We start from the raw sequence: 72,089 nt of genomic DNA, 5'->3' as shown, positions 1-72,089 counted from the left end.
ATTTGATGATGGGGGATGTGGAGGGGCCGAGGGCCCCCGGAGCCGATGCTGAAATAAAAGAGTGGTGAAGGAGCGGCCAGCGAGGCGTGGGCGTGCAGAGCTTTTGGCCATCAAACCCCAAAGGCCTCATTACCAAACCCCTCCTTCTGCCTTTTTCTTGTTTCTCTGCTCCTCTTTTCTGTTCATTTCTCCTCTTTTCTACTTTTCCTTGCCTTCTAGATTTTTCCCATCTTTATTTTTCTCTTTTCTTTCCTCACCCACTCCTTCCTCCTCTTTTCCTCGTTTTGCTTTGCTCTCTTTCCTCAACAGAGCCCATCTTCTTCCTCTCCTCTCTTATCTGGCTGGGCTTTCTCTGCTCTCTGCCTTATTTGCCACAGTGTGCAAACATTTCTCCGTCTGTGGGCGAGACAAAAGAAAAACAGGCCACATTATCTGAGGACGTCCCCACAGCTGAACCGTTTCCTCGTCTGAGTTTGCGGAGGCGGACGAGAAGCATTCCTGAAAATGTGAAACATTTAGATGAAGCTTTTTAATGCGGGGCTTTTCAAATGCGTTCAGTGTTCTGCAGAAACTTTGGAGCTTTTGTGGTGACTAAGCTATTGTTAGAGGACTGCTCACACAATAAGCATCTCTTGGTGACACTGAGTCGCTATCATGCTGCTATCAATGGCCTACTGTAAGGGTCATCATATGATGCGTATTGTTATGGCTCATATATGCAGTTTTATTGGTGAATAATAAGAACATTAACAGTTCATTCACAGTATGAAGACTTCAATGGCAGTCAGTTGTAAAAACCATGTCAGAGCATGAATTCACCCAGTTGTCAAGGCTTTGTTGTGAAGCGCTTTGAGTATCTTTTGGTGATGGTAAACAGATATACGAATAAATTTCATTTGATTTTTAATTTGAAGGCTTCTTAATGGCTATTTTATGGCACATCCACTATAGGACTGAAGAACACTTTTGCCTGAAGTCTGCTAAAACCTGAAAGAACAAACACATTCAATTGTTTTTATCATTCTTTGGGATTTTCATACAAAATTCTCACATTCTCCAAAATATCATCAATATAAATAACTAGCACTCCTTCAGTCATGTGCAAACACAGTTTGGGTTAAAAAAAAAAAAAAGAAGGGGGGAACTCTGAGGTTTACTTTGGAAAAAGGGTTTTTGGCTTGTTGCTTTGGTTTAACATCACATATCTCCATTGTTTTACATGGTTATGCTAAACTCAGCCAACATAGCATTGATGCCATACTTTTTCAAACAAATTTTCAGGCTTTAGTGGCTTTTATTTGATAGTAACTTTTCAGGAAAGATGGTCACAGAGGTTTGAAAGGACATGCGGTTAAGGTCACCAGGCCGGGACTGGAACCTGGGCTGGCTGCACCAAGGAGCTGTAACATATTTCAACAAAACATATAATTACGAGCTAACAATATTTAAAAAAAAAAAAAAAAGCTTATGTTTACTGCTACATAAGACTCCAATGATACAGAACCATGGGAATACCCAGGACAGGCTGGAGGTTTATGTCTCTTATATATGAATGCAGACACGCTGAACAGCCTGTCCAGTACACTTCTGTGTTGTACATATAAACCCGTGCCTGAGAGCTGCATTGACTTTTTTTCACAGTTTCATTAAACATGTGCGTCCGACTGCTACACGGTCACCTACAGCTCAAAGATGAGGCTGCAACAGAAATCTGTTGGGATAAAGAAAAGGAGGAATGTTTGCTGAAAAAAGGGGAAGTCTAAAGACATACATGGATAAGTTGGTTTATTAGCATTGCTGGAATTGGGTTGGATCCCATTTTCTCCAAAACTGCCTTAGAATCTATGTGACAGATTGAGAAAGGTGTTGGAAAACATTAGATTTATATTCATACTGACGCGAAGCATCACACAGTTTCATGGTAAATCTCCCGTTCCACCTCATCACCATGAGAATCTCCCGTTCCACCTCATCATGATGAGAATCTTCCGTTCCACCTCATCACCATGAGAATCTCCCGTTCCACCTCATCATGATGAGAATCTTCCGTTCCACCTCATCACCATGAGAATCTCCCGTTCCACCTCATCACCATGAGAATCTCCCGTTCCACCTCATCATGATGAGAATCTCCCGTTCCACCTCATCATGATGAGAATCTCGCGTTCCACCTCATCATGATGAGAATCTCCCGTTCCACCTCATCATGATGAGAATCTCCCGTTCCACCTCATCACCATGAGAATCTCCCGTTCCACCTCATCACCATGAGAATCTCCCGTTCCACCTCATCATGATGAGAATCTCGCGTTCCACCTCATCACCATGAGAATCTCCCGTTCCACCTCATCATGATGAGAATCTCCCGTTCCACCTCATCATGATGAGAATCTCCCGTTCCACCTCATCATGATGAGAATCTTCCGTTCCACCTCATCACCATGAGAATCTCCCGTTCCACCTCATCACCATGAGAATCTCCCGTTCCACCTCATCATGATGAGAATCTCGCGTTCCACCTCATCACCATGAGAATCTCCCGTTCCACCTCATCACCATGAGAATCTCCCGTTCCACCTCATCATGATGAGAATCTCCCATTCCACCTCATCACCATGAGAATCTCCCGTTCCACCACATCATGATGAGAATCTCCTGTTCCACCACATCACCATGAGAATCTCCCGTTCCACCTCATCATGATGAGAATCTCCCCTTCCACCACATCACCATGAGAAACTCCTGTTCCACCACATCACCATGAGAAACTCCCGTTCCACCACATCACCATGAGAAACTCCCGTTCTACCACATCACCATGAGAATCTCCCGTTCCATCTCATCATGATGAGAATCTCCCGTTCCACCTCATCATGATGAGAATCTCCCGTCCCACCTCATCATGATGAGAATCTCCTGTTCCACCTCATCATGATGAGAATCTCCCGTTCCACCTCATCTTGATGAGAATCTCCCGTTCCACCTCATCATGATGAGAATGTCCCGTTCCACCACATCACCATGAGAATCTCCCGTTCCACCTCATCATGATGAGAATCTCCCGTTCCACCTCATCATGATGAGAATCTCCCGTTCCACCTCATCATGATGAGAATCTCCCGTTCCACCTCATCACCATGAGAATCTCCCGTTCCACCTCATCAAGATGAGAATCTCCCGTTCCACCACATCACCATGAGAATCTCCTGTTCCACCTCATCATGATGAGAATCTCCCGTTCCACCTCATCATGATGAGAATCTCCCGTTCCACCTCATCATGATGAGAATCTCCTGTTCCACCACATCACCATGAGAATCTCCCGTTCCACCTCATCATGATGAGAATCTCCCGTTCCACCTCATCATGATGAGAATCTCCCGTTCCACCTCATCAAGATGAGAATCTCCCGTTCCACCTCATCACCATGAGAATCTCCCGTTCCACCTCATCATGATGAGAATCTCCCGTTCCACCTCATCATGATGAGAATCTCCCGTTCCACCTCATCATGATGAGAATCTCCTGTTCCACCTCATCACCATGAGAATCTCCCGTTCCACCTCATCATGATGAGAATCTCCCGTTCCACCTCATCACCATGAGAATCTCCCGTTCCACCTCATCATGATGAGAATCTCCCGTTCCACCTCATCACCATGAGAATCTCCCGTTCCACCTCATCATGATGAGAATCTCCCGTCCCACCACATCACCATGAGAATCTCCCGTTCCACCTCATCATGATGAGAATCTCCCGTTCCACCTCATCATGATGAGAATCTCCCGTTCCACCTCATCATGATGAGAATCTCCCGTTCCACCTCATCACCATGAGAATCTCCCGTTCCACCTCATCAAGATGAGAATCTCCCGTTCCACCACATCACCATGAGAATCTCCTGTTCCACCTCATCATGATGAGAATCTCCCGTTCCACCTCATCATGATGAGAATCTCCCGTTCCACCTCATCATGATGAGAATCTCCTGTTCCACCACATCACCATGAGAATCTCCCGTTCCACCTCATCATGATGAGAATCTCCCGTTCCACCTCATCATGATGAGAATCTCCCGTTCCACCTCATCATGATGAGAATCTCCTGTTCCACCACATCACCATGAGAATCTCCCGTTCCACCTCATCATGATGAGAATCTCCCGTTCCACCTCATCATGATGAGAATCTCCCGTTCCACCTCATCATGATGAGAATCTCCTGTTCCACCTCATCACCATGAGAATCTCCCGTTCCACCTCATCATGATGAGAATCTCCCGTTCCACCTCATCACCATGAGAATCTCCCGTTCCACCTCATCATGATGAGAATCTCCCGTTCCACCTCATCATGATGAGAATCTCCCGTTCCACCACATCACCATGAGAATCTCCCGTTCCACCTCATCATGATGAGAATCTCCCGTTCCACCTCATCATGATGAGAATCTCCTGTTCCACCTCATCACCATGAGAATCTCCCGTTCCACCTCATCATGATGAGAATCTCCCGTTCCACCTCATCACCATGAGAATCTCCCGTTCCACCTCATCATGATGAGAATCTCCCGTTCCACCACATCCCAAAGCTGCTCTGCTGGATGTAGATCTGGTGACTGTGGAGGCCGTTGGAGGACAGTGAACTCATCGTCATGGTGGAGATGATGTGAGCTTTGTGACATGGTGCATCATCCTGCTGGAAGTTTCCATCAGAAGATGCTACACTGTGCTCAGAAAGGGATGGACATGGTCAGCAGCAGGACTCAGGTAGGCTGTGCTGGTTAAACCATGTCATGGTGGTCCTAAGGGGACCAAACTGGGATCAGAAAACCTCCCCACACCGTTCCAGCAGCAGCAGCCTGAAGCGTTGATCCTGACGGCAGGATGGATCCATGTTGTCATGATGTTTCCAGCAGATTCTGATCCTACCATGTGAATGTGGAGCTGAAATGGAGACTCATCGTTTTCTGTAAACCGTTAGATAGTTGGTGTCAGACCAACAACATGCAACACTCAAAGTCACTCAAACCTCGTTTCTTCCTCATTCTGATGCTCAGTTTGAACTTCAGCAAGTCGGACTTCACCATGTCTACATGACCACATGCTGCCCTGTGATTGGCTGGTTAGACATTAGTGATAGCAAGTAACGACTTGATTAAGTGGACGGTGATCATTAGACCTCATATAATGTTTTATTCACTCATTTTAGTGAGGACAGACGTGCAAAAACAAGTCTCAGCGCACAGAAACTACTGAGTGCCCCTCTGAAGAACTCTCAGCAGCCTTCCTGACCAGAGCACCATCACCCTCCACAACACACTCACTCCATTTCTGAGGTGGAAGATCATTACCCCAAACTCCAAAAGTCACTGTTTTTAAGTTCATAATTCTTCCTTTAAAGCTGCTCTCCTGCCACCATGACTGAAGGCTTTGTTGCATCCCAGACTGACAGCTTTCATCGCCTGCTGTGTGAAACATGAAAGAAGGGGAAATGCTCTGATATCGGTCCAAGCTAGAGGAGCTTAAAGAGACGCGAGCGAGAAAAGGAATGGATAAAAGAAGCAATGTGCAGAGAGGGAAACCTCCATCATACAAACGAGCCTTGTATCTGGCAGGCTGAACAGGAACTTGTTGGGGGGGGCAAACTACAAAGTCTCAGTCCTGACTTCAGTTAACAATACATAACTGTATTTAAATAGCAGATCATTCACTTCCAAATAAATCGATTTAACTGCAAACTACTTACTCAGTATCTAAACACAAGTAAACAGTGCATTTATTTAGAAGTATTGTCTATAAACCAGCCAGTAAAATCAGAACCAGTCAGTGAATGAGTTTGGTGGATCATTTCTATATTGTAACGATTGATCTAAAACACGCCACAACTATAAACCACATTTCATGGCTGTGAAAAGAAAAGAAAACTTCTGGAAGATTCTCCAACCTTAACTAGTGAGGGTGTCAGGATTAGGTATAACAGCAGCACTCACCAGATATTTCATCTTTCCAACTGGAAAAGGTCGTGGTCCAGACTCCATCAGAGATTCATCAATAAGTTCAACAAATATTTAATTAGCAGACAGATTGTGAAGAATTTTGGTCCTGCAGCGTCAACTGAACAGAATGTCAGGACAAGATTTAGAGAGTCTGGATAAATCCCAGTCTGGTGAGGACTGGTAAGGACCAGTCTGGTGAGGACTGGTAAGGACCAGTCTGGTGAGGACTGGTGAGGACCAGTCTGGTAAGGACCAGTCTGGTGAGGACCAGTCTGGTGAGGACTGGTAAGGACCAGTCTGGTGAGGACCAGTCTGGTGAGGACTGGTAAGGACCAGTCTGGTAAGGACCAGTCTGGTGAGGACTGGTAAGGACCAGTCTGGTAAGGACCAGTCTGGTGAGGACTGGTAAGGACCAGTCTGGTGAGGACCAGTCTGGTGAGGACTGGTAAGGACCAGTCTGGATAAACCCAGTCTGGTGAGGACTGGTAAGGACCAGTCTGGTAAGGACCAGTCTGGTGAGGACTGGTAAGGACCAGTCTGGTGAGGACCAGTCTGGTGAGGACTGGTAAGGACCAGTCTGGATAAACCCAGTCTGGTGAGGACTGGTAAGGACCAGTCTGGTGAGGACCAGTCTGGATAAATCCCAGTCTGCTGAGGACTGGTAACGACCAGTCTGGTGAGGACTGGTAAGGACCAGTCTGGTGAGGACCAGTCTGGTGAGGACCAGTCTGGATAAACCCAGTCTGGTGAGGACTGGTAAGGACCAGTCTGGTGAGGACCAGTCTGGATAAATCCCAGTCTGCTGAGGACTGGTAATGACCAGTCTGGTGAGGACCAGTCTGGATAAATCCCACTCTGCTGAGGACTGGTAAGGACCAGTCTGGTGAGGACCAGTCTGGTGAGGACCAGTCTGGTGAGGACTGGTAAGGACCAGTCTGGTGAGGACCAGTCTGGATAAACCCAGTCTGGTGAGGACTGGTAAGGACCAGTCTGGTAAGGACCAGTCTGGTGAGGACCAGTCTGGATAAACCCAGTCTGGTGAGGACTGGTAAGGACCAGTCTGGTGAGGACTGGTAAGGACCAGTCTGGTAAGGACCAGTCTGGTGAGGACCAGTCTGGATAAATCCCAGTCTGCTGAGGACTGGTAAGGACCAGTCTGGTGAGGACCAGTCTGGTGAGGACCAGTCTGGATAAACCCAGTCTGGTGAGGACTGGTGAGGACCAGTCTGGTAAGGACCAGTCTGGTGAGGACCAGTCTGGATAAACCCAGTCTGGTGAGGACTAGTAAGGACCAGTCTGGTGAGGACTGGTAAGGACCAGTCTGGTAAGGACCAGTCTGGTGAGGACCAGTCTGGATAAATCCCAGTCTGCTGAGGACTGGTAAGGACCAGTCTGGTGAGGACCAGTCTGGTGAGGACCAGTCTGGTGAGGACTGGTAAGGACCAGTCTGGTAAGGACCAGTCTGGTGAGGACCAGTCTGGTGAGGACCAGTCTGGTAAGGACCAGTCTGGTGAGGACCAGTCTGGTGAGGACCAGTCTGGATAAATCCCAGTCTGCTGAGGACTGGTGAGGACCAGTCTGGTGAGGACCAGTCTGGTGAGGACTGGTAAGGACCAGTCTGGTGAGGACCAGTCTGGTGAGGACTGGTAAGGACCAGTCTGGTGAGGACCAGTCTGGATAAACCCAGTCTGGTGAGGACTGGTAAGGACCAGTCTGGTGAGGACCAGTCTGGTGAGGACCAGTCTGGATAAATCCCAGTCTGCTGAGGACTGGTAACGACCAGTCTGGTGAGGACTGGTAACGACCAGTCTGGTGAGGACCAGTCTGGTGAGGACTGGTAAGGACCAGTCTGGTGAGGACCAGTCTGGATAAACCCAGTCTGGTGAGGACTGGTAAGGACCAGTCTGGTGAGGACCAGTCTGGTGAGGACCAGTCTGGATAAATCCCAGTCTGCTGAGGACTGGTAACGACCAGTCTGCTGAGGACTGGTAACGACCAGTCTGGTGAGGACTGGTAACGACCAGTCTGGTGAGGACCAGTCTGGTGAGGACTGGTAAGGACCAGTCTGGTGAGGACCAGTCTGGATAAATGCCAGTATGCTGAGGACTGGTGAGGACCAGTAACGTAAGGACTGGTAAGGACCAGTAAGGTAAGGACTGGTAAGGACCAGTAAGGTAAGGACTGGTAAGGACCAGTCTGGTGAGGACCAGTCTGGATAAATCCCAGTATGCTGAGGACTGGTAACGACCAGTCTGGTGAGGACTGGTAAGGACCAGTCTGGCGAGGACCAGTCTGGATAAACCCAGTCTGGTGAGGACTGGTAAGGACCAGTCTGGTGAGGACCAGTCTGGTGAGGACCAGTCTGGATAAATCCCAGTCTGCTGAGGACTGGTAACGACCAGTCTGGTGAGGACTGGTAACGACCAGTCTGGTGAGGACCAGTCTGGTGAGGACTGGTAAGGACCAGTCTGGTGAGGACCAGTCTGGATAAATGCCAGTATGCTGAGGACTGGTGAGGACCAGTAACGTAAGGACTGGTAAGGACCAGTAAGGTAAGGACTGGTAAGGACCAGTAAGGTAAGGACTGGTAAGGACCAGTCTGGTGAGGACCAGTCTGGATAAATCCCAGTATGCTGAGGACTGGTAACGACCAGTCTGGTGAGGACTGGTAAGGACCAGTCTGGTGAGGACCAGTCTGGATAAATGCCAGTATGCTGAGGACTGGTGAGGACCAGTAACGTAAGGACTGGTAAGGACCAGTAAGGTAAGGACTGGTAAGGACCAGTAAGGTAAGGACTGGTAAGGACCAGTCTGGTGAGGACCAGTCTGGATAAATCCCAGTATGCTGAGGACTGGTGAGGACCAGTCTGGTGAGGACTGGTAAGGACCAGTCTGGCGAGGACCAGGACCAAGATTACTGTTGGATGGTCAGGACCTTTCAGTCCTCATGCAGCACTGCAGGAGAAACCAGTATCACACCATGATTAATATGGAGGGCCACTTTCACTCAGCAGAGTCTACCTCTGGATCCAGAACCAGAATATGACGATGGATTATGCAACGAGGAAGACAGATATGATCTCTGAGCAGAAACATCAGTTTTGTGTCAACCAACTCATTTAAGACAGAAAAACTATGAAAATGTGTACAGATGGACAAAAAGACTGGTTCTGGTTCTGGTTCTGATTAAAGTTTTCCTTCCTGGTTCTGGTCCTGATGGTGTTTATTCTTCATGGTCCTGGTCCTGATGGAGGTTTTCCTTCCTACTTCTGGTCCTGATGGAGGTTTTCCTTCCTACTTCTGGTCCTGATGGAGGTTTTCCTTCCTGGTTCTGGTCCTGATGGAGGTTTTCCTTCCTGGTTCTGGTCCTGATGGAGGTTTTTCTTCCCGGTTCTGGTCCTGATGGAGGTTTTCCTTCCTAGTTCTGGTCCTGATGGAGGTTTTCTGTCTTGGTTCTGGTCCTGATGGAGGTTTTCCTTCCTGGTTCTGGTCCTGATGGAGGTTTTCTTCCCGGTTCTGGTCCTGATGGAGGTTTTCCTTCCTGGTTCTGGTCCTGATGGAGGTTTTCCTTCCTACTTCTGGTCCTGATGGAGGTTTTCCTTCATACTTCTGGTCCTGATGGAGGTTTTCCTTCCTAGTTCTGGTCCTGATGGAGGTTTTCCTTCCTACTTCTGGTCCTGATGGAGGTTTTCCTTCATACTTCTGGTCCTGATGGAGGTTTTCCTTCCTAGTTCTGGTCCTGATGGAGGTTTTTCTTCCCGGGTTCTGGTCCTGATGGAGGTTTTCCTTCCTAGTTCTGGTCCTGATGGAGGTTTTCTGTCTTGGTTCTGGTCCTGATGGAGGTTTTCCTTCCTAGTTCTGGTCCTGATGGAGGTTTTCTGTCTTGGTTCTGGTCCTGATGGAGGTTTTCCTTCCTGGTTCTGGTCCTGATGGAGGTTTTTCTTCCCGGGTTCTGGTCCTGATGGAGGTTTTCCTTCCTACTTCTGGTCCTGATGGAGGCTTTCCTTCCTACTTCTGGTCCTGATGGAGGTTTTCCTTCCTACTTCTGGTCCTGATGGAGGTTTTCCTTCCTGGTTCTGGTCCTGATGGAGGTTTTCCTTCCTTTGTTCTGGTCCTGATGGAGGTTTTCCTTCCAGGTTCTGGTCCTGATGGCGGTTTTCCTTCTTGGTTCTGGTCCTGATGGAGGTTTTCCTTCCTGGTTCTGGTCCTGATGGAGGTTTTTCTTCCCGGTTCTGGTCCTGATGGAGGTTTTCCTTCCTAGTTCTGGTCCTGATGGAGGTTTTCCTTCCTTTGTTCTGGTCCTGATGGAGGTTTTCCTTCCTGGTTCTGGTCCTGATGGAGGTTTTCTTCCCGGTTCTGGTCCTGATGGAGGTTTTCCTTCCTGGTTCTGGTCCTGATGGAGGTTTTCCTTCCTACTTCTGGTCCTGATGGAGGTTTTACTTCATACTTCTGGTCCTGATGGAGGTTTTCCTTCCTAGTTCTGGTCCTGATGGAGGTTTTCTGTCTTGGTTCTGGTCCTGATGGAGGTTTTCCTTCCTGGTTCTGGTCCTGATGGAGGTTTTCCTTCCCGGGTTCTGGTCCTGATGGAGGTTTTCCTTCCTAGTTCTGGTCCTGATGGAGGTTTTCCTTCATACTTCTGGTCCTGATGGAGGTTTTCCTTCCTAGTTCTGGTCCTGATGGAGGTTTTTCTTCCCGGGTTCTGGTCCTGATGGAGGTTTTCCTTCCTAGTTCTGGTCCTGATGGAGGTTTTCTGTCTTGGTTCTGGTCCTGATGGAGGTTTTCCTTCCTAGTTCTGGTCCTGATGGAGGTTTTCTGTCTTGGTTCTGGTCCTGATGGAGGTTTTCCTTCCTGGTTCTGGTCCTGATGGAGGTTTTTCTTCCCGGGTTCTGGTCCTGATGGAGGTTTTCCTTCCTACTTCTGGTCCTGATGGAGGTTTTCCTTCCTACTTCTGGTCCTGATGGAGGTTTTCCTTCCTACTTCTGGTCCTGATGGAGGTTTTCCTTCCTGGTTCTGGTCCTGATGGAGGTTTTCCTTCCTTTGTTCTGGTCCTGATGGAGGTTTTCCTTCCTGGTTCTGGTCCTGATGGCGGTTTTCCTTCTTGGTTCTGGTCCTGATGGAGGTTTTCCTTCCTGGTTCTGGTCCTGATGGAGGTTTTTCTTCCCGGTTCTGGTCCTGATGGAGGTTTTCCTTCCTAGTTCTGGTCCTGATGGAGGTTTTCCTTCCTTTGTTCTGGTCCTGATGGAGGTTTTCCTTCCTGGTTCTGGTCCTGATGGAGGTTTTCTTCCCGGTTCTGGTCCTGATGGAGGTTTTCCTTCCTGGTTCTGGTCCTGATGGAGGTTTTCCTTCCTACTTCTGGTCCTGATGGAGGTTTTACTTCATACTTCTGGTCCTGATGGAGGTTTTCCTTCCTAGTTCTGGTCCTGATGGAGGTTTTCTGTCTTGGTTCTGGTCCTGATGGAGGTTTTCCTTCCTGGTTCTGGTCCTGATGGAGGTTTTCCTTCCCGGGTTCTGGTCCTGATGGAGGTTTTCCTTCCTAGTTCTGGTCCTGATGGAGGTTTTCCTTCATACTTCTGGTCCTGATGGAGGTTTTCCTTCCTAGTTCTGGTCCTGATGGAGGTTTTTCTTCCCGGGTTCTGGTCCTGATGGAGGTTTTCCTTCCTAGTTCTGGTCCTGATGGAGGTTTTCTGTCTTGGTTCTGGTCCTGATGGAGGTTTTCCTTCCTAGTTCTGGTCCTGATGGAGGTTTTCTGTCTTGGTTCTGGTCCTGATGGAGGTTTTCCTTCCTGGTTCTGGTCCTGATGGAGGTTTTTCTTCCCGGGTTCTGGTCCTGATGGAGGTTTTCCTTCCTACTTCTGGTCCTGATGGAGGTTTTCCTTCCTACTTCTGGTCCTGATGGAGGTTTTCCTTCCTGGTTCTGGTCCTGATGGAGGTTTTCCTTCCTTTGTTCTGGTCCTGATGGAGGTTTTCCTTCCTGGTTCTGGTCCTGATGGCGGTTTTCCTTCTTGGTTCTGGTCCTGATGGAGGTTTTCCTTCCTGGTTCTGGTCCTGATGGAGGTTTTTCTTCCCGGTTCTGGTCCTGATGGAGGTTTTCCTTCCTAGTTCTGGTCCTGATGGAGGTTTTCCTTCCTTTGTTCTGGTCCTGATGGAGGTTTTCCTTCCTGGTTCTGGTCCTGATGGAGGTTTTCTTCCCGGTTCTGGTCCTGATGGAGGTTTTCCTTCCTGGTTCTGGTCCTGATGGAGGTTTTCCTTCCTACTTCTGGTCCTGATGGAGGTTTTACTTCATACTTCTGGTCCTGATGGAGGTTTTCCTTCCTAGTTCTGGTCCTGATGGAGGTTTTCTGTCTTGGTTCTGGTCCTGATGGAGGTTTTCCTTCCTGGTTCTGGTCCTGATGGAGGTTTTCCTTCCCGGGTTCTGGTCCTGATGGAGGTTTTCCTTCCTAGTTCTGGTCCTGATGGAGGTTTTCCTTCCTACTTCTGGTCCTGATGGAGGTTTTCCTTCCTACTTCTGGTCCTGATGGAGGTTTTCCTTCCTACTTCTGGTCCTGATGGAGGTTTTCCTTCTTGGTTCTGGTCCTGATGGAGGTTTTCCTTCCTGGTTCTGGTCCTGATGGAGGTTTTCCTTCCTGGTTCTGGTCCTGATGGAGGTTTTCCTTCCTGGTTCTCGTCCTGATGGCGGTTTTCCTTCTTGGTTCTGGTCCTGATGGAGGTTTTCCTTCCTGTTTCTGGTCCTGATGGAGGTTTTCCTTCCTTTGTTCTGGTCCTGATGGAGGTTTTCCTTCCTGGTTCTGGTCCTGATGGAGGTTTTCTTCCCGGTTCTGGTCCTGATGGAGGTTTTCCTTCCTGGTTCTGGTCCTGATGGAGGTTTTCCTTCCTATTTCTGGTCCTGATGGAGGTTTTACTTCATACTTCTGGTCCTGATGGAGGTTTTCCTTCCTAGTTCTGGTCCTGATGGAGGTTTTCTGTCTTGGTTCTGGTCCTGATGGAGGTTTTCCTTCCTGGTTCTGGTCCTGATGGAGGTTTTCCTTCCCGGGTTCTGGTCCTGATGGAGGTTTTCCTTCCTAGTTCTGGTCCTGATGGAGGTTTTCCTTCCTACTTCTGGTCCTGATGGAGGTTTTCCTTCCTACTTCTGGTCCTGATGGAGGTTTTCCTTCTTGGTTCTGGTCCTGATGGAGGTTTTCCTTCCTGGTTCTGGTCCTGATGGAGGTTTTCCTTCCTGGTTCTGGTCCTGATGGAGGTTTTCCTTCCTGGTTCTCGTCCTGATGGCGGTTTTCCTTCTTGGTTCTGGTCCTGATGGAGGTTTTCCTTCCTGGTTCTGGTCCTGATGGAGGTTTTCCTTCCCGGTTCTGGTCCTGATGGCGGTTTTCCTTCTTGGTTCTGGTCCTGATGGAGGTTTTCCTTCCTGGTTCTGGTCCTGATGGCGGTTTTCCTTCTTGGTTCTGGTCCTGATGGAGGTTTTCCTTCCCGGTTCTGGTCCTGATGGAGGTTTTCCTTCCTGGTTCTGGTCCTGATGGAGGTTTTCCTTCCCGGTTCTGGTCCTGATGGCGGTTTTCCTTCTTGGTTCTGGTCCTGATGGAGGTTTTCCTTCTTGGTTCTGGTCCTGATGGAGGTTTTCCTTCCTGGTTCTGGTCCTGATGGCGGTTTTCCTTCTTGGTTCTGGTCCTGATGGCGGTTTTCCTTCTTGGTTCTGGTCTGGATGGAGGTTTTTCTTCCTGGTTCTGGTCCTGATGGAGGTTTTCCTTCCTGGTTCTGGTCCTGATGGTTCTGGTCCATGAGCTGGTTTATGTGAATAATAAACTGAACCGACGTGGATCATATAGTTGGAACTGGACTGTCTGTAACATCTGATAACTTTGTTGTGATTTGTAGCTTATGAATAAAGCTGAATTTTTATTTTAAAACACTTGATCTGGATTCATGCGACAGAAAGGACAGAAGGAGTGATGATCATCCATCTGCACCTGTTTGCATTAGAATTTAAATCTAAGGTCTTTATTTCACATGCGTTTAGTGATACGTCGCCTTGAAAAGGGGCAAACATTTTGTTTCGGTGAAATTGCAAAGAGCTCATAGTGATGTCTCAGTAGAGGTTCACCATGTTGTTTCTGCAGCGCCCACAAGTGTCACCACAAAAACACCATGCATCTGTAGATGTGTGGCTTTCTTCTCTTTTCTGTCTCTCATTTTAAACTCAAACAAAGACGAAGTTCAAAGTCTGATTTGTAAAATGATCGCATCGTAATGGTCCTCAGCTTGGGGGGTGTTTTCACTTTTCCGGCTCTGGTCTAACGGTGTGTTGTATGTGTGTGCATCTGCAGACAGTAAAGCCTCCCACCCTGATAAACATGCAGCCGCCCCTGTAAAGTTCCAGTGCCGAGTGTCATAGCTGAAAGTGTACAGTCATCGTCCCCGTCACCATCCACCTCTGCTGTGGTTCTGGTTCATCTGACATCACTCTGCTCAGCGCCGTTCCACTGTGGAAACGTCCTTCCCCTCACTCAGCTCTCTTCAGATCTCCTCCTGGTCCCACAGTCAGTCTGTAAATCACACAACCAGCAACGCAAATATCACACACCAGATGCAATCTGGTCTTCCTGAGCAGAATCGCTGTGAAGGTTCTGATCAGGACGGCAGGCATCGAGCCTCTAATGATGCTCCTGCTGCTGTAAACCTGGACATCCTCACATCAGTGGTGTCAGAATCCAAGACGCGCTCGGTGAATCTGGTCTTTTTTAACTTCCAGCAACCAGCCCACAAAAATCTCTCATCACACGTGTTTTCAGAGGAGAGCTGGAAGAGAGGGTATTTTAAATCCCTCCATGAGCTTCTGGATTTAAAAACCACATGAGCGACATCAACCTGCAGAACTTTGACCCGATCAGACGGTCAGTGAAGTAGGAAGGTTCCTGCATCTTCATACTGATTATTGATTCACTAACTGGACTCAAACCAGAATAAAAAGATCTTAAAATCTCAGACTGGAAGAATTAGTCAGATCATTCTTCTCACATTCTCAGCAAATACAAGTTTGTATCATATGAAAGGAGGCTTTTTCTGCTTTTAAATCAGGGTACAAGACCTCACCAGAGGAATAATACTGCTCTTTATGAAGTACAGACAGCAAGGACACAAATAAAAACCCTTTGCTGAGGGTATAAGAGCGGTAAACCACCCCCAGCCACGAGCCATAAGGTACAGTGTGGTGTCTTCTCTCTGGCTGCACACGAATTCTTGTAGATTTGTCCCTGACCTGCCATGGGACGGCAGGTGTAAAGTAGCTAACAAGCTGAGGTGACGTTTCCTCTGGGTGAGGTGGTCTAACGACCAGGAGGGTCAGGGCGCACAACAAGAGGAGGAGGGTTAAAAACTATATTTATAATAATAATAATAATAATAATAATAATAATAATAATAATAATAACATTCATTCATTCATTCATTTTCTAAACCGCTTATCCCAATTCAGGGTCGCAAGGATCTGGAGCCTGTCCCAGCTGGCTCTGGGCGACAGGCAGGGTACACCCTGGACAGCTCGCCAGTCCATCGCATTATTATTGTTATTGTTATCTTTATTATTATTATATTACTACTACTACTACTACTAATAATAATAATAATAATAACAACATAATAATAATAATAATAATAATAATAATAATAATAATAATAATAATAATAACAATAATAATAATAACATTATGATTGTTATTGTTATCTTTATTATTATTATATTACTACTACTACTACTACTACTACTACTACTACTACTACTACTAATAATAATAATAATAATAATAATAATAATAATAATAATAATAATAATAATAATATATTATTATTATATAATAAAGACCAGTAAAAATGTCTATAATTTGGCCCAACCAGTTTTTCCAGTCACCACAAAATGCTTTAAAATAAACTGCGTTTCTTCCATGAAGTTGTGGTTAAATCGTAATAGTGTCGCGTAGGTGCTGTTAGCATTGTCCATCCAGGTGAATTTATTCATGCTGCGTTCATGGTGTTGTGGGATTGTAGTGTTTTTATTCTTGGGTTGAGTGGCAGATGAACACTTTAAAAGGTTTGAAAATCCATCAGCTGATGAGCTATGATGAAGGAAGGAATGAGGAAGAGGAGAAACATGGTCCTCTTTCAGCCTAAAGTTCTGACACACCCACTGGAACAATGCATCATACATGTAGTGATGTCATACATGGCCTGACATGAGGTAATGGGGTTTTTACTTCCTCCTATCATCACAGGACAGTTGTATTCAGTTTTCAGTATTCCTGAACCAAAACAAGGCCCGGTACTTGTCCTGTTGAACAATACGGCCAGGACGGACTCTGGTTCTGGGATCACTCGGTACCAGCCAGATTCTGTGCAGACTTATGAAGAAATCCAGAACCACCTCAATCAAACTTTATCTTCAACAGTCTGTTCAACAAACTTCTACTGAGAGAAACTGGAACCAGCTGGAGGTCAGTTCTTAGCATGGCCTGCACTTCTGCTGGACAGCAAAACCACCAGCGGAACCACCAGTAGAACCACCAGCTGAACCACCAGTAGAACTGCCACCGGAACCACCAGCGGAACCACCAGTAGAACCACCAGCAGAACCACCAGCTGAACCACCAGCGGAACCACCAGTAGAACCACCAGTAGAACCACCAGCTGAATCACCAGTAGAACTTCCACCGGAACCACCAGTAGAACCTCCAGCAGAACCACCAGTAGAACCACCAGTAGAACCACCAGTAGAACCACCAGCTGAATCACCAGTAGAACTTCCACCGGAACCACCAGTAGAACCTCCAGCAGAACCACCAGTAGAACCACCAGCGGAACCACCAGTAGAACCACCAGCAGAACCACCAGTAGAACCTCCAGCAGAACCACCAGTAGAACCACCAGCAGAACCACCAGTAGAACCACCAGCTGAACCCCCAGTAGAACCACCAGCGGAACCACCAGTAGAACCACCAGTAGAACCACCAGCAGAACCACCAGTGGAACCACCAGCAGAACCACCAGTGGAACCACCAGCAGAACCACCAGTGGAACCACCAGTAGAACCTCCAGCAGAACCACCAGTAGAACCACCAGCAGAACCACCAGTAGAACCTCCAGCAGAACCACCAGCAGAACCACCAGCAGAACCACCAGTGGAACCACCAGCAGAACCACCAGTAGAATCTCCAGCAGAACCACCAGCTGAACCACCAGCAGAACCACCAGTAGAACCACCAGCTGAACCTCCAGCAGAACCACCAGCTGAACCACCAGCAGAACCACCAGCGGAACCACCAGCAGAACCACCAGCTGAACCACCAGCGGAACCTCCAGCAGAACCACCAGCTGAACCACCAGCTGAACCACCAGCGGAACCACCAGTAGAACCACCAGTAGAACCACCAGCTGAATCACCAGTAGAACTTCCACCGGAACCACCAGTAGAACCTCCAGCAGAACCACCAGTAGAACCACCAGCGGAACCACCAGTAGAACCACCAGCAGAACCACCAGTAGAACCTCCAGCAGAACCACCAGTAGAACCACCAGCAGAACCACCAGTAGAACCACCAGCTAAACCCCCAGTAGAACCACCAGCGGAACCACCAGTAGAACCACCAGCAGAACCACCAGTAGAACCACCAGCAGAACCACCAGTGGAACCACCAGCAGAACCACCAGTGGAACCACCAGTAGAACCTCCAGCAGAACCACCAGTAGGACCACCAGCAGAACCACCAGTAGAACCTCCAGCAGAACCACCAGTAGAATCTCCAGCAGAACCACCAGCTGAACCACCAGCAGAACCACCAGTAGAATCTCCAGCTGAACCACCAGTAGAACCACCAGCTGAACCACCAGTAGAACCTCCAGCAGAACCACCAGTAGAATCTCCAGCAGAACCACCAGCTGAACCACCAGCAGAACCACCAGTAGAACCACCAGCTGAACCACCAGCGGAACCACCAGCAGAACCACCAGCTGAACCACCAGCGGAACCACCAGCAGAACCACCAGTAGAACCACCAGCAGAACCACCAGCTGAACCACCAGCAGAACCACCAGCAGAACCACCAGCTGAACCACCAGCAGAACCACCAGCAGAACCACCAGTAGAACCACCAGTAGAATCTCCAGCTGAACCACCAGTAGAACCACCAGCTGAACCACCAGTAGAACCTCCAGCAGAACCACCAGTAGAACCACCAGCTGAACCACCAGCAGAACCACCAGTAGAACCACCAGCTGAACCACCAGCGGAACCACCAGCAGAACCACCAGCTGAACCACCAGCGGAACCACCAGCAGAACCACCAGTAGAACCACCAGCAGAACCACCAGCTGAACCACCAGCAGAACCACCAGCAGAACCACCAGCTGAACCACCAGCGATGGTATTTTAGAACAGAACAATCCGTAAGCGATGCAGGTAAACCAGTAAGGTGTGTTCAGATGCTTCCACGGCGTTTTCCTGCATCATCTGGGAGGCTGGGAGCAGCTAAGAGCTTATTGTTAACGTGTAATAAGCTAAATGCTCAATGTGCTGCAGCCAGACAAGCACCACACACACACACACACACACACACACACACACACACACACACACACACACACACAGAACAGTAATGAACTGGGAAGCGTTCCCTCTCACTGATGTATAATCAGTGTGTGAACAAATGGCAGGAGTGTTTGGCAGAGACATTAAGTACACACACACACACACACACATTAATGTGACGGATTGGTTGACAGAGCCGCTAAGGCCACGCTGATAACCTGGTGTCAATGAGAGGACACCCTTTAAACGTTCCACCAGTGACTGAACACAAATAAAAATGAGCCCACGGACACACACGCTGAATAAACCAGCGTTCATACGCACCACGTCAGGAGCAATAAAACACACACACACACACACACACACACACACACACACACATGCTGCGCTGTGACAAATGAGGCCATTCTACATTTCACTGGACATAATTACTGTGTCCCTCATCAGCAGCTGTAGATCATCATCTGCCTGAACCAGATCCTGGAGATGGGTTCTGACAGGATATGAAGGGTGTTAACACACACACACACACACACACACACACACACACACACACACACACACACACACACATCCACCACACATACCTGCGACATTCTTTAAGTCGGTTCCACTGAACTGAGAATCTAACCTTAACACATGTTCTTCACCTGTTTTATGCTCAATGTTTATGTCGCCGTTCACTTGATCAGCTCCTGATCAACTTCCTGTTAACGCGAATTTCTAACCGGCCAATCACAGGGCAGCATTTAGTCACGCAAACATGGTGAAGACGAGACAACCGGCTCCAGGGTTTACAGGGAACATCTCCAGTCAGCAGCAGTTGTCTTGTTGAGGTCGGAGGAGAACCGCTTGGAGATGAATAATAAAAGGAAAGTAAATGTCTGGTTTGATGGGTCTCCATTCCAGATCTGCAGATCCAGAACATCCAGCAGAGACGCGCCAGCATCCACCACACAGAGGGACAGCGTGTCATACTGTAGCTCTAGTATAGCGAGGGTTGTGTTGGAGGCTACACTGAGGACGGTTCTTCAGAGAGAGGATTTATGTGCCTGTAAAAAGTATTTTCAGAAATAAAATCTCAGCTCTCAGAGCATTATGGATCTTTTCCATCAGCACCATCTTGTCCCAACTCAACTGGTCTCAGCTTGGTCCGGTTTCTTTTCCATTACAGTTTAGTAGCAGGTCTAAAAGGTTTGTGTGAAAGCACTGTGATGTCAGTGTTGTGCACGACAAGCTCCATAACAACACAGGACCAAGAGGTGATCTGCAACGTGGTCTGCAGACTATAAAACGTCTCCATCTGTTGGAACCACTTCCAGTCTCTTCTGTTGGATCCACTCCGACCATCGTGTTTCTTGACCTGCCGATCGTCACTTTGGAGATGTTTCAGCTTCTCTCGACGCTGCTGGATACTTAGTTGCTAGTCGTAGACATTGAGTCTGAAAACTCTTGATAGATTTTTTCATTTCGTGTCGCTCCATCTGGTTCCCTCTGTATCCTTTCCTCAACAAAGCAAAGAAATGTCTCCACCTCAGTGTTGGACCAAGGCCTCTGCCAGTGATGTCACTCCCTGACCTCTGATTGGCCACGCCCCTGACCAACATCGGCATGCAGTCTGGTGACGTCTGGCGACACAACCCGACTCAGCTCACTTACAACCTGGGCTGAGGTTTTACAAAAACGTACCGGCAAACGGGTCAAAAAGCCGAGTTGGAAACCCTACAAACTGAGACAAGCTGATACTGATGGAAATTAGAAGAACCTGAGCAGGGATTAGAAATATTAAACTAAGAGAGAAAAAGCTCCATAAAGACGTCTGCAACCTGAGAACAAGGAAAGCAGGAAAACTAAGCAAGGTTGGAGGGACTTCTAGGTACGGACAACTTTCCAACTAACGGTTGAAAAGACGTGAAAGATGAAGCTCATCTGTCTTAGAGCGTGTGCTTGCTAGCAGGTTTGCTAATGATTGTCAACACAAGCGGTGGGGGGCGTTTTCTGGTCCGGAGTCTGGCGCCAAGACAGCATGTGGGATTTGTTGTCATGTTTTTCCTCCCTGGTCTGCCGGCACTCATCAGTGGAAACTCTATCCACCTGTGGCTTCTAAATTTCCTGTTCTCATCAGCTTCATTCAGTTCACCTGCTTTTCATGTCTCACAACCTGCTTAAACTCTCTCCAGTCTCTTCCCATCTGCCAGATTATCAGCAGATTCATGTCTAGCTGTGTTCCAGCATTCTACGGATCGTCTCCAGTTGCCGACCTACTGCTTCACGCCCCAGGATTCCCCACCTTGCCTCGCCCACGACGAACACCTCTAGTTTGTTGGAGTTCTGGTCACAGACCCTTGCTTTGTCTTCGGATCCTCGAGCCTTGTCTTTTGTCCTGGATGAGACCGTTGCCATTCTGTTTACCTCCTGCCTCCATCCTGACCTTGTCTCTTGAGCCTGGATTCTAACAGCTGCCATTCACCTGGATTGATCCTCTGCTCGTTCTCATCTTGCATTCCTTATTCACCAATAAACTGGCTATTTGTTTACAGCTCCTTGTGTGTGGCTGAATTTCCGGATCCTCTCAGTAATTCATTACATTTGTAGTATCAGTGGTACGTGCGCTGTATAATGGCTCAGCGGGCCAGACGTAATACATATTTAAAATCATCTTGCAGGCCAAATATAATTCTAGTGCGGGCCAAAATTGACCAAGTTTGACATGTATTTTCTCGGGGTGGTACCATCACCTCCTGTAAGCCTGAAAAATGACTTCAAGCTGGTTTAGGGACACCAGTGATCCATGCAGGTCTGGAAGGATGTTTCTGTCCGGGTGGCCGGCGGCACCCTGGCCACCCCTCTAGCGCCGCCCCTGCTCTCAACCATGCTGGATTTGGGTTCATGTCTCTGTGACGGGCTTGGACTGTCGGCTCTTCCGTTCCAGGCAGGCTGACACCGATCCAGGCTGCAGTCTGATGTTCCAGCTGTAGATGGAGGGAACTTCCATCAGCCTGATATTTCACCAGTGTTTATTTAGGATTCTGAAAGTCTCCGTGAAGCCCTTCTCTGTTCGTCGGTGGTTCTGTGGGGGCGCCTGTCACTGTTTGTTAATCTGTCATTGAACACATGTTAGATTTAAGCCCTATCAGCGTTCTCACTCTGACAGTTGCACACTCATTGTCTCACTTCACACCACACACACACATCAAACATATTTACATGCACACACTCCGGTTGTCCGACTCCCACGCAGAGAAAGTGTGTGGGCCAACAAAAGCAAACTATATCCAGTGTGGGTTTGGCCCTGATGACTGTAACAATTAAACAGAAGGAAATGATTTTATTATCTGACACGTTATTTTTGTGACATCCGGAAATGCTGAGCAGGTTTGGTTTAGCCGTAGTTTATATCTCTACATTTCAGTTTACATTTCCCTACAATATGTCTCATCTCAGACTTTCTGAATTCACTGAAAAATGGCAGAAATTATTCCAAGGAGTTTTTATGGCAACATTATGAGATGAATAAGGTTTTTTTTTTCACCAGGCACTGACAACCACACAGTCAGAGGTACGCTGCAGGGACAGTACAGGGATTTTCCCTGGTTTGCTGCTGGGGAGGCATAAAGGTTATAATAACTTCTACCAACATAAGTCAGATATAGGCCATGACATGCTGTCTTATCTGCATCTGATATTCATATCACACTGAGGAGTTTTCAAGATATTTAGCTTGATTTAAAGATTCAAATCAAAATGTTTAATGATGCAGATGAATTACACAGAAACAAAAGATTGTCTTATTTCGCTCTAAATGAGAATAAAAAATCATTATTTTCTTTAAAAAAAAAGAATGACTTTTAAAATAAAATGTCCTGTTTCCTCATTTGCTCCATAACCGTGTTAACACACACACACACACACACACACACACACACACGCAGACACACAGAGCATGCATATTGACCGGTGCTTTGGTAAATGTGAAAGCTGCGTGCGACGACGGCGCTGTGGAGTCGTTTAAAGACCTGCAGTGGAAAGCAGGAGGACGTTGCTGGCACTGCTGGAAACGGCCTGAAGCTTCAGATCCGCTTGTAGCTCTGCTCAGGGATTCATTCATTTGAATCAGGTGTGTTGCAGCAGGGAAACAGCTAAAACCTGCAGGACAGTGGCCCTGGAGTTGCCCATCGCTGGGATAAAAGGTCAAGGTGTGTTGTTTGTGAGCTGTTTACTTGTCTGCATCAGTCCAGCTTGCTGATGCTCACACTTCCTTTCTACTGATGACATGATGCCAGACTGTGAAAACTCCCCACCGACTGGTTGGAAGGCAAGATGAGAGATGAAACTGAAACTGAAAAAAAAAGTCCAGTTGTCTTTCCCTGTTTCAACACACCTGATTCAAATGAATGAGTCACTGAGCAGAACTTCACAAGCTGCAGGGTCCAGCGGATTTTAACCAGGTGTGTTCAGAGGCGCCATATGGGGGGAACGTTAGGAAGATCTGAGGGCCCCATGGCTTGATAGGGACCAAAAAAGATTTACAAACTATATAATAAAATCTTTAAACCTTCATTAAAAATAATAAATATTTTTTCAAAGGTTGTAATAAAATACAGCAGTAATATAAACTGATAAACCATTTATATATAAATAACCTAGTTAGATGTATGCTTGGTGATTTAACCCTTTATAGGGAACTCAATGAAATACCTTCAAATGAGAAATTTTCATCTAAAATTGTCCTTCTGGTATGAAAAAAGACCTCCATTCTGTTGTTACGTTAACCAAAAAAATAGTTTCATGCTGAATATGAAAGGAAACAAAGTGATAAAAAATCATCACTTGCCCCATAAAGGGTTAAACACAGCCCTAGATCTTTATTATTCCCATGGAAAGCTTTTTTTTTTTTTTTTCAGCTTGTAACAAAAACAAAAATATAAAATTTGCAATGAAGTGTCTTCAATAGGCCCAAAACTCCTGGCAGCGCTGCTGGAAGTGTTACAGCAGCAAACATCTAAAACCTGCAGGCTGCAGAGATCCTGATGAAGGAATGCACCAACCTGAAACAGGTCTGTTGGAGCAGGAAGACGTCTAGGACGTGCAGGGCGGTGGTTTGTAAGGACCAGGAATTTACTGAGGAGACACAACAAGCTGCAGATCACCGTCATTTTCATGCTGTTTGACTTAAAGCACTGTTTCTCAAATGGGGGTATGCGGACCCCTGGGGGTACTTCAAGGCATTCCAGGGGGTACGTGAAATTTAAAAAAAAAAAAAAATTATGTTTCTTTAAAAAAAACTTAAATAAAATACCATAAATGTAATATCATATAAATATTTAATATATTCCAATGAATGTAAGTGTACATTCACAAACTGAATTTACATTTAGACTTACAGTATTTAATTCCTCCCAGATTCCCAGATGCCGACGTGAACTGAACCCCACTGTCGCCTTGACAACGAAAAACAAAGGAGTCCTGGTTGAAGCGGTTAGTAGAGATGTGCAAAACACAGTTAAAGTTTAAAAGGCCAAACACAAATGATAAAATGCTGTATTCTTTTTCAGAGCCAAAAGTACTTTGCACTGCACACTCAATAATAGAGGTACCAGCTTGTACCTAAAAAGGTACAAATGCTTGTCGCTGGGGGTGTACTCTTTTAAGAGACATTTCTGTACCCTTCAGTTCTGGTCTATTTTTGTACCTTATCAAGTTCAACCTCACCTTATCAAGTTATGTTTTTTATGTTTTCCACAGCATTAGGCCTGGTCCATTCCACTTAGCAATATTATCTTATCTTTAATCTAGAAATAATCTTCAAAAACTCAAAATACTGACCAGACATACACTTAGTTTGCTGCATCTGACCTTCATTGTCTGGTGTAGTAAATGACTGTTAAGTAGTCCTACTGTCATCACTCAACTCTGCTCCAGTTTGTAACATTACAGCCGCAATAGTTTCTTTTCTCCACCTTTGTGGGTCTAAACCGGTCTTAACAATTTATTTTGAGGCGACTTTTTACATTTTTTTTCATTAAAATAATAGCACTGCTGCTAACACTAGTTTTTGTCACCACAAACATTTTTCAATGCTGCAGGTTCCCTTATGGTCAAAATGATACAAATTTGTACTTTATGTCACTTTGAACCCTTTTTCGTACTCTGAAGGTGCTTCTGGTCTCTTAAAGACCAGTATTGTACTTTTGAGAGAACATTTCTTTAAAATGTACCTATAGGTACAGAAATGTCCTTATCTTGTACCTCTATTTTTGAGAGTGTGGTTAGGGGGTACTTGGCTGAAAAACTATTTTACAAGGGGAACTGTGTTGCAGAAAGGTTGAGAACCGCTGCCTTAAAGGATGAAAGGATGGTTAACAAGCTGCCTTTAAATTCAGGGTTTCATTTTAATGTTCAAATCAGCAAGAAGCAGCTGTAACAGTTCAGAGATGACATGTTGTGCTAACTGTGCTCCAGCCAAGATGTCTGAGATCATCTGATCCAGTTTTAGGACCTAATATCAGATTTCTGACTCATTTTATCAATAACTTTCAGATTGGTGAACTTGTTTTCCTTCAGTCCACCCACCACCCAGTCAGAACGTTCATCCACATCCAGGGTTCTCTCATCACCACTGAGCATTTGACTTTTGAGAAGTGGAGTGGGTTCAGGTCACTAAGAGGCCTAAATTTAGATCTTCTGTAAGACAGCGGTGTGTGATGTGCAACACACAAACACACAAGCAGACAAAATGGAAAGAATATTCCACCTGAGCTACCCAATATTTTCTGTTTTCTGTCTATCCGCTTTCTCCACCCACGGAGGGACTTTACACCATCAAACAGAGCACACGATGGTGTGTGTGTGGGGGGGGGGGGGGGGGGGGGGGGGCAGTTCCTGCAGACTCCACACGAGGGCGCGCATTGGTGTTATTCAGGACTTTGGATAAACTTATTTCTAATGTAATGCTACATCCGCGCGTAAAAATAGGCCCAACTGGGGCTGAATCAGCTTTTTGACACTAAATAAATCTGTAAGATCTGACCATCTGACGCGCACGCGCAACTTCTGCGTCACTTTTCTTCATGTCGTGTTTATTTCACACGCTTCGCCAAGCCTGACTCTACAAAGGTTTCTTTTTCCTAAGACCTAAAAATATCTGCATGTAGCCACATTTCACTCCACAGTGAAGCAAACCGAGTCTTTCCTAGAGCATAGTCAAATCAGGCCGTCACAAGTTTCCGCGCTCGCGCAGCCTCTCGCACCCAGAGGAGTAAATTCCACCATCTGCCCGTCTCATTTGACTGTGGTTCTCTCTCTGTCTCTCTCTCTCTCTCTCTCTCTCTCTTCTCGGCTCGGTAAAACTCGTCACTTTCCGACTGATCACCCTCCGGAACAGAAGCCATATAAGGAGAGCAGGAGGAGCAGGAGGCGCTCCTTTTGGACCGGATTCAACCTTTTAAGGTTTCAGAAGCTCGACCGGAATTCCTCCTCCTGGTCTGGAGGAAGACCTGATCCCAGCTGAGCAGTAAATAACAACAAAACCGCGGATCGTGATGAAATAAGTCACATGGGAAGTTAAACATGTCTGCTGTGGCTGCTGAGTTTCTCACTGCTCTGGACTTTTACATCATGGAGTCGTTTGTCCACGAGTGGAAAAAACTCTTATCTGTCACGGAGCCGCGCGCGCGCTCCATTAACAAGTGATTCCCTTTGTAAACGTCACGGAGCCTCTCGGCCAATCAGCATCCGCAGCGCTCTCCGCTCGCGTGGCCACGCCCACTCCGTATTTGGATAATGACGTAGCGGGCGCGTGGAAAAGGATCCCCATATATACATACTGGTTTCAGGGCTCCCGCTCCCGTAGCTTTACAAGCTGATGATCTGGGCGCGTGGAAGTGGGCAGAGAACACGGAGCGCGAGCTGTCACAGAGACATGCACACTCTGCAGCCTGCCTGCTAGTTCAACAGGGATTCTCTTTTCTTCTGGGGGGAAAGACAACAGAAAGTAGTTCCTCCGCGTTCCCAGCATGACGGCCAAAACTCTGGAGAAGGTTCCGGTGGGTCTGGGGGGGTTCGCGCACCCCGTGGCAGACGGCGTGTACTCCGTGGACGACCTCAGCAGCAGCCTGCCGACCTCCGTGGCCATCTTCCCCAGCAGCGACCTGGCGGCGCACTACGAGCACATCAACGTGGCAGCAGGTGAGGAGAAAGTTCTGCTGCAGAACTTTTCATGCTGGCAGGACCAGAACCCGCGCAGGGACGTGTCGCGCGCACAGGTGAATAAATCATGTGTCTTCTCTCCGCAGATGGTCTGATGGGGGCTGACATGAGCGTGGAGAAACGCTCCGTGGACCTCTCCTCCTACTCCAGCGGCTTCTCCCAGCCCGCCTCCCACCGGAACCAGACCTTCACCTACATGGGAAAGTTCTCCATAGACTCCCAGTATCCAGGTAACTGGAACCCCGAGGGAGTGATCAACATCGTTTCGGGCATCTTCAACGTTGCCCAGCCGCCTCCTCCTCCTCCTCCTCCTCCCTCCTCCTCAGCCTCCTCCTCTCCAGCTTCATCAGGATCTCCAAATCATTTCTCCAACGGAAATTTGAGTTGCACCATGGCGGCTCAGAGCCAAGCCGACATGGATCACCACCACCATCTGTACTCCCCCCCGCCTCCTTACTCTGCATCTGGCTGCGGGGAGGTGTACCAGGACCCCTCGGCGTTCTTGTCCACCTCCACCTGCCCCATCGCCTCCTACCCTCCACCCTCCTACTCCTCCCCCAAGCAGCCCAGCAGCTCGGAAGCGCCGGGGCTTTTCCCCATCATCCCTGACTACCCGGGCTTCTTCCAGCCGTCCTGCCAGCGGGACATGCACTCAGCCGGCATCCAGGACCGGAAGCCGTTCGTCCCGTGTCCGCTTGATACGTTCCGTGTCCCCCCACCCCTCACCCCGCTGAACACTATCAGGAACTTCACGCTGGGGGGTCCAGGTGGTGGAGGCTCAGAGGTCGGGCCCCCGCGGCTCCCCTCTGCCTACAGCCCACAGAACTTGCCACTCAGACCGATCCTGCGGCCCAGAAAGTACCCGAACAGACCGAGCAAAACGCCGGTCCACGAGCGGCCGTACCCGTGCCCGGCGGAGGGCTGCGACCGCCGCTTCTCCCGCTCCGACGAACTGACCCGACACATCCGGATTCACACCGGACACAAGCCCTTCCAGTGTCGGATCTGCATGCGCAACTTCAGCCGCAGCGACCACCTCACCACGCACATCCGCACGCACACGGGGGAGAAGCCGTTCGCCTGTGACTACTGCGGCCGCAAGTTCGCGCGGAGCGACGAGCGGAAGAGACACACGAAAATCCACCTGAGGCAGAAGGAGAGGAAGTCCTCCACGGTCTCCTCTTCCTCATCCTCCTCTTCCTCCGGGAGCGCCGTGCTGGAGCGTCCAGCGGGCGGCATCAGCGCAGCCAGCGGGATCTGCTCCTAGGTGTTCTGGCAAAACTGGCCCACACTAACCTCTGAAAAACAAACAAACAAACAAACAAACAGGATCCTCGCTCTGAACTGATCCCAGCAGCGCGGAAACACACCAGAACCTTTGCGCATCCGTGCGTAATTACGCACACTGATCCATTCCCGCGGCAGAACTGACGGACACACCAACCTGAGTGCACTTTTCCCTTTTTGGTTTGTAACATAAGAATCTCCAACGGGGATCACGAGCGCGCAGCGTGCGCGTGTACATGTTCAATAACCGCAATAACGCGTAAAGAAAAGGAAAAAAAAAGACATTTAAGTTATTTAATGGAGAAGGGTTTGACTTTAATGTGTGTGTTGATGAGTGTGTTTCCCCTCCAGTGCCTTGTTGTGTGTCCTTTGTACACTGAACGTTTCTAATGCAACAGAAAACATATTTCTATTTTTCTACTTGGTGTCGTGTTGGTGTAAATATTTACATGTAAATATGTTGACATGATACTGACCTCGTGTGTTTGTGCTTATGCGTGTTTTCAGACTTATTAAATGTAAGGTGATCACAAACTCCTCTGTTTGCTTCATTTAACAGGAATAACTTTCTGATATTGGAAATTTGATTTGGGTAAATCCCACATTGCGTCACAGATGCGCGTTCTGACTCACACTCTCTTTTTTCCTAACCTACTCACTTTTTTTTTTTATTTCAGGCTTCTATCAGACAGATCAGAAGTCTAAATATGCAAACTGACGAAGATCTTTTGTTTCACGGAACGAGCGCGCGCGGCTTGGAGGAGGAAGTAAAGTTTATAAATAAATATTCTAAACACAAAAAAGTCCAGCTGCGCAGAGAAACAAGTGATGTTAGAAACAAGTTATGTTCCTGGATTATTTTCTGTTATTTTCTATAAGATTTAATTAGAAATAAACTCTGTAAATTGATATTGACGTTTTTTTTTTTTTAATGATTTATTTTCATTTTTAAATGTGTAAAAATCGCCTCAAACATTTTGACTCATTTCTATTTTATTAAGCTTCTCTTTAATTCTTAAACCGATATTTAGACGTTAAAACACAATATATAATAAAAATAATAATGATAACACGTTTATTTCGTGTAAATAATAAAGTTTAAAAAATAACAATTAGTTCCGTCCGGATTCACCACGATGGGATTTTCTTTACTTTAATAATTATTTCTGGTGATTTCAGTCCTGGAGATCCAGATCCAGAAGGACTGATCACTGATTGTTACTCTGGATTTAATATATTTAGTTGGGTTTTTTTTTTTTTAAATCAAGTTGTCATCTTCTGTCATCTTAAAGTCCCGGGATGATGTGAAGAAAATGTTCTGATCACTTCTATTTACAGACAACTGAATAGAAAATTCATCAGACAAAACTTTGGACTTCATTTTAAAAAACAGTGAATTATCCTGAAGGTTTTTTTAATCAATAATTTTACAATGAAACACAAAAGTTGTTTAAAATACAAATAAACTATTTATTATACAAACTAAATGTTTCAAAGTTTTGCAGGTTTTCTTTTTTCCTCTTGTTATATTTTAAGAAGCAAACTGGGTTTTTAAAAAGAATAAAATGTGTGAAAACCATTTCGATCATCTCCAGATCTGCTGGGAGCAAACCAGTTCTCCCATTCCACGGCTGCAGTATCAGTGTGGGAATACAGCTTAGCTGTTAGAATGAGGACGATGATGGTGAAGGACTTATAACAAATGCTGGTAAGTGTCACGTGACTCTCCGGCTCCATCAGCTGCTGCTGCAGCGCGCGGAAGGTCGGACATTATTTCAGCTGAAACTTCGTCCACGCAGATTTGATCAGGTTTCTTCCACGTCCTCGTGCGCTAAAAATGATCCATTTCACCTCCACAAACTCACATCTCTAGGCCTGTACTAACCTGGCATTTTCCAGTTACCAGTTAGATTTTTCCATTAAGACTTTTTCTTTACATCAAAACAGAAAAATAGTTTTTTTTCTCTCTTTAATTTGATCCTTAAAAATCAGATTTTTCTCTTTAAACAGAAACTGTGTGATGTGGATGAAAACATATAAGTTCATAGATTGAAGGTGACGTCAGCTTCGTTAAACTGGTCATCATGGACAGAGTCACACTGGTCGTACTGGTCATGGGAAATTAAATAAAAAGACATAAACAAGTGAAGTTTCTGGCCACAGACTGAACACACCAGGTGATGCACCTGCTCCAATAATCTCTGTCTGATCGCCCAACCAATCAGATAAAGGCGATCACCAACATGTCCATGTAAATACATACATACATACATATATATATAAGTGTAAAAATACTCTCTAAATGCAATATGACACACATTTACTTTTTAAATCTAGATTGTCAGTAAAAATCCGTCATGATGACATACAATACTGAACGTGTAGAAAGACACTGCATACACAGTATACACAATATGCTGTGATAAATAAGAAAATGGAAAATGAAAAAATCTGCAGCGCATGAGAAAGGAAGATTTATAAGGAAAATATAGTTACACATAAGCATATGTGAAAGGCTTAATGAGACCTGTATAAATACAAAGTATAACTGAAGATCCCAAAAATTCCTGAAACTATAGACTAAAACTACACAAATCTCACAAAAACGGTCTAAGATCCAAGTACCTGCTAACGCCTTGAGGGGGAGAGGGTCTAAGGCATAAATCCAAAGCCCCCCCCCCCCCACAGAGAGCCAAACAGAAAGAAGCTGGAAGTCAGTACGATCTCACTGAGGTTTACAGGAAGAGCTCGGCATGTGGTTCTGATGCTGTTGCAGGAAGTATTGACAAGCCCTGAACCCCTCCTTCTACGGACACATTAGTGTACAGTTATTCTATGTCCACTGTGACCAAATATGATTGTTTTGATAATCTCAGTGGAGTCTTTATGAGGGAGGTGAAGTGAGCAGAGGTTGCAGGAGATGATCTACTAAAGCAGTGATCGAGCCAACAGCAGCCTGGAGGAACATCTGGAAATGTCCTGTGTGTTTTTGGTGAAATGTGCATCACTGGTGTCTCAGGAAAACCCCCTGTCATAACTGTATGTTCTGCTTTTGTGATGTCTTCATTCTCCAAACGCTGGTCCAGCTTAGTCACGATGACACGTTGTTAAACTCCGATTATGACAGTTTTCTGTAGAAAGTGGAATCACTGCGTTGTCTGGGATGTGTTTCATCGTCATAAGAAGAACTCATGTTAAATTTCTCTCTGAAAAGAGAAAAAGTGACGAGTGAGACCCGGGTCATCCAGTTCTGCTCCGGATCTGATGATGTCCTGCTCTTTGGCTTGTTTCTTTGACCTTTGACCTGTGTGTGTTATTTCACTCAGACCTGATCCTCACCTGTCAGGGAGTTTTTATTCTATTTAAGTATTATATAAACAGAAATACACATGAAAAAAGCAATAAAATAATAATATTTAACGTTATCAATAATAATAAAGCTGTCCTGACACTCAGGTCTGCTTTCTCATGTCTGTGCTGCAGACTCAGGACCACAGACCTCCGTTTGCACCGGTTCCTGCAGCTCTACCAGCCTTCCTGCAGGTGTTTACCAGGATGTGTTTCTACGGTGGGCAGGTGTTCATCTCTCCAACGTTTTTATTTATCACACAGTCAGATGGACTCTCAGGCTCTACCTGCTGGCAAGTAGACATGAAGAACAAAACCCTGCTACAGGTCCTGTTAGCTGCTGGAGTATAGATGTTAGTCTGGTTTCTTCTGGTCTGTGATGGAGTCTAGATGTTAGTCTGGTTTCTTCTGGTCTGTGATGGAGTCTAGATGTTTGTCGGGTTTCTTCTGGTCTGTGAGGGAGTCTAGATGTTAGTCTGGTTTCTTCTGGTCTGTGATGGAGTCTGAATGTTAGTCTGGTTTCTTCTGGTCTGTGATGGAGTCTAGAAGTTAGTCTGGTTTCTTCTGGTCTGTGATGGAGTCTAGATGTTAGTCTGGTTTCTTCTGGTCTGTGATGGAGTCTAGATGTTAGTCTGGTTTCTTCTGGTCTGTGATGGAGTCTAGATGTTAGTCTGGTTTCTTCTGGTCTGTGATGGAGTCTAGATGTTAGTCTGGTTTCTTCTGGTCTGTGATGGAGTCTGAATGTTAGTCTGGTTTCTTCTGGTCTGTGATGGAGTCTAGATGTTAGTCGGGTTTCTTCTGGTCTGTGATGGAGTCTAGATGTTAGTCTGGTTTCTTCTGGTCTGTGATGGAGTCTAGATGTTAGTCTGGTTTCTTCTGGTCTGTGATGGAGTCTAGATGTTAGTCTGGTTTCTTCTGGTCTGTGATGGAGTCTAGATGTCAGTCTGGTTTCTTCTGGTCTGTGATGGAGTCTAGATGTTAGTCTGGTTTCTTCTGGTCTGTGATGGAGTCTAGATGTTAGTCTGGTTTCTTCTGGTCTGTGATGGAGTCTGGATGTTAGTCTGGTTTCTTCTGGTCTGTGATGGAGTCTAGATGTTAGTCTGGTTTCTTCTGGTCTGTGATGGAGTCTAGATGTTAGTCTGGTTTCTTCTGGTCTGTGATGGAGTCTAGATGTTAGTCTGGTTTCTTCTGGTCTGTGATGGAGTCTAGATGTTAGTCTGGTTTCTTCTGGTCTGTGATGGAGTCTAGAAGTTAGTCTGGTTTCTTCTGGTCTGTGATGGAGTCTAGATGTTAGTCTGGTTTCTTCTGGTCTGTGATGGAGTCTGGATGTTAGTCTGGTTTCTTCTGGTCTGTGATGGAGTCTAGAAGTTAGTCTGGTTTCTTCTGGTCTGGGATGGAGTCTAGATGTTAGTCTGGTTTCTTCTGGTCTGGGATGGAGTCTAGATTTTAGTCTGGTTTCTTCTGGTCTGGGATGGAGTCTAGATTTTAGTCTGGTTTCTTCTGGTCTGTGATGGAGTCTAGATGTTAGTCTGGTTTCTTCTGGTCTGTGATGGAGTCTAGATGTTACTCTGGTTTCTTCTGGTCTGTGATGGAGTCTGGATGTTAGTCTGGTTTCTTCTGGTCTGTGATGGAGTCTAGATTTTAGTCTGGTTTCTTCTGGTCTGGGATGGAGTCTAGATTTTAGTCTGGTTTCTTCTGGTCTGTGATGGAGTCTAGATGTTAGTCTGGTTTCTTCTGGTCTGTGATGGAGTCTAGATGTTACTCTGGTTTCTTCTGGTCTGTGATGGAGTCTGGATGTTAGTCTGGTTTCTTCTGGTCTGTGATGGAGTCTAGATGTTAGTCTGGTTTCTTCTGGTCTGTGATGGAGTCTAGATGTTAGTCTGGTTTCTTCTGGTCTGTGATGGAGTCTAGATTTTAGTCTGGTTTCTTCTGGTCTGTGATGGAGTCTAGATGTTAGTCTGGTTTCTTCTGGTCTGTGATGGAGTCTAGATGTTAGTCTGGTTTCTTCTGGTCTGTGATGGAGTCTAGATGTTAGTCTGGTTTCTTCTGGTCTGTGATGGAGTCTGGATGTTAGTCTGGTTTCTTCTGGTCTGTGATGGAGTCTAGATTTTAGTCTGGTTTCTTCTGGTCTGTGATGGAGTCTGAATGTTAGTCTGGTTTCTTCTGGTCTGTGATGGAGTCTAGATGTTAGTCAGGTTTCTTCTGGTCTGTGATGGAGTCTAGATGTTAGTCTGGTTTCTTCTGGTCTGTGATGGAGTCTAGATTTTAGTCTGGTTTCTTCTGGTCTGTGATGGAGTCTAGATGTTAGTCTGGTTTCTTCTGGTCTGTGATGGAGTCTGGATGTTAGTCTGGTTTCTTCTGGTCTGTGATGGAGTCTAGATGTTAGTCTGGTTTCTTCTGGTCTGTGATGGAGTCTAGATTTTAGTCTGGTTTCTTCTGGTCTGTGATGGAGTCTAGATGTCAGTCTGGTTTCTTCTGGTCTGTGATGGAGTCTAGAAGTTAGTCTGGTTTCTTCTGGTCTGTGATGGAGTCTAGATGTTAGTCTGGTTTCTTCTGGTCTGTGATGGAGTCTAGATTTTAGTCTGGTTTCTTCTGGTCTGTGATGGAGTCTAGATGTCAGTCTGGTTTCTTCTGGTCTGTGATGGAGTCTAGAAGTTAGTCTGGTTTCTTCTGGTCTGTGATGGAGTCTAGATGTCAGTCTGGTTTCTTCTGGTCTGTGATGGAGTCTAGAAGTTAGTCTGGTTTCTTCTGGTCTGTGATGGAGTCTAGATTTTAGTCTGGTTTCTTCTGGTCTGTGATGGAGTCTGGATGTTAGTCTGGTTTCTTCTGGTCTGTGATGGAGTCTGGATGCGGTTCTTCGTGAAGACCATCGTCCTGCAGGACAGAAGTCTCTGAAGTCTCAGAGGCTTCAGGACCATATTGACGTTTTCATTTCCTTTAAACAGATAAAAATGTTCTGAAGTATCTCCGTCTGATCCGAGACGATGCAGGAGGTTCTGATGAGGATCATCATCATCATCATCATGTTCCTCCAGTTTCATCTTCATCGTCTTCCTCTGAAATCCAGAATAAAATTCTTCTCCTTATAATAAAACTCTCAGTGACCAAGATCCACTGGACCTGAAAGATCTCAGATGGTCCCATCAGAACTTTTCTCAGACTGCAGGTTTACTGCTGGTTCCTACTGGTTCTACAGCAGAACCTTCAGGTACCAGACCCTCTCTGTGGATCCAGATCCCAGTCTGGTTTCAGGAAGCAGAACCGGATCCTGGTCTGGTTTTGGGAAGCAGAACCAGATCCCTGTCTGGTTTCGGGAAGCAGAACCGGATCCCGGTCTGGTTTCGGCAAGCAGAACCAGATCCCTGTCGGGTTTCGGGAGGCAGAACCAGATCCCTGTCGGGTTTCGGGAGGCAGAACCAGATACCTGTCGGGTTTCGGGAAGCAGAACCGGATCCCTGTCTGGTTTCAGGAGGCAGAACCAGATCCCTGTCTGGTTTCAGGAGGCAGAACCGGATCCCTGTCTGGTTTCGGCAAGCAGAACCAGATCCCTGTCGGGTTTCGGCAAGCAGAACCAGATCCCTGTCTGGTTTCAGGAGGCAGAACCAGATCCCTGTCTGGTTTCAGGAAGCAGAACCGGATCCCTGTCTGGTTTCGGCAAGCAGAACCAGATCCCTGTCTGGTTTCAGGAGGCAGAACCGGATCCCTGTCTGGTTTCGGCAAGCAGAACCAGATCCCTGTCTGGTTTCGGCAAGCAGAACCAGATCCCTGTCTGGTTTCGGCAAGCAGAACCAGATCCCTGTCTGGTTTCGGCAAGCAGAACCAGATCCCTGTCTGGTTTCAGGAGGCAGAACCAGATCTCTGTCTGGTTTCAGGAGGCAGAACCGGATCCCTGTCTGGTTTCGGCAAGCAGAACCAGATCCCTGTCTGGTTTCAGGAGGCAGAACCAGATCCCTGTCTGGTTTCAGGAGGCAGAACCGGATCCCTGTCTGGTTTCGGCAAGCAGAACCAGATCCCTGTCTGGTTTCAGGAGGCAGAACCAGATCCCTGTCTGGTTTCAGGAAGCAGAACCAGATCCCATCCCTGTTGTCCTGCTGCTACAGGCCAAGGCTTCTGGGAAACGTCCCATGATGCACTGGGAGACGTCCATGTGTCTCAGTAGGAGACACATTGTCCTCTCCACCCCAACAGGACCAGTAAGATGGACCTCCCTCCTGGTTCTGGTTCTGATGGAGGTTTCTGTACCTTTAAGGAGAGGATTTTGTAAAGAACTGATGCTGAAAACTGTGAATGAACTGAAGTGAATTTTAGAGGAAAGCCACCAGCGTGTGGAGGAGGCGGAGCCTGCACATCATTTAAACACCTGCTGAGATCCAGCAGCGCTCGCTGCAGATATCCCCCATCCCATCCTTCCAACACAGACAGACATGTTTGTTTGATGATTCTGCTGAAAAAGCTTCATTTGAGACGGATAATTCAACATTAACAACCGGTTCCCAGCAGTGAACACGTCCCTTCATTTCAGAAACATGACTTCCAGTGGGCTCAAGTTCTGGCTGGGAAACACTCGTCCCACCTAAAACCGGACCCAGCTGTAAGTCTGTAAAACTGTAAAACAACCTGAAAATAACGCCACAACAACTGTCCAAAGGAAGTGACTGTCTGTTCCACATCAGAGCTTGATCCTTCTCCTCGTCAGCTTCCTGGGTCACATCCAGCTGTTGTCGGAGGAATCCCTGCAGCTCTGTCCATGGATCAGGTGGAACCGGTTCTGGTCTCAATGCCTGAACTGAGGCTCATTTAATCCACAACAGGTTAAACATTTTCCTTCAGCTCTGAGATGAGACGAGGAACCGGGTCGATCCGACTACAGAAACCAGGATGTAAACACGGCGAGTTGTCACTCTACTGGAATTACACAGAACAGTTTGATGAACTAAACATGTTTTCAGAGGTTTGTGACTGAATTCATCAGCCAGTCACATGGCAGCATGTTGTCCTGTAGACGTGGTGAAGACGTCTTTCTGCAGTTCCAACTGGGCCTCAGAATAAGGAAGTAAGGAGATCAAAGTGACTTTGAACTTTGTTGGTCGGTGTTTACTGGGATTTTCACACACAACCATCTTCAGAATCTGCTGGAAACATCATGGCAACATGGATCCATCCTGGCGTCAGGATCAACGCTTCATGCTGCTGCTGGTGGAACGGTGTGGGGAGGTTTTCTGGTCCCCATTTGGTCCCCTTAGGACCACCATGACATGGTTTAACCAGCAGAGCTGCTGACCATGTCCATCCCTTTCTGAGCACAGTGCAGCATCTTCTGATAGAAACTTCCAGCAGGATGATGCACCATGTCACAAAGCTCACATCATCTCCACCATGATGATGAGTTCACTGTCCTCCAACGGCCTCCACAGTCACCAGATCTACATCCAGCAGAGCAGCTTTGGGAGATTCTCATGGTGATGTGGTGGAACGGGAGATTCTCATGGTGATGAGGTGGAACGGGAGATTCTCATGGTGATGAGGTGGAACGAGAGATTCTCATGGTGATGTGGTGGAACGAGAGATTCTCATGGTGATGAGGTGGAACGGGAGATTCTCATCATGATGAGGTGGAACGGGAGATTCTCATCATGATGAGGTGGAACGGGAGATTCTCATGGTGATGAGGTGGAACGGGAGATTCTCATCATGATGAGGTGGAACGGGAGATTCTCATGGTGATGAGGTGGAACGGGAGATTCTCATGGTGATGAGGTGGAACGGGAGATTCTCATGGTAATGAGGTGGAGCGGGAGATTCTCATCATGATGAGGTGGAACGGGAGATTCTCATGGTGATGTGGTGGAACGGGAGATTCTCATCATGATGAGGTGGAACGGGAGATTCTCATCATGATGAGGTGGAACGGGAGATTCTCATGGTGATGAGGTGGAACGGGAGATTCTCATGGTGATGAGGTGGAACGGGAGATTCTCATGATGAGGTGGAACGGGAGATTCTCATGGTGATGAGGTGGAACGGGAGATTCTCATGGTGATGAGGTGGAATGGGAGATTCTCATGGTGATGAGGTGGAACGGGAGATTCTCATGGTGATGTGCAGTGATGTGTGATGTTATGTCAATATGGAGCAAAATCCCAGGAATCCTACAGTCAGAGCAGAATTAATTTTACGGATCTATTATAGATAAATTCTTCAGGGCCAGAAAAATCCCGATTGAGATCAAATCAACTGTAAAACATCTCAGACAAAAGAAATGAAAGCAGCCGTTTTTAAAACCTTGATGGGGTTTACTGTGGGAGCTCGGGATGGAGCTGGTTAAGCTGTTTGTGATTCTCCGCATGAAAGACGATGAAAGATGAGGATTACGGAGCATCATTCTCTGGTTTATTCTTTCACATACATTCAACATTCATATAACATATTACTGCTGACACATAAGCGTGTGTGAGGTCCGACAGACCGAAGGACGGTGGAAGTAGCTCAGCTAACGTACAGGAGCATGACTACAGTGGTAAAGTTAGCAGAAAGTGTGTTAACGTTATAGCATAAAGATCATGACGGTCTCCGGCAGCTTCCTTCATACGATGCCTTGTGCTGACACTCAGCGACAGCATCACATCACAGACCCCGCTGCTTCTATCAGACAGGACCACGTGTCGTGTAAAACACAAGAAAATGAGGAGTTTATAATGTAGTGTGCACGCTGGAAGAAGAAAGGAGTGTTTAATAGAAATTCTAGATGAGTATAAAGTATGTGCAGATAAGGCAGGCAGGATTAGAGTTCCAGGCTTTGGCATTGAAACATGTGGAGGTCCTCTGCAACGCGGAGCCTTGCAGAGCACAGCAGAGACTCTCATGACGCCTCATGACTCACACACTGTTTGGCGGATAACATTCATCTGTGTACAAGGCAACATAATGGTCCCAGTAAAATATGAGGAATGCTGGTCGTTGGATTGCTTCTGGAAGCCTCTGCGTCCTCCAGAGAGGCTTCCATCCTTCCAGGTAGGTAACGGACTTGTAGAAAACATTGTGTGTCTGCCACAGCGCCTCGGAGAGGAGGCGCCGCTCACATAGAGACTGCGGGGCCGGGGTAGGGCTCCCCACCACACCAGAAGTCCTCTGGCTGAGGGATCTCCAGCAGCCACGCCTCCTCTTCCTCGTCCTTCTTCTCTCCCACCTGCTCCTGGTCGCCCTCGGCGTCCGTTCCTTCCTCAGCCGCCGTTTGCAGGACTCTGTAATAGTGACAGTCCCGGCCGTCATCGGGATTATACGGCGGTGCCAGGATGTCCAGGAACGCCGCGGGGCCTTCCACCGCGTCGATCTGGTGAAGGTTATCCCGTAAGGGGGCGAGGAGGCACGGCCCGCTGCTCTCCGAGTACTCGGTGGCCGATCGCAGAACGGAGCGCCACACAGAGGCCATCTGCAGCGGGGCCAGCGGGGGGTCAAAGCTCGGCAGCACGGAGCTCATGGTTAGCCTGTCCTCCAGCTTGTCGAAGCAGCGGACGTTCACCTTCCCATACAGGACCTGGAGAAAAGACGGGAAACACTCAGGAGGAAGGAAGTTAACAGAGAGGCGGGGGGTGTAACATGCTTCTTCTACCATCCTCTGACTGTAGCAGAGCAGCTGAACTGTCTGCGGCTGTTTTATGGTTCAGGTTTCAGACACAAACAGCTGAGCTCAGCACGTCCAGATGCGTTAAAACTGCTCTGTATGAGCGTGTCCACGCAGGACGTCTGGGACAAACCGGACCAAATGTTCAGCATCGTGACATACCACAACACGGATCCTGCGTCCTTATTATTCCTTGTGCTGTAAATGAATAAGGCGACAGAGAAGCCAGGCGGGTTTCTCCTACATCCATCTGCATCCGATGCTTTACTTGTTGTGTCTCGGTAAAATTTAAAAATATTTCGCAGAAGTAGGAAGCAGAGATGTGTTTTTATAAACGAGTCGGCTCTAACAGGCTGTTCTTTACACTGAACATTGAGTCGAGACGGGTTGAACCTACATGTTAAAAAAAAAAGCTGGAATATTACAGCTTCCTCTGTGATGAAGTATTTTATTATTACTCATTTGAATAGTTTGCTCATTTTAAAGTTTTAGTCAAATACTATATAGTGACTGTATTTGTTTTAACGAAGTATAAAAACAAAACATTCCTGAAACCTGTGAACCAACACACAACTATTCATAGGACCAGTAAGCAGACGGCTTTCCATCACCTGTCTGTAAAAATCTAGGCTTCCTGTCAACGCTTCAGACTGAACTTCACGGAGCTGCTTCACGTCGGCTCGAATCTGGTTTCTACAAACACTGTTCTGCTGCTCTGGTCCGAACCATTTCCAAACAACCGGAGCACCAGCTCCTCTTCAACATCTTCCTCTGGTCTGAGTCCGTCTCTGTGTTGCTGCTGCAGGAGTGAGTGATGGGAAGGAGGTGGAACGGTGAAGGTGTGTTGGAGCTAGTGTTGCACCGATACTGGCATCGGGAGGAGTCCCGATACTGCACTCTACTGGTATCGACGAGTACAAAAATAACGCACAGACGCCGTTTACCGATACTAATATTGAATTTAGAACAGAGATCACATGTTCAGCTTATAACTTACCACTGGTCCAGAACAGACACTATTTTAGCCAATAGCTTGGCAGATTTTTCATGTTCAGGAAAAACAAACCAGCGTGATACAAGCTAGAAGATGTCGGCGTTTTGGAAGCATTTCAGTGTCGAAACTCAGCGAGAACAGCAGCTATATGCAACGTATGTGGTCTTAAAGTAAAACCGCTAGTTTCCATACCTCAAACTTGCGAACAAACACCATGGGTTTGAGGCGACGGCAACTGCGAGTAAGAAAAAGAGGGACGAGAAGCCGCAACAACAAACCCCGGTTAGCTCACTGGAGAGGAGGGACCAGTGGGAAGAGAAGAGTTCAGCAGCTGGGAAGATGTCTGACCGAGACATTAGGTCTGGGCAATTAATCAGATTTCAATCTCAGTACGATCTGGGTTTCCATCGATGATAAAACTAAAAGGGTGTGATTATTTTTCTCTCTGCAGTTTCCTCTCCTGCTGTCTTCAGCTGCTAATCGAGCGTCTCTGGCGTTGCAGCGCTGTGCTGTAAACTCCTCCCACAGCCGCTTTGCTTTCATTCAGACACTGTTGCCAACTTGGAGACTTTCTCGCTAAATCTGGAGACTTTTTTTGTTAAAAGCGACAAATCTAGCAGCTTTTACTGGAGTTATTGGAGACTTTTCTGGTGTTGTGGCGACTGACTTGAAGGCACATATTGTCCTGCAGTTACTGTAAGGAAGCAGCAGCGGGAGCCTCTCCCGTCCTAAAGCACTCCCAGGCGGCCAGTCTCAGTCGGCTCCGGCTGCAGGTCCATGTAGAATAACTGCAGTAGGTTGAGGAAGTTCACCTAAACATAGTTTATACCATTGTCAGCGACAACTGGCTGCATTATTTTCCTATACATAGTTCGGCCAGTTAAACACTGTAATATCCCTCTGTTACGGGGCGTTACCATAGCAACGCGTTAACCAGCTGGTTCAGATCAGCCGTCTTTTAACAGGTGAATGAGAGAAACGCGCTGCAGCCTGACAGCGGTTGTTTGGTATAAAACGTACATCCAGACCAACGTAAAATAGTTCCTATATAAGCGGTAAAAGCAGATTAAACAACTCGGAACCGTCCATTAGACGGTTATAATGCACGACACGGAGTCTAGAACACCACGACACGCAGCGTTGGTTAAACATACTGGATAATCGTGATAATTGTGGATAATCTTGATTATAATTTTTGTCATATTCGAGCAGCCCTAGAAGCCATTCCAGTAATGACTTTACATTCAAGTGAGTAAGCAATTCTTTAGAATAGAATAATTAAAAATAAAAGTCTTTATATTTACATTTTTCAAACATTTTGGTATTGGTACTGTATCGGCATCAGCCAGTACTGTACAGTTGTGTATCGGAATAGGTATCCGGCTTTAAATGTGGTATCGGAGCAACACTAGTTAGAGCCTCCAACTCAACATGAACTCTGTTTGCAGATAAATGATGGTGTCTAATCTCCTCCTCCTGTAAAACTCTACTGCCATCCTTTAAAGCGGACGTTATCACCAGCCCTATCTGATCATGTCTGCACTTTTCAGCCTCATATCTCAACATGCAATCTGGTCGTCTTGGCATGAAATCACATCTCAAAAATTAAGGCTGAAAACACAAACAAACAATCGTAATCTGGTGAATTTTTGCCATCAAACCTCAACAACACTGTAGCATCAACAACGCCAACATGGCTGACAGACTCCCAGAGGAGCAACAATGTCCAGATCAGAGGTTCTGGTCTGTGGGTCCACTCTGACGTGACCCCCTCTCTAAGTCTCAGCGTTTTACCAACAATACCAAGGCCCCTTTCAGCGGTGTGGGAAAATTTAATGAGCTGTAGGTCACAATGAAAACATGAGTTGCAGGTTAGAACCATGCTTCCTGGACCAGCATGTGATGTTAGGAACATGTAGAAGAGACATGATGCCATGGGGTGTGATGTTAGGAACATGATGAAGAGACATGATGCCATGGGGTGTGATGTTAGGAACATGATGAAGAGACATGATGCCATGGGGTGTGATGTTAGGAACATGAAGAAGAGACATGATGCCATGGGGTGTGATGTTAGGAACATGATGAAGAGACATGATGCCATGGGGTGTGATGTTAGGAACATGAAGAAGAGACATGATGCCATGGGGTGTGATGTTAGGAACATGATGAAGAGACATGATGCCATGGGGTGTGATGTTAGGAACATGTAGAAGAGACATGATGCCATGGGGTGTGATGTTAGGAACATGATGAAGAGACATGATGCCATGGGGTGTGATGTTAGGAACATGAAGAAGAGACATGATGCCATGGGGTGTGATGTTAGGAACATGTAGAAGAGACATGATGCCATGGGGTGTGATGTTAGGAACATGAAGAAGAGACATGATGCCATGGGGTGTGATGTTAGGAACATGATGAAGAGACATGATGCCATGGGGTGTGATGTTAGGAACATGTAGAAGAGACATGATGCCATGGGATGTGATGTTAGGAACATGTAGAAGAGACATGATGCCATGGGGTGTGATGTTAGGAACATGATGAAGAGACATGATGCCATGGGGTGTGATGTTAGGAACATGTAGAAGAGACATGATGCCATGGGGTGTGATGTTAGGAACATGTAGAAGAGACATGATGCCATGGGGTGTGATGTTAGGAACATGAAGAAGAGACATGATGCCATGGGGTGTGATGTTAGGAACATGATGAAGAGACATGATGCCATGGGGTGTGATGTTAGGAACATGATGAAGAGACATGATGCCATGGGGTGTGATGTTAGGAACATGATGAAGAGACATGATGCCATGGGGTGTGATGTTAGGAACATGAAGAAGAGACATGATGCCATGGGGTGTGATGTTAGGAACATGAAGAAGAGACATGATGCCATGGGGTGTGATGTTAGGAACATGTAGAAGAGACATGATGCCATGGGGTGTGATGTTAGGAACATGAAGAAGAGACATGATGCCATGGGGTGTGATGTTAGGAACATGAAGAAGAGACATGATGCCATGGGGTGTGATGTTAGGAACATGTAGAAGAGACATGATGCCATGGGGTGTGACGTTAGGAACATGTAGAAGAGACATGATGCCATGGGGTGTGATGTTAGGAACATGTAGAAGAGACATGATGCCATGGGGTGTGATGTTAGGAACATGTAGAAGAGACATGATGCCATGGGGTGTGACGTTAGGAACATGATGAAGAGACATGATGCCATGGGGTGTGATGTTAGGAACATGTAGAAGAGACATGATGCCATGGGGTGTGATGTTAGGAACATGATGAAGAGACATGATGCCATGGGGTGTGATGTTAGGAACATGTAGAAGAGACATGATGCCATGGGGTGTGATGTTAGGAACATGATGAAGAGACATGATGCCATGGGGTGTGATGTTAGGAACATGAAGAAGAGACATGATGCCATGGGGTGTGATGTTAGGAACATGTAGAAGAGACATGATGCCATGGGGTGTGATGTTAGGAACATGAAGAAGAGACATGATGCCATGGGGTGTGATGTTAGGAACATGATGAAGAGACATGATGCCATGGGGTGTGATGTTAGGAACATGATGAAGAGACATGATGCCATGGGGTGTGATGTTAGGAACATGAAGAAGAGACATGATGCCATGGGGTGTGATGTTAGGAACATGAAGAAGAGACATGATGCCATGGGGTGTGATGTTAGGAACATGATGAAGAGACATGATGCCATGGGGTGTGATGTTAGGAACATGATGAAGAGACATGATGCCATGGGGTGTGATGTTAGGAACATGTAGAAGAGACATGATGCCATGGGGTGTGATGTTAGGAACATGAAGAAGAGACATGATGCCATGGGGTGTGATGTTAGGAACATGATGAAGAGACATGATGCCATGGGGTGTGATGTTAGGAACATGATGAAGAGACATGATGCCATGGGGTGTGATGTTAGGAACATGATGAAGAGACATGATGCCATGGGGTGTGATGTTAGGAACATGAAGAAGAGACATGATGCCATGGGGTGTGATGTTAGGAACATGAAGAAGAGACATGATGCCATGGGGTGTGATGTTAGGAACATGTAGAAGAGACATGATGCCATGGGGTGTGATGTTAGGAACATGAAGAAGAGACATGATGCCATGGGGTGTGATGTTAGGAACATGAAGAAGAGACATGATGCCATGGGGTGTGATGTTAGGAACATGAAGAAGAGACATGATGCCATGGGGTGTGATGTTAGGAACATGTAGAAGAGACATGATGCCATGGGGTGTGATGTTAGGAACATGTAGAAGAGACATGATGCCATGGGGTGTGATGTTAGGAACATGATGAAGAGACATGATGCCATGGGGTGTGACGTTAGGAACATGTAGAAGAGACATGATGCCATGGGGTGTGATGTTAGGAACATGTAGAAGAGACATGATGCCATGGGGTGTGATGTTAGGAACATGTAGAAGAGACATGATGCCATGGGGTGTGATGTTAGGAACATGATGAAGAGACATGATGCCATGGGGTGTGATGTTAGGAACATGATGAAGAGACATGATGCCATGGGGTGTGATGTTAGGAACATGTAGAAGAGACATGATGCCATGGGGTGTGATGTTAGGAACATGTAGAAGAGACATGATGCCATGGGGTGTGATGTTAGGAACATGATGAAGAGACATGATGCCATGGGGTGTGATGTTAGGAACATGAAGAAGAGACATGATGCCATGGGGTGTGATGTTAGGAACATGTAGAAGAGACATGATGCCATGGGGTGTGATGTTAGGAACATGATGAAGAGACATGATGCCATGGGGTGTGATGTTAGGAACATGTAGAAGAGACATGATGCCATGGGGTGTGATGTTAGGAACATGATGAAGAGACATGATGCCATGGGGTGTGATGTTAGGAACATGTAGAAGAGACATGATGCCATGGGGTGTGATGTTAGGAACATGATGAAGAGACATGATGCCATGGGGTGTGATGTTAGGAACATGTAGAAGAGACATGATGCCATGGCGTGTGATGTTAGGAACATGTAGAAGAGACATGATGCCATGGGGTGTGATGTTAGGAACATGTAGAAGAGACATGATGCCATGGGGTGTGATGTTAGGAACATGAAGAAGAGACATGATGCCATGGGGTGTGATGTTAGGAACATGTAGAAGAGACATGATGCCATGGGGTGTGATGTTAGGAACATGTAGAAGAGACATGATGCCATGGGGTGTGATGTTAGGAACATGATGAAGAGACATGATGCCATGGGGTGTGATGTTAGGAACATGATGAAGAGACATGATGCCATGGGGTGTGATGTTAGGAACATGTAGAAGAGACATGATGCCATGGGGTGTGATGTTAGGAACATGTAGAAGAGACATGATGCCATGGGGTGTGATGTTAGGAACATGATGAAGAGACATGATGCCATGGGGTGTGTTGTTAGGAACATGTAGAAGAGACATGATGCCATGGGATGTGATGTTAGGAACATGATGAAGAGACATGATGCCATGGGGTGTGATGTTAGGAACATGTAGAAGAGACATGATGCCATGGGGTGTGATGTTAGGAACATGATGAAGAGACATGATGCCATGGGGAGTGATGTTAGGAACATGATGAAGAGACATGATGCCATGGGGTGTGATGTTAGGAACATGAAGAAGAGACATGATGCCATGGGGTGTGATGTTAGGAACATGATGAAGAGACATGATGCCATGGGGAGTGATGTTAGGAACATGATGAAGAGACATGATGCCATGGGGTGTGATGTTAGGAACATGATGAAGAGACATGATGCCATGGGATGTGATGTTAGGAACATGATGAAGAGACATGATGCCATGGGGTGTGATGTTAGGAACATGTAGAAGAGACATGATGCCATGGGGTGTGATGTTAGGAACATGAAGAAGAGACATGATGCCATGGGGTGTGATGTTAGGAACATGTAGAAGAGACATGATGCCATGGGGTGTGATGTTAGGAACATGAAGAAGAGACATGATGCCATGGGGTGTGATGTTAGGAACATGATGAAGAGACATGATGCCATGGGGTGTGATGTTAGGAACATGATGAAGAGACATGATGCCATGGGGTGTGATGTTAGGAACATGATGAAGAGACATGATGCCATGGGGTGTGATGTTAGGAACATGAAGAAGAGACATGATGCCATGGGGTGTGACGTTAGGAACATGAAGAAGAGACATGATGCCATGGGGTGTGATGTTAGGAACATGTAGAAGAGACATGATGCCATGGGGTGTGATGTTAGGAACATGAAGAAGAGACATGATGCCATGGGGTGTGATGTTAGGAACATGATGAAGAGACATGATGCCATGGGGTGTGATGTTAGGAACATGAAGAAGAGACATGATGCCATGGGGTGTGATGTTAGGAACATGAAGAAGAGACATGATGCCATGGGGTGTGATGTTAGGAACATGTAGAAGAGACATGATGCCATGGGGTGTGATGTTAGGAACATGAAGAAGAGACATGATGCCATGGGGTGTGATGTTAGGAACATGAAGAAGAGACATGATGCCATGGGGTGTGATGTTAGGAACATGTAGAAGAGACATGATGCCATGGGGTGTGATGTTAGGAACATGTAGAAGAGACATGATGCCATGGGGTGTGATGTTAGGAACATGATGAAGAGACATGATGCCATGGGGTGTGACGTTAGGAACATGTAGAAGAGACATGATGCCATGGGGTGTGATGTTAGGAACATGTAGAAGAGACATGATGCCATGGGGTGTGATGTTAGGAACATGAAGAAGAGACATGATGCCATGGGGTGTGATGTTAGGAACATGTAGAAGAGACATGATGCCATGGGGTGTGATGTTAGGAACATGTAGAAGAGACATGATGCCATGGGGTGTGATGTTAGGAACATGATGAAGAGACATGATGCCATGGGGTGTGACGTTAGGAACATGTAGAAGAGACATGATGCCATGGGGTGTGATGTTAGGAACATGTAGAAGAGACATGATGCCATGGGGTGTGATGTTAGGAACATGATGAAGAGACATGATGCCATGGGGTGTGACGTTAGGAACATGTAGAAGAGACATGATGCCATGGGGTGTGATGTTAGGAACATGATGAAGAGACATGATGCCATGGGGTGTGATGTTAGGAACATGTAGAAGAGACATGATGCCATGGGGTGTGATGTTAGGAACATGTAGAAGAGACATGATGCCATGGGGTGTGATGTTAGGAACATGAAGAAGAGACATGATGCCATGGGGTGTGATGTTAGGAACATGTAGAAGAGACATGATGCCATGGGGTGTGATGTTAGGAACATGTAGAAGAGACATGATGCCATGGGGTGTGATGTTAGGAACATGTAGAAGAGACATGATGCCATGGGGTGTGATGTTAGGAACATGATGAAGAGACATGATGCCATGGGGTGTGATGTTAGGAACATGAAGAAGAGACATGATGCCATGGGGTGTGATGTTAGGAACATGTAGAAGAGACATGATGCCATGGGGTGTGATGTTAGGAACATGATGAAGAGACATGATGCCATGGGGTGTGATGTTAGGAACATGTAGAAGAGACATGATGCCATGGGGTGTGATGTTAGGAACATGATGAAGAGACATGATGCCATGGGGTGTGATGTTAGGAACATGTAGAAGAGACATGATGCCATGGGGTGTGATGTTAGGAACATGATGAAGAGACATGATGCCATGGGGTGTGATGTTAGGAACATGTAGAAGAGACATGATGCCATGGGGTGTGATGTTAGGAACATGATGAAGAGACATGATGCCATGGCGTGTGATGTTAGGAACATGTAGAAGAGACATGATGCCATGGGGTGTGATGTTAGGAACATGTAGAAGAGACATGATGCCATGGGGTGTGATGTTAGGAACATGATGAAGAGACATGATGCCATGGGGTGTGATGTTAGGAACATGTAGAAGAGACATGATGCCATGGGGTGTGATGTTAGGAACATGTAGAAGAGACACGATGCCATGGGGTGTGATGTTAGGAACATGATGAAGAGACATGATGCCATGGCGTGTGATGTTAGGAACATGTAGAAGAGACATGATGCCATGGGGTGTGATGTTAGGAACATGATGAAGAGACATGATGCCATGGGGTGTGATGTTAGGAACATGATGAAGAGACATGATGCCATGGGGTGTGATGTTAGGAACATGTAGAAGAGACATGATGCCATGGCGTGTGATGTTAGGAACATGTAGAAGAGACATGATGCCATGGGGTGTGATGTTAGGAACATGATGAAGAGACATGATGCCATGGGGTGTGATGTTAGGAACATGATGAAGAGACATGATGCCATGGGGTGTGATGTTAGGAACATGATGAAGAGACATGATGCCATGGGGTGTGATGTTAGGAACATGATGAAGAGACATGATGCCATGGGGTGTGATGTTAGGAACATGATGAAGAGACATGATGCCATGGGGTGTGATGTTAGGAACATGATGAAGAGACATGATGCCATGGGGTGTGATGTTAGGAACATGTAGAAGAGACATGATGCCATGGCGTGTGTTGTTAGGAACATGTAGAAGAGACATGATGCCATGGGGTGTGATGTTAGGAACATGATGAAGAGACATGATGCCATGGGGTGTGATGTTAGGAACATGATGAAGAGACATGATGCCATGGGGTGTGATGTTAGGAACATGATGAAGAGACATGATGCCATGGGGTGTGATGTTAGGAACATGTAGAAGAGACATGATGCCATGGGGTGTGATGTTAGGAACATGATGAAGAGACATGATGCCATGGGGTGTGATGTTAGGAACATGATGAAGAGACATGATGCCATGGGATGTGATGTTAGGAACATGATGAAGAGACATGATGCCATGGGGAGTGATGTTAGGAACATGTAGAAGAGACATGATGCCATGGGGTGTGATGTTAGGAACATGATGAAGAGACATGATGCCATGGGGTGTGATGTTAGGAACATGTAGAAGAGACATGATGCCATGGGGTGTGATGTTAGGAACATGTAGAAGAGACATGATGCCATGGGGTGTGATGTTAGGAACATGATGAAGAGACATGATGCCATGGGGAGTGATGTTAGGAACATGTAGAAGAGACATGATGCCATGGGGTGTGATGTTAGGAACATGATGAAGAGACATGATGCCATGGGGTGTGATGTTAGGAACATGATGAAGAGACATGATGCCATGGGGTGTGATGTTAGGAACATGTAGAAGAGACATGATGCCATGGGGTGTGATGTTAGGAACATGTAGAAGAGACATGATGCCATGGGGTGTGATGTTAGGAACATGATGAAGAGACATGATGCCATGGGGTGTGATGTTAGGAACATGAAGAAGAGACATGATGCCATGGGGTGTGATGTTAGGAACATGTAGAAGAGACATGATGCCATGGGGTGTGATGTTAGGAACATGATGAAGAGACATGATGCCATGGGGTGTGATGTTAGGAACATGATGAAGAGACATGATGCCATGGGGTGTGATGTTAGGAACATGATGAAGAGACATGATGCCATGGGGTGTGATGTTAGGAACATGATGAAGAGACATGATGCCATGGGGTGTGATGTTAGGAACATGTAGAAGAGACATGATGCCATGGGGTGTGATGTTAGGAACATGTAGAAGAGACATGATGCCATGGGGTGTGATGTTAGGAACATGATGAAGAGACATGATGCCATGGGGTGTGTTGTTAGGAACATGTAGAAGAGACATGATGCCATGGGATGTGATGTTAGGAACATGATGAAGAGACATGATGCCATGGGGTGTGATGTTAGGAACATGTAGAAGAGACATGATGCCATGGGGTGTGATGTTAGGAACATGATGAAGAGACATGATGCCATGGGGAGTGATGTTAGGAACATGATGAAGAGACATGATGCCATGGGGTGTGATGTTAGGAACATGAAGAAGAGACATGATGCCATGGGGTGTGATGTTAGGAACATGATGAAGAGACATGATGCCATGGGGAGTGATGTTAGGAACATGATGAAGAGACATGATGCCATGGGGTGTGATGTTAGGAACATGATGAAGAGACATGATGCCATGGGATGTGATGTTAGGAACATGATGAAGAGACATGATGCCATGGGGTGTGATGTTAGGAACATGATGAAGAGACATGATGCCATGGGGTGTGATGTTAGGAACATGTAGAAGACACATGATGCCATGGGGTGTGATATTAGGAACATGATGAAGAGACATGATGCCATGGGGTGTGATGTTAGGAACATGATGAAGAGACATGATGCCATGGGGTGTGACGTTAGGAACATGATGAAGAGACATGATGCCATGGGGTGTGATGTTAGGAACATGATGAAGAGACATGATGCCATGGGGTGTGATGTTAGGAACATGTAGAAGAGACATGATGCCATGGGGTGTGATATTAGGAACATGATGAAGAGACATGATGCCATGGGGTGTGATGTTAGGAACATGATGAAGAGACATGATGCCATGGGGTGTGATGTTAGGAACATGATGAAGAGACATGATGCCATGGGGTGTGATGTTAGGAACATGATGAAGAGACATGATGCCATGGGGTGTGATGTTAGGAACATGATGAAGAGACATGATGCCATGGGATGTGATGTTAGGAACATGATGAAGAGACATGATGCCATGGGGAGTGATGTTAGGAACATGTAGAAGAGACATGATGCCATGGGGTGTGATGTTAGGAACATGATGAAGAGACATGATGCCATGGGGTGTGATGTTAGGAACATGTAGAAGAGACATGATGCCATGGGGTGTGATGTTAGGAACATGTAGAAGAGACATGATGCCATGGGGTGTGATGTTAGGAACATGATGAAGAGACATGATGCCATGGGGAGTGATGTTAGGAACATGTAGAAGAGACATGATGCCATGGGGTGTGATGTTAGGAACATGATGAAGAGACATGATGCCATGGGGTGTGATGTTAGGAACATGATGAAGAGACATGATGCCATGGGGTGTGATGTTAGGAACATGATGAAGAGACATGATGCCATGGGGTGTGATGTTAGGAACATGTAGAAGAGACATGATGCCATGGCGTGTGTTGTTAGGAACATGATGAAGAGACATGATGCCATGGGGTGTGATGTTAGGAACATGATGAAGAGACATGATGCCATGGGGTGTGATGTTAGGAACATGATGAAGAGACATGATGCCATGGGGTGTGATGTTAGGAACATGATGAAGAGACATGATGCCATGGGGTGTGATGTTAGGAACATGTAGAAGAGACATGATGCCATGGGGTGTGATGTTAGGAACATGTAGAAGAGACATGATGCCATGGGGTGTGATGTTAGGAACATGATGAAGAGACATGATGCCATGGGGTGTGTTGTTAGGAACATGTAGAAGAGACATGATGCCATGGGATGTGATGTTAGGAACATGATGAAGAGACATGATGCCATGGGGTGTGATGTTAGGAACATGTAGAAGAGACATGATGCCATGGGGTGTGATGTTAGGAACATGATGAAGAGACATGATGCCATGGGGAGTGATGTTAGGAACATGATGAAGAGACATGATGCCATGGGGTGTGATGTTAGGAACATGAAGAAGAGACATGATGCCATGGGGTGTGATGTTAGGAACATGATGAAGAGACATGATGCCATGGGGAGTGATGTTAGGAACATGATGAAGAGACATGATGCCATGGGGTGTGATGTTAGGAACATGATGAAGAGACATGATGCCATGGGATGTGATGTTAGGAACATGATGAAGAGACATGATGCCATGGGGTGTGATGTTAGGAACATGATGAAGAGACATGATGCCATGGGGTGTGATGTTAGGAACATGATGAAGAGACATGATGCCATGGGGTGTGATATTAGGAACATGATGAAGAGACATGATGCCATGGGGTGTGATGTTAGGAACATGATGAAGAGACATGATGCCATGGGGTGTGACGTTAGGAACATGATGAAGAGACATGATGCCATGGGGTGTGATGTTAGGAACATGATGAAGAGACATGATGCCATGGGGTGTGATGTTAGGAACATGTAGAAGAGACATGATGCCATGGGGTGTGATATTAGGAACATGATGAAGAGACATGATGCCATGGGGTGTGATGTTAGGAACATGATGAAGAGACATGATGCCATGGGGTGTGATGTTAGGAACATGATGAAGAGACATGATGCCATGGGGTGTGATGTTAGGAACATGTAGAAGAGACATGATGCCATGGGGTGTGATATTAGGAACATGATGAAGAGACATGATGCCATGGGGTGTGATGTTAGGAACATGATGAAGAGACATGATGCCATGGGGTGTGATGTTAGGAACATGTAGAAGAGACATGATGCCATGGGGTGTGATATTAGGAACATGATGAAGAGACATGATGCCATGGGGTGTGATATTAGGAACATGATGAAGAGACATGATGCCATGGGGTGTGATGTTAGGAACATGATGAAGAGACATGATGCCATGGGGTGTGATGTTAGGAACATGTAGAAGAGACACGATGCCATGGGGTGTGATGTTAGGAACATGATGAAGAGACATGATGCCATGGGGTGTGATATTAGGAACATGTAGAAGAGACACGATGCCATGGGATGTGATGTTAGGAACATGATGAAGAGACATGATGCCATGGGGTGTGACGTTAGGAACATGTAGAAGAGACATGATGCCATGGGGTGTGATATTAGGAACATGTAGAAGAGACATGATGCCATGGGGTGTGATGTTAGGAACATGTAGAAGAGACATGATGCCATGGGGTGTGATGTTAGGAACATGATGAAGAGACATGATGCCATGGGGTGTGATGTTAGGAACATGATGAAGAGACATGATGCCATGGGGTGTGATGTTAGGAACATGTAGAAGAGACATGATGCCATGGGGTGTGATGTTAGGAACATGTAGAAGAGACATGATGCCATGGGGTGTGATGTTAGGAACATGATGAAGAGACATGATGCCATGGGGTGTGATGTTAGGAACATGTAGAAGAGACATGATGCCATGGGGTGTGATGTTAGGAACATGTAGAAGAGACATGATGCCATGGGGTGTGATGTTAGGAACATGATGAAGAGACATGATGCCATGGGGTGTGATGTTAGGAACATGTAGAAGAGACACGATGCCATGGGATGTGATGTTAGGAACATGATGAAGAGACATGATGCCATGGGGTGTGATGTTAGGAACATGTAGAAGAGACACGATGCCATGGGGTGTGATGTTAGGAACATGATGAAGAGACATGATGCCATGGGGTGTGACGTTAGGAACATGTAGAAGAGACACGATGCCATGGGATGTGATGTTAGGAACATGAAGAAGAGACATGATGCCATGGGGTGTGACGTTAGGAACATGTAGAAGAGACACGATGCCATGGGGTGTGATGTTAGGAACATGATGAAGAGACATGATGCCATGGGATGTGATGTTAGGAACATGATGAAGAGACATGATGCCATGGGGTGTGATGTTAGGAACATGATGAAGAGACATGATGCCATGGGATGTGATGTTAGGAACATGTAGAAGAGACATGATGCCATGGGGTGTGATGTTAGGAACATGATGAAGAGACATGATGCCATGGGGTGTGATGTTAGGAACATGAAGTAGAGACATGATGCCATGGGGTGTGATGTTAGGAACATGTAGAAGAGACATGATGCCATGGGGTGTGATGTTAGGAACATGAAGAAGAGACATGATGCCATGGGATGTGATGTTAGGAACATGAAGTAGAGACATGATGCCATGGGGTGTGATGTTAGGAACATGAAGAAGAGACATGATGCCATGGGGTGTGATGTTAGGAACATGAAGAAGAGACATGATGCCATGGGGTGTGATGTTAGGAACATGATGAAGAGACATGATGCCATGGGATGTGATGTTAGGAACATGAAGTAGAGACATGATGCCATGGGATGTGATGTTAGGAACATGATGAAGAGACATGATGCCATGGGGTGTGATGTTAGGAACATGATGAAGAGACATGATGCCATGGGGTGTGATGTTAGGAACATGATGAAGAGACATGATGCCATGGGGTGTGATGTTAGGAACATGATGAAGAGACATGATGCCATGGGGTGTGATGTTAGGAACATGAAGAAGAGACATGATGCCATGGGGTGTGATGTTAGGAACATGTAGAAGAGACATGATGCCATGGGGTGTGATGTTAGGAACATGATGAAGAGACATGATGCCATGGGGTGTGATGTTAGGAACATGATGAAGAGACATGATGCCATGGGGTGTGATGTTAGGAACATGAAGAAGAGACATGATGCCATGGGGTGTGATGTTAGGAACATGTAGAAGAGACATGATGCCATGGGGTGTGATGTTAGGAACATGAAGAAGAGACATGATGCCATGGGGTGTGATGTTAGGAACATGATGAAGAGACATGATGCCATGGGGTGTGATGTTAGGAACATGATGAAGAGACATGATGCCATGGGGTGTGATGTTAGGAACATGAAGAAGAGACATGATGCCATGGGGTGTGATGTTAGGAACATGTAGAAGAGACATGATGCCATGGGGTGTGATGTTAGGAACATGATGAAGAGACATGATGCCATGGGGTGTGATGTTAGGAACATGTAGAAGAGACATGATGCCATGGGGTGTGATGTTAGGAACATGATGAAGAGACATGATGCCATGGGGTGTGATGTTAGGAACATGTAGAAGAGACATGATGCCATGGGGTGTGATGTTAGGAACATGTAGAAGAGACATGATGCCATGGGGTGTGATGTTAGGAACATGATGAAGAGACATGATGCCATGGGGTGTGATGTTAGGAACATGTAGAAGAGACATGATGCCATGGGGTGTGATGTTAGGAACATGATGAAGAGACATGATGCCATGGGGTGTGATGTTAGGAACATGATGAAGAGACATGATGCCATGGGGTGTGATGTTAGGAACATGAAGAAGAGACATGATGCCATGGGGTGTGATGTTAGGAACATGATGAAGAGACATGATGCCATGGGGTGTGATGTTAGGAACATGTAGAAGAGACATGATGCCATGGGGTGTGATGTTAGGAACATGTAGAAGAGACATGATGCCATGGGGTGTGATGTTAGGAACATGTAGAAGAGACATGATGCCATGGGGTGTGATGTTAGGAACATGTAGAAGAGACATGATGCCATGGGGTGTGACGTTAGGAACATGAAGAAGAGACATGATGCCATGGGGTGTGATGTTAGGAACATGATGAAGAGACATGATGCCATGGGGTGTGATGTTAGGAACATGTAGAAGAGACATGATGCCATGGGGTGTGATGTTAGGAACATGATGAAGAGACATGATGCCATGGGGTGTGATGTTAGGAACATGATGAAGAGACATGATGCCATGGGGTGTGATGTTAGGAACATGATGAAGAGACATGATGCCATGGGGTGTGTTGTTAGGAACATGTAGAAGAGACATGATGCCATGGGGTGTGACGTTAGGAACATGAAGAAGAGACATGATGCCATGGGGTGTGATGTTAGGAACATGTAGAAGAGACATGATGCCATGGGGTGTGATGTTAGGAACATGTAGAAGAGACATGATGCCATGGGGTGTGATGTTAGGAACATGATGAAGAGACATGATGCCATGGGGTGTGATGTTAGGAACATGTAGAAGAGACATGATGCCATGGGGTGTGATGTTAGGAACATGTAGAAGAGACATGATGCCATGGGGTGTGATGTTAGGAACATGTAGAAGAGACATGATGCCATGGGGTGTGATGTTAGGAACATGATGAAGAGACATGATGCCATGGGGTGTGATGTTAGGAACATGATGAAGAGACATGATGCCATGGGGTGTGATGTTAGGAACATGTAGAAGAGACATGATGCCATGGGGTGTGATGTTAGGAACATGATGAAGAGACATGATGCCATGGCGTGTGATGTTAGGAACATGAAGAAGAGACATGATGCCATGGGGTGTGATGTTAGGAACATGTAGAAGAGACATGATGCCATGGGGTGTGATGTTAGGAACATGAAGAAGAGACATGATGCCATGGGGTGTGATGTTAGGAACATGTAGAAGAGACATGATGCCATGGGGTGTGATGTTAGGAACATGTAGAAGAGACATGATGCCATGGGGTGTGATGTTAGGAACATGATGAAGAGACATGATGCCATGGGGTGTGATGTTAGGAACATGTAGAAGAGACATGATGCCATGGGGTGTGATGTTAGGAACATGATGAAGAGACATGATGCCATGGGGTGTGATGTTAGGAACATGATGAAGAGACATGATGCCATGGGGTGTGATGTTAGGAACATGTAGAAGAGACATGATGCCATGGGGTGTGATGTTAGGAACATGATGAAGAGACATGATGCCATGGGGTGTGATGTTAGGAACATGATGAAGAGACATGATGCCATGGGGTGTGATGTTAGGAACATGATGAAGAGACATGATGCCATGGGGTGTGATGTTAGGAACATGTAGAAGAGACATGATGCCATGGGGTGTGATGTTAGGAACATGTAGAAGAGACATGATGCCATGGGGTGTGATGTTAGGAACATGAAGAAGAGACATGATGCCATGGGGTGTGATGTTAGGAACATGATGAAGAGACATGATGCCATGGGGTGTGATGTTAGGAACATGATGAAGAGACATGATGCCATGGGGTGTGATGTTAGGAACATGATGAAGAGACATGATGCCATGGGGTGTGATGTTAGGAACATGATGAAGAGACATGATGCCATGGGGTGTGATGTTAGGAACATGATGAAGAGACCTTCAGCATCCCGTTCATCCCCGGGTGGTCGTGCAGCGGGATGGAGGCGCCAGTCCTCAGCAGAAACACTCCCATGCTGAACACCTTCGTCTCGCAGATGTGCATGTAGGTGACAGGGGGACTGTGGAGCCCCGCTGCCCCGGAGCTCGGCTTGTTTTTCCGGGGAGCGATCTTCAGGTCTGCCGCCCTGACGGAGGTCACCAAGGAGATCAGTTCATTCAGTTTCTCCGTCCCCCCCTTACTGTCCCCGTTGGAAGACGACCTGGAGCCTTTAAAGGTGATGCTAGCCTGCTTCGCTATCTTCTGGATGAGAGGAGCTTTGTTGTCTCGCGGCATTTTCACGGAGGAGAAAAACAAACAAACAAACAAACAACAACAACAACAAAAACACGGTTTTCTGTGAGTCTTTGGCACTGTTCCGACCACAAAACACCTTTCAGACTCGTCTTTTTCACCAGATATTCCTCACAGGTCTTTGGTCCACGTTAAAAAAAAAAAGGAAAAGAAAGTAACTTTTTATAAAAGATCAAATAAATCATGATTATTATATCTAATTTCGCCGCCAAATGCTGGCCTCCCACCACTCATTTTCCACCGTCTCGCCTCCTCTTCGCCCACACTCACTGAGTCTGCGCGAAAACGAAAGGGCGCATGGGAAATGAAGTTTTAATACTAAATCTAAAAGTTAAAACACGTTAACATGAATAGTTTACGAGACAATCGCCCGATCCTGTGTTGTTGAGATAATTTTGTTATTGTCGTTGGATAATTGATAAACTTTTATTTCCAAAACTTAAAATAAATTTCGTGTCTGAATTTAATTGGGACGTCATTACCCAGAAGTCACTGGGACGCCACAGCGTTTCAGAGGGGAAGGCCAGACAGGCCATTGAACTCTCCGCAGCCCTCCTCTGACCAACATCATATCCTCCATCACTGTGTAGGTGCTGTCCACTTAGTCCTCTCATCCTACAGTCACATCATTAAACACTTTTTCACCTAGTATCATCATAAATTGTATATTTATTTTATAGAAGTCATGATTTCAAACCACAAATAAGTGTAGCTTTGTCATTCTATTTGTTGCTCTAAGTGTGCTTTGAACCTGCAGAGTCCTCCAACACATGCAGCTTTAACACATGTGGAAGAGTTAAACACATTAGCAAAGTTCAGATATATAACATCTGCACACACATAAAAAAACAAAACACAACACTGCAGCAAATAAATGAATCTAGACTGATAAATCCAGTTCATTTATTCCACAAGACCACATTATACTCCCTAAAAGTACATTACATGCTAATATGAAACCATCTGCTGCTTCCAATTCGCACAAGAAAAGCCGGCCAGTACATCACGACTGTCTAAGTGTAAAAATACATAAAAGTTGCTTCAAACCTGCAGAGAATATGGTGGATTAGGCTGAGAAGAACTGTTTTCTTAAAACATCCTCGAGGAAGAAGAGAAATTTCTGTCTCTGACAAAGGAGATTTGGTGTTTTATTAAAGTAGAATTTGTGTGTGTGTGTGTGTGTGTGTTTAATATGAGAAGCATTACATTTGTTCATGTTCGTAACCTAAAAACAGGCGGTTCCAAACTTCTTGCTGTTTTTATTATTTTGTTTTGCCATCGGAGGAAGTGAAAATCAGATCCCGTTCTTTAGCCCACCGTTGTTTTGTGTGTATTTCTTTTTTTTTTTTTTTTTTTGTCTTGTCCAGCATTTAAGCAAGCAGACTGATGTTCTGGATGCTGTGTTCTGCTGAGCAAATTTATTTTGCCAAGGGGAACTTTTGTAGATGTAATGATCCCCTTGTATTTCTTGATTCTTATTTTATTTTTCAATTTGTTTTGGATAATAGCTTGTATTACAGAGTTTATGCTGCTGGACCCGACCGGAAAGGACAGGAAAGGGGCAGAAAGAGAACAGAAAAGAGAACATAAAAAAACAAAAAAAAAACAAAAGAAAGAGATCAATGCATACATGTATATGCACATACATACCCACCTACATATATATGTATATACACTCGCACATACATTATATATATACATATATACATACATACATACATATACACATACATACACATGCATACACACACATGTACACATACATGCATACATAAAGATAGATATACATACATACATATACACATACATACACACACATATATATATATATATATATATATACATATATACACATATACATACTCACATATGTACACATACATACATACACATACACATACACATAAGTACACACACATACCCACCCACACACATAAATATATACACCCACACAAGCCAACTCTAGATTCGTGGAGAACAAAACCGTTGACAATCATGAGGACCAGAAACTAGCAAGTTAAGTCAAAAAGACATAAAAGTTGCTTCAAACCTGCAGAGAATATGGTGGATTAGGCTGAGAAGAACTGTTTTCTTAAAACATCCTCGAGGAAGAAGAGAAATTTCTGTCTCTGACGAAGGAGATTTGGTGTTTTATTAAAGTAGAATTTGTGTGTGTGTGTGTGTTTAATATGAGAAGCATTACATTTGTTCATGTTTGTAACCTAAAAACAGGCGGTTCCAAACTTCTTGCTGTTTTTATTATTTTGTTTTGCCATCGGAGGAAGTGAAAATCAGATCCCGTTCTTTAGCCCGCCGTTGTTTTGTGTGTATTTCTTGTTTTTAGGTGTCATCTCTGTGATGCACTTGTGGAGCAGGAGGAAGTGAACATGGTTAAACCAACAACACAACACAGGCCCGCATCCCAAACACTCTGCACAGATCTGATTGTGCAAGTCACTCAGTGTGTGTGTGTGTGTGTGTGTGTGTGTGTGTGTGTGTGTGTGTGTGTGTGTGTGTGTTGCATTATGTATGATGCATCACTCTGTGTGAGGAGGGAACGAAAAAAGCAACACGCTCTTGAGAAATAATGAGGACAGTTCATTACAGGTTTACTCACAGACACACTGTCATTGCACTAGAAGATGAGAGTGTTGCTTAGAGACCTGTCTTCATTAAATGAGACATTTGTAAATTCATTTAATTCTTTCTGGATCCCAGAGAGTCTCTCTCTCTCTCACACACATACACACACACACACACACACACACACACACACACACACACACACACACAGAGGTCGTCCACCAGCAAAATATTTCTTCACTTCTTCTGCTCTCAGCTGGTGGAACTTTAACTCATGTTGCTCATCATGGACGCTTTTCTCAATGTTTGTCGTCCGTTTGGATGATTTCACCCCACATGGGACGATTTCTGCTCAAAGAACTTTGGAGTTACAATTAGAATATTTCTTTAGGGTCAACCCAGTCTTCGTGTCCACGTTGTGCCTTTAAGGGTTACAGTTCTGCTCATATTTATTCATCCCCTTTCATTAAAGAAGGAAAAAAAAACGCTGCCTGTAAAATAAGCTGAAACTGACTAAAGTAATAATAAATAAAAAATTTTATGAAAATCATTACATTATTTTCTAATTCTGGTTCAATAGAAAAAAAAATAAAAAAAGCAAACAAATAAGATAATTTATTACATATTCCATCAGTCATAAAGTAATATTTAGTTGAACAATCCTTTAATGTTTCTGCTCCAGTCAGGTGTTTTCTGTTCCTCTCAGTCAGACTTCTGCACCTGTTGACAGGTATTTTGTCCCACTGTTCAACAGAAAAGTGCTCTAATTTGTCCAGGACCAATTTGTTTGTTTGTTTTCTTTCTTCAACTCAATTAAATGATTAAAAAAAAAAAAGTGTCTTATATTACAAAATTATATTTTTGCAAATTTTTAACTATTGTTCCTTTTTTAAGTCTCCAGTTATTTGAGTGACTGTTGTAAATTCAGCCTTTTCTTTAATGAAAGGGGATGAAGACATATGAACACAACTGTACTTTTGGGTTCCATGTGGGTTTGTTTCCATGGTGACTTCACCTGTGTTTGCCCATGCGGGTTCCAAACTAAATAATAAAGGTATGAAAAATAAATGTCTGCAAGGTTTTAAGCATCTGAATACCCCGTGAACCAATCAATAAGTATAAACTCATATAGATTATAACTTTTATCCAACATTGCTCTTCAGCTGCAGGAACCAGCGGTCGTAGAACCAATCAAACTCTCTGAGAGTTGCTTTCTGGAAGGAAACCCAGCTGGGATAATAAAACCTAAACCAAAAAGCTTCCATCCATCTTCTTAACCACTTGTTCCAGTTCAGGGTGGCAGGAAGCTGGAGTCCATCCCAGCAGTCACTGGGAGAGAGGCAGGTACACCTGGACAGGTGGCCAGTCCATCACAGGACCACACAGACACACACAACCTTTCATGGTCTCGAAACAAAAACGTTTTATTTTAAAATTTATGTAATTTTTTGTTGTATTTAATTTCAGTTCAGCTTTGCTGACACAGAACCGATTCATGACAGAATAATCCCAAATGACTTTAACAGAGTTAAGACATGATCTGAATCCGTCCTGTTTATATAAACAGGGTCAGAAAATTATGACCTGGCTACGGAAAACCATCAGAACCAGAACCAGGAGGGAGGTCCATCTTCCTGGATATTCCTGGAAACCAGACCTGGATCTGGTTCCGCTTCCTGAAACCAGACCGGGATCTGGTTCCGCTTCCTGAAACCAGACCGGGATCTGGTTCCGCTTCCTGAAACCAGACCGGGATCCGGTTCCACCTCCTGAAACCAGACTGGGATCCAGTTCTACCTCCTGAAACAAGACTGGGATCTGGATCCACAGAGAGGGTCTGGTACCTGAAGGTTCTGCTGTAGAACCAGTAGGAACCAGCAGTAAACCTGCAGTCTGAGAAAGGTTCTGATGGGACCATCTGAGATCGTTCAGGTCCAGTGGATCTTGGTCACTGAGAGTTTTATTATAAGGAGAAGAATTTTATTCTGGATTTCAGAGGAAGACGATGAAGATGAAACTGGAGGAACATGATGATGATGATGATGATCCTCATCAGAACCTCCTGCAGCGTCTCGGATCAGACGGAGACTCCATCACAGACCAGAAGAAACCAGACTAACATCTAGACTCCATCACAGACCAGAAGAAACCAGACTAACATCCAGACTCCATCACAGACCAGAAGAAACCAGACTAACATCCAGACTCCATCACAGACCAGAAGAAACCAGACTAACATCTAGACTCCATCACAGACCAGAAGAAACCCGACTAACATCCAGACTCCATCACAGACCAGAAGAAACCAGACTAACATTCAGACTCCATCACAGACCAGAAGAAACCAGACTAACATCCAGACTCCATCACAGACCAGAAGAAACCAGACTAACATCCAGACTCCATCACAGACCAGAAGAAACCAGACTAACATCCAGACTCCATCACAGACCAGAAGAAACCAGACTAACATCTAGACTCCATCACAGACCAGAAGAAACCAGACTAACATCTAGACTCCATCACAGACCAGAAGAAACCAGACTAACATCCAGACTCCATCACAGACCAGAAGAAACCAGACTAACATCTAGACTCCATCACAGACCAGAAGAAACCAGACTAACATCCAGATTCCATCACAGACCAGAAGAAACCAGACTAACATCCAGACTCCATCACAGACCAGAAGAAACCAGACTAACATCCAGACTCCATCCCAGACCAGAAGAAACCAGACTATCATCTAGACTCCATCACAGACCAGAAGAAACCAGACTAACATTCAGACTCCATCACAGACCAGAAGAAACCAGACTAACATCTAGACTCCATCACAGACCAGAAGAAACCAGACTAACATCTAGACTCCATCACAGACCAGAAGAAACCAGACTAACATCTAGACTCCATCACAGACCAGAAGAAACCAGACTAACATCTAGACTCCATCACAGACCAGAAGAAACCAGACTAACATCTAGACTCCATCACAGACCAGAAGAAACCAGACTAACATCCAGACTCCATCACAGACCAGAAGAAACCAGACTAACATCCAGACTCCATCCCAGACCAGAAGAAACCAGACTAACATTCAGACTCCATCACAGACCAGAAGAAACCAGACTAACATCTAGACTCCATCACAGACCAGAAGAAACCAGACTAACATCTAGACTCCATCACAGACCAGAAGAAACCAGACTAACATCTAGACTCCATCACAGACCAGAAGAAACCAGACTAACATCTAGACTCCATCACAGACCAGAAGAAACCAGACTAACATCTAGACTCCATCACAGACCAGAAGAAACCAGACTAACATCTAGACTCCATCACAGACCAGAAGAAACCAGACTAACATCTAGACTCCATCACAGACCAGAAGAAACCAGACTAACATCTAGACTCCATCACAGACCAGAAGAAACCAGACTAACATCTAGACTCCATCACAGACCAGAAGAAACCAGACTAACATCTAGACTCCATCACAGACCAGAAGAAACCAGACTAACATCTAGACTCCATCACAGACCAGAAGAAACCAGACTAACATCTAGACTCCATCACAGACCAGAAGAAACCAGACTAACTTCTAGACTCCATCACAGACCAGAAGAAACCAGACTAACATCTAGACTCCATCACAGACCAGAAGAAACCAGACTAACATCCAGACTCCATCACAGACCAGAAGAAACCCGACTAACATCTAGACTCCATCACAGACCAGAAGAAACCAGACTAACATCTAGACTCCATCACAGACCAGAAGAAACCAGACTAACATTCAGACTCCATCACAGACCAGAAGAAACCAGACTAACATCTAGACTCCATCACAGACCAGAAGAAACCAGACTAACATTCAGACTCCATCACAGACCAGAAGAAACCAGACTAACATCTAGACTCCATCACAGACCAGAAGAAACCAGACTAACATTCAGACTCCATCACAGACCAGAAGAAACCAGACTAACATCTAGACTCCATCACAGACCAGAAGAAACCAGACTAACATTCAGACTCCATCACAGACCAGAAGAAACCAGACTAACATCTAGACTCCATCACAGACCAGAAGAAACCAGACTAACATCTAGACTCCATCACAGACCAGAAGAAACCAGACTAACATCTAGACTCCATCACAGACCAGAAGAAACCAGACTAACATCTAGACTCCATCACAGACCAGAAGAAACCAGACTAACATTCAGACTCCATCACAGACCAGAAGAAACCAGACTAACATCTAGACTCCATCACAGACCAGAAGAAACCAGACTAACATCTAGACTCCATCACAGACCAGAAGAAACCAGACTAACATTCAGACTCCATCACAGACCAGAAGAAACCAGACTAACATCTAGACTCCATCACAGACCAGAAGAAACCAGACTAACATCTAGACTCCATCACAGACCAGAAGAAACCAGACTAACATCTAGACTCCATCACAGACCAGAAGAAACCAGACTAACATCTAGACTCCAGCAGCTAACAGGACCTGTAGCAGGGTTTTGTTCTTCATGTCTACTTGTCACATACATGTTTGTAAAGTTTCATGTATAAAAGATATGAGATGAAAAGCAGATTTACTATAAATATAGACAGTAAATATAATTTTTATTCTAAATGTAATTGTCTAATATTTACTTCTTCTTCTTCTTTTTCTTCTTCTTCTTCTTCTTCTTCTTCTTCTTATTATTATTATTATTATTATTATTATTATCATCATCATTGATCTTGTCACTAAGAGTTTTCTGAATGCTTTATCTGAATTTTTATATGATTTTTAAATCCCAGGATTACAGACACTTTTCATGAATTGCTTCTCTGGTCAACATGAATGGAACTACAGACAGAAATGAACCAGAATTATCATTTTGGATGATTGGGTATTATTGGTATTAAAGAGAAAATGGATCATAATGTATTAAAAAGGAGCACGAAACAAAAGAACTCTGAAGAGCTCAGCTCCTCCAACAGGGAATAGAAGTTCCACTGTTCCCTGGCTGACTCCTGGTCAGTTTGGTTTATCTCATCTAAGTGTAAAAATATGCAGATATCAGTCCACGTCTCTCCATCCTGAGCTGAAGCTGCATAAAACAATATTGTGTGAGTTATGTGTTCACTGAGGACACTGTTGGAAAGACCCCTGTTTGTCTGAGACCTTATTTGCATCCTGTGCTGGTCCTCGCATATAAAGCCAACATTATTCTCCTTCTGCTTGAAATGTGCATGTCTGGCATTGCAGAGAAGTCAAGTTAGCTCCATCATGCAGTTAGCAGAGCTGCTGCCAAGGAATGGCGACAGCGCTGTCCATCTGTACATCCGTCTGTGGGCTGGCAGAGCACAAGCACACACCTGGATGTCTGTCTGCAGCTATTTCATGTAAATACTCATTGACAGAGATGTAACATGTGATGGATCGAAGATTTTTCACTGACAGAGACATATTCACAAGCACACCCAGACATATTCATGCTCACATTCCTCCATCTTCTGCAATTAGCATATGAGGACAATGAGACAATGACAACAGCTGCTTATAGGCCACTTAGTGGCCTTTGTCTCCTGTCAATACGCAGCCTGTTCTCTGACATCAGAGTTGTCTTTATTTTGCATTGAGAACATGAGAAGTCTTTGATTTGTTGTCCCCTATGCCCTCACAGAATCAGGGCCTCATTGAGAAAGAAGCCAACTCTGTAGTCCATCAAAGAATGTCAGCAAGATGGAGGAAAAAATGTCTGCAAAGCCGGTGCTGCAGCCAAGAAGCGTCAATGACGGTGTTTGTCCTCCATCAGAATCAGTTGTTTTCACACACTTTAAGCAGCAAAATAATATAAAATAAAATAAAATTAAATTAAATTAAATTAAATTAAATTAAATTAAATTAAATTAAATTAAATTAAATTAAATTAAATTAATGAAATGGAATGAAATGGAATGAAATGGAATGAAATGGAATGAAATGGAATAAAACAAAACAAAACAAAAATTAAATTAAATTAAATTAAATTAAATTAAATTAAATTAAATTAAATTAATGAAATGAAATGAAATGGAAAAAAACAAAACAAAACAAAACAAAAATTAAATTAAATTAAATTAAATTAAATTAAATTAAATTAAATTAAATTAAATTAAATTAAATTACTTTAGAAGTTATTCAGTATCTTTATTTCTTTTCCTTTTTTATTTATTTTCTTTCCATTTTTTCTTATTTCATGTAAAAGAAAACAAAAAAAGTAAAAATCAGTGGAATAACATGAAGAAAAAAACTGGACAAAAAGCAAAAGCAGAAAGCAGCAACAAAAAGCAGAGTAAGTAATAAGTGCTCACTTGTCACATAAAACTGAGAATCTCAAGTGTTACAGCAGCAAGTAGAAATTTTAAGTAAAAGTAAAACAATAATACAATGATAGAATATAATGGTATAATGGTAGAAAATGGGAGAGTAAAAAGTCAAAAATGATGTTGAAGTAAAAATTTGAAGGAAAGCATTTGTGGTAATAATATGAGACATATAGAAATGCCCATCTGATTATATTCATTCATTTACTGTGAAGCATCTAGTTCAAAACACATCTTTTATTTACAAAAAGAAAAAACTTTTTTTTTACTTAAAATCCTCCAAACAAATTAGAGGTTGCAATGATAAAAACCGGCTTTAAGAAAAGAAAAGTCGGTGTGAATACTTACTGTGGAGATAAAGATGTTCTTCTGGATTAAAAACCAGCGTTGTCTCAGCTTCATACGTGTGGATTTATGCTTTAGTGACATCATGTGATCAGAGGACGTGATTCATCAGGTGTTTCTGTCTGGCGGCTCTTTGTGTTCAGGGAACATTATTATCCTGTATTATCATCAACAACTGAGGCTCCATTTCCAAAAGATCATAGTATCTGTTTCCTGTCTGAGTCATGATCTCTCCACATACTGTACAGCACGCACACACACACACGCACGCACACACACACACACACACACACACACACACACACACACACAATCAGCTGGCATTTTACAAACCTCTCAGATGAACTCTCTGCATCCCTCCTGTTTTAAGGTAATTTCAAACATTAGTGTCACTTCCGTGTTTTTCTTCTGTCTGTGTCACAATCTGCCTGCTTTAGTCCTCCTCTTCCTCTGCAGCTTGATTTAATTTAATTTAATTTAATTTAATTTAATCTAATTTTTAATTTAATCTAATATTATTATTATTATTATTATTATCATCATCATCATCATCATCATCATTATTATTATTATTATTATTATTATTATTATTATTATTATTATTATTATTATTATTAATAATAATAATAATAATAATAATAATAATAATAATAATAAAGTTAAATTTGTCCTAACCTTGTTTTGTATTGAGAATGGTGCTTGATCAGAGCCATCCTGACATTCCTGTAGGTGTGCAGCAGATATCAGGGAACCTTCACCCTGCAGGTCTCCATGTTCTGTTCAGGTTTTTAGCTGAGATCTAAAGTTGTTTTTCCTTTTGGTTGTGATCATCATGGATTAAATATGTGCCATGGATGGATGCAGGGGAAGAGGAAGAAGGACCCAGGTGCAGGACTCATGGAGGAAAAGGTTTCATGATGGTTTATTCAAACAGAAAGAACACTGCAGGAATGGGAACACTGGAAACCAAAATACAAAAGACCAAACTGTGAAAACTGGGACATAAAGACCATGGAACAAACTGGATGGCCTGGACAGACTGATGACAACAGGAAGACAAAAACAGGAAGTAAAGCAGACAAAATAAACTTTACAAAATAAAATGTAAGACTAGAAAACTAATTGGACAACAACATAACAAAAAGCCACAGATGATGACAATCAGAGCCCCACGTCAGCATTCTGAAATGACCCACACACGCTCTTCACACTGAGCTCACTTTGAAAAACATCAGAAATCAGTCTGATCTAGGAGCTCATATGAAGATCTGAACAGAACAAATCAGATCAGTCGTCCAGACTGTCAGAAAACAGCAGGTTTGGGTCACATGTGGACAGAAAAGTCCGGTTTAGGCCGCTTCTCCCTGCAGTGTGATAATGGCTGCATATCCAGATGACCACTGAGGATACGTTCACACTGCAGCTCTTAATGTTTTGTTATTCACCTTATAAATGCATCTAACTGCAGTGTGAAGAGCCTGCCGTGCATGTGCACAGGAAGACGTGGCGTCATACGCAGCTCATCCAGTTAAAAGTAGCAGCCAGAGTGTTCTATGTGATCTTGCTGCGTCCCGCCTCCTCCGTCTCACACCAACACCATCTGATTTACACCCCTCACCAACAGCTTGCTGTCAGAATACATACTTCTCTGTAGTATGCAGTAAATTCACCATCCAGTTCACGTCATCAGATGGAGAACACACCTGATAAGTTGTCTGATGCTGGGTTTTAACCAGTAGATTATGTTTTAATAAATAGCTTGACATGATTCCACATGTCCTACATTTATGATATGACATGAATGTAGCTTCAAGCTGTAGGAAAACATCTGATTTGTGGATAAAAACATCCAATATGAAGGAGAAAAAAGTCAGGTTTGGGTGCAGTGTGAACATAGATGGTGGATGACCAGTTTTTCTCCATCCCTGAATAAAAGGAGGCAACTTGCAGACCAGAGGGGTCAAACCAAGACAGAAAACTGAGATAACCTCCAGCATCCCTTCCCATTAGATCTCCTCAAGCTCTCCACTATCCCTGCTTCTCTTTGCACATCTGTTGTGGTGACCAGCAGGTCTGGATCATGGCTAACTTCGCCTGTTCTTCTCCTGCCAGATAAAGTTTCTCCTCTTCTCTGACGTGACACCAGAAATCAATCCAAGCCTGAAGGCTTTGAGGAAAGACGTCCTGGTTTGCAGGAGTCTTGAAGCTCAGTAATCTAAGGAATGTCCGACAGGAACCGGAGGAGCAGGGATCCCCATCCTCTCTCCTCCACCGTTTCCCATCCCACAAAGACCTGCGCAGGTCCCTCTCATCCATCTACTCGTTCATCAACCGTCTGTCCATCCACCTGTCAGGCTGTGGCGGGACCCAGCGCAGCGAACAGACACAAGCCTCTGTCAGGTTAATGCTTTCCTTACGAGGGCGCTCGTCAGAGCTGTCCAAGGCCCCCGTGGGGGCCTGCAGGGCCACGCCAATTCAGTCTTAGTACTGGACAAAGTGAAGAGAGTGGGAGCTGTCCCATCCGTCTCCATTATGGGAGAGTGTTGTTGCTTCGCTGTCGTGTTCCTGCGGTACTCCAAGGGAGAGGCTGTCTCATACATCATCATGGAACAAAGGGCCTGGGCAGGGAGGTGGGGAGAGGAGGTGGGCTCTTCCTGCCCCCGAGACCAACTTACCTCCTCCTCCCTGCTCCTCAAGTCCCAGCAGTTTCTGCAGGAGGGGTGTCAAACATATGGCCCGGGGTCCAAAAGCGGCCAAGCAGAGGGTCCAGCCTGGAAAAGTACAGTTGTGTTCATATGTATTCATCCCCTTTCATTAAAGAAAATTTACAACAGTCACTCAAATAACTGGAGACTTAAAAAAGGAACAATCACTAAAAATTTGCAAAAATATAATTTAGTAATAAAAAACACTGTTTTTTCATTTAACTGAGCTGAAGAAAGAAAAAAAGCAAACAAATTAGAGACGTTTTCTGTTGAACAGTAGGACAAAATACCTGTCAACAGGTGCAGAAGTCTGACTGAGAGGAACAGAAAACACCTGACTGGAGCGGAAACATTAAAGGATTCTTCAACTAAATATTAGCTTATGACTGATGTGATATGTAATAAATTATCTTATTTGTTTGCTCTTTAAAAAAATATTTCTATTGAACCAGAATTAGAAAATAATGTAAAGATTTTCATAAAATTTTGATTTATTATTACTTTCATCAATTTCAGCTTATTTTACAGGCAGCTGTTTTTTCCTTCTTCAATGAAAGGTATGAATAAATATGAGCACAACTGTGTGTGTGTGTGTGTGTGTGTGTGTGTATATATATATATATACATATATATACCTGAAGGCTGCTGGGATAGGCTCCAGCTCCCCGCGACCCTTACTTGTATTAAGTGGGTTCAGAAAATAAATGAATAATAGAGAGATAAAACATGGGAAACAAACAAACTAGACAAAACAATACATCCACTTTGTAACTGAGGCTAGATATTAATTTATTTTTCTCCATAAATTCAGGTTGTTTTTTGTATTTTATAAAAATGATGGATCATTATGCCTGATCCTGTTTATGTTTATGTACATGCATGTTTTTGTGTAATCTTGGACTGGTTATACTGGAAGGGAATTTCTCCACTGTGAAATTAATAAAGTTCATTCATTCATTCATCATTAAATGTTAACATCATGATAATGTGTGGATATTGTACCAAACACTAGTTAGAGGTTGTTATGCTGTTATTTTGCTGGTCAGACCAGCTGGAGACCACTCTGGTCTGAATGTGGAACCTGGACTAAGATGAAAAGTGTAATACGAGGCTTCTCCACAGCATCTCCAACACTCTGTGTCAGCGTGAACAAACTGATGAGGATTCAGATACAATCTCCTAAAGGAGGAGTGTTCTGATGTGATGTGTTTTCTGCATGAAGATCATTCAGCTGATGTTCTGCAGGGCCAGAGGTGGAGGGTGGTCTGTCTGTCTACGCAGCCTTGCAGGTGTGGGGTGTCTGCAACCCTCCTGTAAACATGCAGACAAGCAGCAGCTCTGTGTGGAGTGGAGAAGCAGGATGTTAGCATAGCAACTAGTGGTTCCACCATCACCTCAGGTTGTCCTCCAGACAGTCAGAAGTACGTTCACACCGACTTCAGCTCCATCTCATCCATCTGAATGAAGCAGGAAAGCAGCTGGGTGAGAAATGACTTTTGTTCTGCTGCTTTGCCTCCAACTTCAGGCTGATTATCATTTATAACTGATTTGTACACCAAGCAGACGTGCACATGCAACGTGTTTCAGGTCTAAATAAAAACCGTCAGGAATTATTCTATCATTTAAACAACAATATTGAGGTGTTTCTGGTTCCAGCGTCTTGTTGACATGCTGCAGCATCTCTGCTGTAATGCAGCTGATGATGACCGAGTTTTAATTTGTCATCTTACTTCTGATCACCACCACAATGACTGTGAAAGACATTAATGTCCATGTTTTGTCTCCATTTCAGCAGTTTAAAAACGTCTGGACTTCAATAAAATGATTTTAAAAATTATGTATACAGCACTCGTAATTTATAAAACAGAAAATCATAAAATACATACAATGAAAAAAGGAGAAAAAAAAGCAATATAATGCCTTAAAGTAAAAATATTCTACACAATATTTAGAAGACTGTGAGGGTGCAGTCACGTGTAAGGACACAAAAATGTTAAAAAAAATAAATAAATAAAAAGTCACACTAAAATTATGAAATTCACAATAAAATATATAAATAAAACACCAATAACAATATTAATAATAATGAAAATAATAATGAAAATAATAATGAAAATAATAATAATAATAATAACAATAATAATAATAATAATAATAATAATTACATAATAATAATGATAATAATAATAATAATTATCTCAGCAGGTTTTTGTCTCAACTTGAGGAAACATCGAAGGTTTGATTCCCGACAATTCTTCACAGTAAAAATGAACAAATAAGATTTTTCTTTGTTTTAAAACCTGCAGAATCAGTGAAAGCTCATAAACATCTTGTCCTCCAGCCGACGTCTGCTGCATGACGACCTCCTGAACCTTCCTGTGATCCAGCGGACCTGAAGAAGCCTCTGACTGAACATACTGTTGTTTCCTCACCATGACGTGAAGAATCCTTCATCATGTCCCGCAGCTTTTTTCTCTGGACAATCAGCTCCAGGATCCAGATCCTCCCCAGAACAGAACCAGAACTTCTGGTCTCTGGTTCTCCTGATCCAGTATATGATGGAAGTGGATCTGAAACATGTTGGTGCCGACGATGAAGGATTTGTCCAGATGATGATGATGATGATGAAGGTTTGATTCCCAACAATTCTTCAGTAAAAAATGAAAAAATAAGATTTTTCTTCTTGCTTATCATCATCTTGAATTTCCCCTCAGGGATAAATAAAGTTTCTTTGATTTGATTTGAT

General features: G+C 44.9%; 2 protein-coding genes across 2 annotated transcripts; one reads left to right on the top strand and one right to left on the bottom strand.

Moving 5' to 3' along the window:
* The first annotated feature begins 26,424 nt into the window (after window positions 1-26,424).
* egr2b (early growth response 2b) lies at window positions 26,425-28,583 on the top strand. The gene is made up of 2 exons (XM_079261497.1): window positions 26,425-26,748; window positions 26,856-28,583. Exons 1-2 carry the CDS (start codon window positions 26,577-26,579, stop codon window positions 28,034-28,036), a joined length of 1,353 nt encoding a protein of 450 aa, XP_079117623.1. The 5' UTR covers window positions 26,425-26,576; the 3' UTR covers window positions 28,037-28,583.
* A 9,282-nt stretch (window positions 28,584-37,865) lies between these two features.
* On the bottom strand, window positions 37,866-57,570 carry adoa (2-aminoethanethiol (cysteamine) dioxygenase a). The gene is made up of 2 exons (XM_079261498.1): window positions 56,982-57,570; window positions 37,866-38,938 (listed from the first exon to the last, which is right to left on the bottom strand). The coding sequence occupies exons 1-2, from the start codon at window positions 57,315-57,317 to the stop codon at window positions 38,480-38,482; spliced, it is 795 nt and encodes a 264-aa protein (XP_079117624.1). The 5' UTR covers window positions 57,318-57,570; the 3' UTR covers window positions 37,866-38,479.
* Between the last annotated feature and the right edge of the window lie 14,519 nt (window positions 57,571-72,089).

Source organism: Telmatherina bonti, assembly GCF_933228915.1.
Source record: "Telmatherina bonti genome assembly, chromosome: 21".
In the NCBI taxonomy this organism is placed as follows: domain Eukaryota; kingdom Metazoa; phylum Chordata; class Actinopteri; order Atheriniformes; family Telmatherinidae; genus Telmatherina; species Telmatherina bonti.
Note: the sequence above shows the minus strand (reverse complement) of the source record. Positions and strands in the feature narration are given on the sequence as shown.

What these genes read in the sequence shown, in the direction of transcription:
- adoa (XM_079261498.1), bottom strand. Translation starts at nt 57,317, where the DNA reads ATGCCGCGAGACAACAAAGCTCCTCTCATCCAGAAGATAGCGAAGCAG. An exon ending in GGATGAACGGGATGCTGAAG is followed by an intron (nt 38,939 to 56,981) that starts GTCTCTTCATCA and finishes TCTTTTCTCCAG; the next exon opens with GTCCTGTATGGGAAGGTGAA.
- egr2b (XM_079261497.1), top strand. Translation starts at nt 26,577, where the DNA reads ATGACGGCCAAAACTCTGGAGAAGGTTCCGGTGGGTCTGGGGGGGTTC. An exon ending in GCACATCAACGTGGCAGCAG is followed by an intron (nt 26,749 to 26,855) that starts GTGAGGAGAAAG and finishes TTCTCTCCGCAG; the next exon opens with ATGGTCTGATGGGGGCTGAC.